Source organism: Oncorhynchus kisutch, linkage group LG4, assembly GCF_002021735.2.
Source record: "Oncorhynchus kisutch isolate 150728-3 linkage group LG4, Okis_V2, whole genome shotgun sequence".
NCBI classification, from domain to species: Eukaryota; Metazoa; Chordata; class Actinopteri; order Salmoniformes; family Salmonidae; genus Oncorhynchus; species Oncorhynchus kisutch.
In genome coordinates this window covers 47,786,015-47,848,934 of record NC_034177.2, presented here as the reverse complement: position 1 = coordinate 47,848,934, position 62,920 = coordinate 47,786,015, and the positions used below count along the sequence as shown (strand labels likewise).

The following is a 62,920-nucleotide window of genomic DNA, read 5'->3' as shown; positions in this document are numbered from 1 at the left end:
TGTAGAAGACAGCACTGTACTGTAGAAGACAGCACTGTACTGTAGAAGACAGCACGGTACTGTAGAAGACAACAAGGTACTGTAGAAGACAGCACTGTACTGCAGAAGACAGCACGGTACTGTAGAAGACAACGCGGTACTGTAGAAGACAACGTGGTACTGTAGAAGACAACACGGTACTGTAGAAGACAACACGGTACGGTAGAAGACAACAAGGTACGGTGGAAGACAACAAGGTCCTGTAGAAGACAACGCGGTACTGTAGAAAACAACGCGGTACTGTAGAAGACAACGCGGTACTGTAGAAGACAGTAATCCCTACTGCGACAACACGGTACGGTAGAAGACAACGCGGTACTGTAGAAGACAACACGGTACTGTAGAAGACAACACGGTACTGTAGAAGACAACACGGTACTGTAGAAGACAACGTGGTACTGTAGAAGACAACGTGGTACTGTAGAAGACAACACGGTACTGTAGAAGACAACACGGTACGGTAGAAGACAACAAGGTACGGTAGAAGACAACAAGGTCCTGTAGAAGACAACGCGGTACTGTAAGAAACAACGCAGTACTGTAGAAGACAACGCGGTACTGTAGAAGACAGTAATCCCTACTGCGACAACACGGTACGGTAGAAGACAACGCGGTACTGTAGAAGACAACGCGGTACTGTAGAAGACAACAAGGTACTGTAGAAGACAACACGGTACTGTAGATGACAACACGGTACTGTAGAAGACAGCACGGTACTGTAGAAGACAACGCGGTACTGTAGAAGACAACAAGGTACTGTAGAAGACAATGCGGTACTGTAGAAGACAACACAGTACTGTAGAAGACTACACGGTACTGTAGAAGACTACACGGTACTGTAGATGACAACACGGTACTGTAGATGACAACACGGTACTGTAGAAGACAGCACGGTACTGTAGAAGACAACAAGGTACTGTAGAAGACAACGCGGTACTGTAGAAGATAGCACGGTACTGTAGAAGACAACACGGTACTGTAGAAGAAAACACGGTACTGTAGAAGACAACGTGGTACTGTAGAAGACAACGTGGTACTGTAGAAGACAACACGGTACGGTAGAAGACAACAAGGTACGGTAGAAGACAACAAGGTCCTGTAGAAGACAACGCGGTACTGTAGAAAACAACGCGGTACTGTAGAAGACAACGCGGTACTGTAGAAGACAGTAATCCCTACTGCGACAACACGGTACGGTAGAAGACAACGCGGTACTGTAGAAGACAACGCGGTACTGTAGAAGACAACAAGGTACTGTAGATGACAACACGGTACTGTAGAAGACAGCACGGTACTGTAGAAGACAACGCGGTACTGTAGAAGACAACGCGGTACTGTAGAAGACAACAAGGTACCTTTAGAAGTCAACGCGGTACTGTAGAAGTCAACACGTACTGTAGAAGACAACGCGGTACTGTAGAAGTCAACACGGTACTGTAGAAGTCAACACGGTACTGTAGAAGACAACACGGTACTGTAGAAGACAACATGGTACTGAAGAAGACAACAAGGTACTGTAGAAGACAACATTGTAGACCATCTGATACATCCATATTCCAAGGTTTCCCAAACTTTTACTACACACAACCCCAAATTGACACTGGAAAATGCAGGAGACCCCACTTGGAAAAATGACGTTCTCTAGTTCACATTGGGCATTCGGCAGGCTGTCGCAACACACCATGACATGAACGTGCATTGTAGTGTTAGTACTAAAACGTTGTCTTCTATACCCATGTGAAGAGAAAAAAGTTCTTAATTTGTTTGATAAAATGACAGAATATCTCAGGCGACCACATCTCACGGGTACCAGTCTTTTTAGCTAATATTCCACTCCTGTTATTTGTCTGCGTTTTCACAGGAAAGAAATGTACCAAGAGAACATGAATCACTCAACTGTAGCCCAACAATAATTGACGGCATCCTCGCATTACAAAGCCATAAGCCAAACGTTTAGGTGCGATCGAGTAGCGTAGCCATTGGGCTAGTGAAGGAATTGACACCAGAGAGACTCCTATAACTTTTCTTGGGTAAAATGTAGACCAACGTCTGACTTGAGCAAACTGTTGTATTTGCTAGGGAGCTGTCCTTTAAAATCTCATTTGATCACTTGTTTTGTAGCCTAAACAAGTTTAATAAAGGATACAGTTATTTTAAGGCCTAACTCATATGATGGAAACATTACAGTACGATTACATGACATTGCCATGATAATGCTACTAGACTGTAGCGTCCTGGTTGTCGTAGTGTAGCAAAGTAATCACTCGGATTTTAGAATTGAACCATTCTCTGGAATTCAGAATTCTGGTTGGTATTGTGAAGCACAGCATCCTCTTTTACGTCATAAGAGATCATCAAGTGTTCTAAAATCCATGATCAACAAAACAAAAACATTTATTTTCACCTTTATTTAACCAGGTAGGCTAGTTGAGAACAAGTTCTCATTTACAACTGCGACCTGGCCAAGATAAAGCAAAGCAGTTTGACACATACAACAACACAGAGTTACACATGGAATAAACAAACATACAGTCAATAATACAGTAGAAACAGTCTATATACAGTGTGTACAAATTAAGTAGGGTAAGGGAGGTAAGGCAATAAATAGGCCATGGTGGCGAAGTAATTACAATATACCAATTAAACACTGGAATGGTAGATATGCAGAAGATGAATATGCAAGTAGAGATACTGGGTTTTACAAGATAAATAAATAAATACAGTATGGGGATGAGGTAGTTGGGTGTGCTATTTACAGATGGGCTATGTACAGGTGCAGTGATCTGTGAGCTGCTCTGACAGCTGGTGCTTAAAGCTAGTGAGGGAGATATGAGTCTCCAGCTTCAGTGATTTTTGCAGTTCGTTCCAGTCATTGGCAGCAGAGAACTGATATGGTGACCAGTGAGCTGAGATAAGGCGGTGCTTTACCCAGCAGAGACTTGTAGATGACCTGGAGCCAGTGTTTTGGCGGCGAGTATGAAGCGAGGGCCAACCAACAAAAGCGTCCAGGTCGCAGTGGTGGGTAGTATATGGGGCTTTGGTGACAAAACAGATGGCACTGTGATAGACTGCATCCAATTTGTTGAGTAGAGTGTTCGAGGCTATTTTGTAAATGACATCGCCAAAGTCGAGGATCAGTAGGATGGTCCGTTTTTCGAGGGTATGTTTGCCAGCATGAGTGAAGGATGCTTTGTTGCGAAATAGAAAGCAGATTTTTTTTTTGTTGCTTAATGTGAGTCTGGAAGGACAGTTTACAGTCAAACCAGACACCTAGGTATTTGTAGTTGTCCACATATTCTAAGTCAGAACCGTCCAGAGTAGTGATGCTGGACGTGCAGGTGTGGGCAGCGATCGGTTGAAGAGCATGCATTTAGTTTTACTTGCATTTAAGAGCAGTTGGAGGCAACAGAAGGAGAGTTGTATGACATTGAATCTCGTCTGGAGGTTAGTTAACACAGTGTCCAAAGAAGGGCCAGAGGTATATAGAATGGTGTCGTCTGCATAGAGGTGGATCAGAGAATCACTAGCAGCAACAGCAACATCATTGATGTATACAGAGAAGAGAGTCGGCCCGAGAATTGAACCCTTTGGCATCCCCATAGAGACTGCCAGAGGTCAGGACAACAGGCCCTCCGATTTGACACACTGAACTCTGTCAGAGAAGTAGTTGGTGAACCAGGCGAGGCAATCATTTGAGAAACCAAGGCTGTTGAGTCTGCCGATAAGAATGTGGTGATTGACAAAGTCCAAAGCCTTTGCCAAGTTGATGAATACAGCTGCACAGTAATGTCTCTTATCAATGGCGGTTCTGATATCATTTAGGACCTTGAGCGTGGCTGAGGTGCACCCATGACCAGCTCTGAAACCAGATTGCATAGTGGAGAAGGTACGGTGGAATTCGAAATGGTCGTTAATCTGTTTGTTAACTTGGCTTTCGAAGACCTTAGAAAAGGCAGAGTAGGATAGATATAGGTCTGTTGCAGTTTGGATCTAGAGTGTCTCCCCTTTTGAAGAGGGGGATGACCGCGGCAGCTTTCCAATCTTTGGGAATCTCAGACGATACGAAAGAGAGCTGAAACAGGCTAATAATAGGGGTTGAAACTATTTTGGCAGATCATTTTAGAAAAAGAGGGTCCAGAGTGGCTAGTCCGGCTGATTTGTAGGGGTTGAGATTTTGCAGCTTTTTCAGAACATCAGCTATCTGGATTTGGGTGAAGGAGAAATGGGGGAGGCTTGGGCGAGTTGCTGTGGGGGGTGCAAGGCTGTTGATCGGGGTAAGGGTAGCCAGCTGGAAAGCATGACCAGCCGTAGAAAAATGCTTATTGAAATTCTCAATTATAGTGGATTTATCAGTGGTGACAGTGTTTCCTAGCCTCAGTGCAGTGGGCAGCTGGGAGGAGGTGCTCTTATTCTCCATGGACTTTACAGTGTCCCAGAACTCTTTTGAGTTTGTGCTACAGGATGAACATTTCTGCTTGAAAAAGCTAGCCTTAGCTTTCCTAACTTCCCTGAAAAGTTGCATATCACGGGGGGCTATTCGATGCTAATGCAGAACGCCACAGGATGTTTTTGTGCTGGTCGAGGGCAGTCAGGTCTGGAGAGAACCCAGGGCTATATTTGTTCCTTGTTCTACATTTTTTTAAATGGGCATGCTTATTTAAGATGGTGAGGATGGTGAGGAAGGCACTTTTAAAGAATAACCAGGCATCCTCTACTAACGGGATGAGGTCAATATCCTTCCAGGATACCTGGGCCTGCTCGCTGAAGTGTTTTAGGGAGCGTTTGACAGTGATTACGGGTGGTCGTTTGACCGCAGACCCATTACGGATGCAGGCAATGATCACTGAGATCTTGTTTGAAAACAGCAGAGGTGTATTTGGAGGGCAGGTTGGTTAGGATGAAAAAAAAGTGTATGCAGTCCTATTAGCCAACGTGCAATCATTGGATAACAAAATGGATGAGCTCCGATCGAGACTATTCTACCAACGACATGGATAACATACAGCTGGCTGGGTTTTCGGTCCATCGGCAAGATAGAACAGCAGCACTGGGTAAGACAAGGTGTGGTGGTCTGTGTCTATTTGTAAATTACATCTGGTGCCCAGAATCTAACTTCGAAAGCCTTGAGGTTTTGCTCACCTGAGGTAAAGTATCTCATGATAAGCTGTAGACCACACTATTTACCAAGATAGTTTTCATCTATATTTTTCGTAGCTGTCTATTTACCACCACAAACCGATGCTGGCACTAAGACAGCACTCAATGAGCTGTATAAGGCCATATCAAACAAGAAAATGCTCATCCAGAGGCAGCGCTCCTAGTGGCCGGGGACTTTAATGCAGGGAAACTTAAATACGTTTTACCTCATTTCTACCAGCATGTTAAATGTGCAAATAGAGGAAATAAACTCCACACACAGAGATGCGTACAAAGATCTCCCTCTCCCATTTGGCAAATCTGACCATAACTCTATCCTCCTGATTCCAGCTTACAAGCAAAAACTAAAGCAAGAAGTACCAGTGACTCGCTCAAAACGGAAGTGGTCAGATGACGCAGATGCTAAACTACAGGACAGTTTTTCTAGCACAGACTGGAATACGTTCTGGGGTTCTTCACATGGCACTGAGGAGTACACCACATCAGTCACTGACTTCATCAATAAATGTATTGATGACGTCGTCCCCACAGTGACCGTATGTACATACCCCAACCATGGTTTACAAGCAACATCCGCACTGAGCTAAAGGGTAGAGCTGCCGATTTCAAGGAGCGGGACTCTCTTAAGAAATCCCGCTATGCCCTCCAACGAACCATCAAACAGGCTAAGCGTCAATTCAGGACTAAGATTGAATCGTATCACAACCGCCTCCGACACTCGTCGGATGTGGCAGGGCTTGCAAACTATTACGGACCCAGTTGCATAGGGAGGAGTTCAGTCCCAGGGCTGTGAGCTTTGTGGTGAGCTTAGAAAGCACTATGTTATTAAAGTCAGAGCTGGAGTCAAAGAGCAGCCTCCTCACGTATGCATTCCTTTTGAATTGCTCCTCCACTTTGTCCTTATATTTGTGTATCGCCATCTTGGTCGATCTGCACAGGTCGTATTTGTACTGTATAACCATACAATTGTCCCCGTCACCTTGCATGTTTATAAGCAGCATCTCTCAGTTTCCCGACTAGGCTGCCATCAATCCACGGTTTTTGATTCAGGTAAGTTTTGAAAGACACCATCGGAATCACATGTTTTTATGAATTCGGTGACTGCGTATTCATTGAGGTTATCCCCAGAGGTTCCCCAGAACTTATTCCAGTCCATGTGATCAAAACAGTCTTGGAGCATGGATTCTGATTGGTCAGACCTGACCACCGGAACTTCCCTCTTGAGTCTTTGGTTTTTTGAGGCGGGGAGAAGCAGAATGGAGTCATGGTCAAAATACATGTAGGAGTCAGGTTTAACTCGGGAAAGACCTAGTCAGTTATACTACTGAATTCCTTCAACTGAAATGTGGCTTCCACATTTAACCCAACTTCTCCATATCAGAGAAGTGCAGGGAGCTGCTTTAATTGACGTCCATGTCTTTAGTACCCAGTGCAGAATGACAGATTTTTACCTTGGGGATTTGATCCAGCAACCTTTATGGTTACTGGCCCAATGCTCTAACCACTAGGCTACATGCCACCCCAACTAAGCCTAAAACATATGGTCTTCATGAGAGTTACTCTTTGAGACTTATTTGTTCACTAGCCCAACTCATTAGTGCTGCACATCGGGATTCTGCAGCTTGTGGTCAGGTTCCTACAAGCTTGGAAAGCATGAGCTAAGGTCATGCTGAGGTCATATTGAGTTCACGCTTGGTTCAAAGACAACAACAAAAAGTGTCCCTGCCATAAAGGTATTATATTAACTAGAGATCCCTGGCCTAGTATAATCTGCTGGAAACAACCAACCAGTGAGAAAGATAAGATGACCCTAGGCCTACAAAGCTCAACGTCATATTTGGAGTTAATACAGTAAATCAAATGTAGCATATTTTTCTTCCGCTTCAAATAATCCCTTGATAATTACTTTTTCTCATTTCAAGCAATCCAATATTTCTGTTTCCACCTTTACCTAGTGCACGTCATTGGCATAGGCTGATGGAGGCTGATAAAGCCTGGACCACTATTTGGACAAAACACTTAATAAGACATTTTAGCGTGTATTGTCACAGAGTAGGGTAATAGTTTGTCTATCTGGGATTTTACTTTTTTCCAATGTGTGCACTTGTCGTATTCACCTTCACTGGTAATCAAGCATGTCTGATGGCGATTCAGGGTTTATACATTTTACCACAGTAATTAATCAGAGTAGTTCACCATGCAGGATTACAGTACCATCTAGTGGAAATAAGTAGCGCATTCACGGTACTGAATGACATACTGTATACCACATGCATATCCCTGTTGCATTGATACATTACTGCAAATGTGGTCAAATGGTGTAAATACATTTCACCCCCCAAAAATCAGAAACAAGATACAACTGGCAATTAATTCTAACTGGGTACTTTTAACACGCACGCTATACTTATAACATATAACACAATTTACAACGATATTATTTCAATGTTATTTCGTATGACCAAACATATGCTTGCAAAACCATGGACTATGTTCAACACATGAAGTAGGACTGACGTGCTTATGGATAATAATTAGTCCCTGATTGGTGAAGTGATGATATATTTCATATGTACGTGCACACAAATCAAAATCAACTGTATGATGCTGCCGAAGTTGTGATTCGGCTTCGACAAGCTGCTGGTGCCGGAAGAAAAGATGGCGGATCATGAGGAGCAGTTATCTGATGAGGCTAAGGTAAGATGTCGTTTTTATCCACATTGGAGGATATATGATATCTTTAGGGTTTGTATGTGCATGCTTTGATTTAAGCTACTGTGTATAAGAGCTGGATAAACAAACCGCGATTATTGCTCGGCTAACGTTAGTCTAGCTGTTATTTTTAGCTCGGCAGCCGCTTTGCCCAACTTCCGCTCCTTTGCGAATCTCAAATGCAGACTCCTTGTACGGTCCTAGCTCTAAAATAGGAACCGTGCAGCATATAACACATTAATCAAAGTTAACCTCGCACCCTCCTAATCGAAAACACTGTAACAAACGTTGTGCTTTCATTTGTATCTATCGCTTTGTGATCATGTCTTGAACTTCTCACGAATGAGCAGCTAACGTTAGCTAAGCTAGCAACCTACACCTCCTGTCAACGCTCTTTGCACAATCATTGCTGATAATGTGCTATTTACTGCCGTTTGTGTGTGACCGATATGATTAGTGTTGAATCTCTGATTTAAATATAGATCCAACTGTCTAGCATGATGATCGCCAGAAGATAGCGACACTACCATTACGCTTGTTTACACTGAGCTGCACTGGGGTCGGAACGCAATCATGGTAATGGCAGAGATCCCATTAACGCATAAATTCTGATAGCTAGGCTTGCTTCGCCCCCATGTTGGTGTAAGCAGGCTAGGTAGTGCTACGTATCAACAGTCAATCCACTAGGGGCTGGAAACTACACTAGTGAGCTTCGCAGAGTATTTGAATAAAGTTCAGTTTATTCCAACTTTGGTCTCACCCATGCTCGCATTGCCCAATGCCCACTTTGCTCCCTTCGTTGAAAATGAATGGGCTTCCTTTGTTTCATCGCCCTCAACATACTATGTTCCTCCCCTGCGTTACATTAAGACACCTTGGAGCCGGCACGAGATATAGGTTGGGAAACATACCTCAATACAGGGGTGGGGTATTCCACTGTACTCCAAATGTTACCTTTAACCACACTGCTCCTCTGAGAAGCTTGAAATACGGCTAGCTAGCTGTTTACTCCCCACTTGAGAGATGCTGAATGTACAGAACCCTAACCGCTTTTTTTTGTATTTTATTAGGATCCCCATTAGCTGTTGCAAACGCAGCAGCTACTCTTCCTGAGGTCCACACAAAACATGACATAATACAGAACATTAATAGACAAGAACAGCTCAAGGACAGAGCTACATAAAAAAATGTAAAGGCACATGTAGCCTACATATCAATGCATACGAACTATCTAGGTCAAATAGGTCAGTAGCTTAACACAGCCAGATACATAGTTGCGTACATGTCGACTTTTGAAATGCCAGTTTGTGCCGATGTACTCAAGTGAGGGCTGAACTTGACCAAAGTGTACCATGGAAAAGCCTAAGAGAGAGTGGTGCATTGGTTCCTCCAGAGCCCAGAGATGGCAAGAATATGGCGTAGCCTAATGGCATAGAAGGCTTTCAGGTGTAGCCTACTGAATATACTAGGCCAATGCATGCCTTGTTCATTGAATTGGCTAGAGCAGATTGGCTGTCAACGGTTTGATAGGGGAAGTAAAGTGCAGCCTCACAGAGCCAGTATAGCGATCAATTTACAAACCTCCGAAATACCACAGCCCAGCCCCACTGCTATCTGTCTGGTGTTACCCTCCCACACGTACTTGACTACTCCTGTATCACTGTCTGCTCCACCCTGACTTTTAATGGCCGTTTTAAGCCTCAGCCATTTAACATGGCTTAAGTTGAAACTATGAACAACTGGTGTTTGGGTGTTAGTCGTGTGGTCTGTGTAATCGGAGACTTTACTGGAGGAATGTTGTCAAGTTCTCTAATTCGCACCATAGTTACTGGCTGGACAAATAGCCACACAGAAAACACTTAATTTTTTATTGGCCTTCCCCATTTTGAAGTCTCATCATAATCTATCTAGGTTAGGTCGAGTCCTATGTAACGGAGTTGATAACGTTGCTGTAAAAACGTTTGATGGAGCCATCAAATTGATTGAGTGATACAAAAAGCTACCGATTGGAACATTGTCAAGGAGGGTGGTCACGTGTTGCGAATCACTGGTTTGAGCCCAGTATGGGGCAGTCGGACAGCAAAGGAAGCTAAGCTGTTAACCCCTTTACCGTTCGAGCTGCAACTATAAACTGAAAATTGAAGCATTTTGCGTACGTCAGTAATTTTCTATGATTTTTGCTACACAGCGTTCTTGTTTATTGTTCTAAAACAATTATATGGTCAACAGTGATAGCCTATGCATTATGTTGGTTCCTGCTATGAAAGTATCGGTCTGTTCCTGTTTCACTGTCAGCTGATGTGTGACCGAGACACTCTCACTCCCATTGTGCACAAGGAGGGAGAGATGCATTCTGAGAATCACAAGCATATGACCCTTGCTCAATTGTAATTGTGGAAGAACATGCAGTTAACTGCTGTTCTAGTTACAGAGAGAAGAGTCACAGCTTTCTGTATGTATTTCTCACTTCTTAAACCCCTTAAGGTTGATATCCACACCAATTAAATTAGCATAATACAAAAATCCGCATAAAAATATCAGTTTAAGCTGGAGAGATGTTTTTTTTTTGCGTTGGATTCATCTGTCCACCAGAGCATGTGAGCGGAGTTGAGCAGTTGGAAAATCCTGCTCATCGAGTGGCGCTTCCTACTGCTCCGCTAAAAATCGCTCTGTGCTCACAGGAAAAAAACTGCTGCTCCAAATCCGCCCCATTCATTATAATCACAGTTTAACCAACACCCACCTATTTTGTTTGACTGCCTGGACCGACCATTTAGGTTTTATAGTATTGAAATCAAAACGTGTGAATTTGAATAAAAGTATTTGAATTAACATGAAAAGGTGAATGTAAGAAGCGCATATTTCAAATAGGCTACATGTCATATTAAACAGCATATAAACACTCTAAATAGGTCATGAGCCAGACAGGGAGCCGAAGAAGGAATAAACATGAATTATTTAGGCTATATTCCTTCAAGGCTATAGCCTACAAAGAAATACATTGAAGGATTTGCGTGTGTGACACAATAGGCTGGTAGGGACATAAAGTGCTCAGCATTTAAACAACATTTAGTTTAATTAAATCAGTCTATAAATTGCGCATATAGGCTGTGACTTATTTTAAAATAAATACAAATTCAACAAAAAATGGCTTAGTGCCTTTTTGTATTCATAAAAAAAAAATGTTTTGCCACTCTGTGGCTTCAGGTTCATGCAGTGGTGCCTGGAGAGCAGGTCAGTAGCGGAGAATACGCTCCCCACACATGCAGAGCCACTGGGGAGGCTAAACACCCTTTTCGCCATTCTTGCCAGGCTGGGCAGAGTTGATTTTTCTATAATAAAAAAAATGATATATATATATATATATATATATAAGCCTAAATGTTTTTAGGCAAAATAACCCAATCAAAACGTAAAACTCCTTGAATGTGGGAATGTTCCAGGCCTATTGGGCCCAAATTAATGATGGCCTATTTGTATACATTGGGGCGGCAGGGTAGCCTAGTGGTTAGAGTGTTGGACTAGTAACCGGAAGGTTGCAAGTTCAAATCCCCAAGATGACAAGGTACAAATCTGTCGTTCTGCCCCTGAACAGGCAGTTAACTCACTGTTCCTAGGCCACCATTGTAAATAAGAATTTATTCTTAACTGACTTGCCTAGTTGAATAAAGGTTAAATAAAATACATAATAAAAACCAAAATGAACGATGTTTAAGAGATCAGATTTTTTGTTTGCAAATACTTTGCTAAAATGACACTCTTTAGTTATCTGCCCACCCGATCCCTTTTCGCATGTGCTTGTAGTGTGTACACCATCATGCTTTCGGGATATGTCTTTGCAGATTCCACTGATTATTTAGTTGTGGACACGACATCACTGCACTCCCTCTAAGTCACCTTGATTTAGCACCTGTGTGTTTTATCAGTTTCTTTATGAAAATGTTTAGCAAACTCCATGACAGTAGCTAAAGCAAGTGTCGATAGCGGCACACAAGTAGACTACAAGTGCATGCTGGGCCGGGCATGCCCTGAGCTCATGAAGTGAGCGCTACTGGAGCGAAATTGAAGCGGGCGAGAAGGTTCCAGCCTTTGGGAATCTCACACTGCGTTCCAGTCAAATTGGGCACGCTCAGCTCCTTGCTCCGCTTACATGCTCTGCAGTCCACTTATGTTGCACTTTCGCATCTCAATCAATCAAATGTGTGTATCTATTAAGCCCTTCTTACATCAGCCGATGTCACAAAGTGCTAGACAGAAACCCAGCCTAAAACCCCAAACAGAAAGCAATGCAGGTGTAGAAGTACAGCAGGTGCGGTAGAGAGTGAGTCAAAAACAGCAGGTCCTGGACAAGGTAGCATGTTCGGTGAACAGGTCAGGGTTCCACAGGCAGAACAGTTGAAACTGGAGCAGCAGCACGACTAGGTGGACTGGGGACAACAAGGAGTCATCAGGCCAGGCAAGGTCCTAGGGCTCAGGTCACCGGATAAGACGGGAGAAATTCTCCAGATATAACAGACTGACCCTAGCCCCCCGACACAAACTATTACAGCATAAATACTGGAGGCTGAGACAGGAGAGGTCGGGAGACACTGTGGCCCCGTCTGGCGACACCCCCAGACAGGGCCAACCAGGCAGGATATAACCCCACCCACTTTGCCAAAGCACAGCCCCCACACCACTAGAGGAATATCTTCAAACCACCAACTTATTACCCTGAGACGAGGCCGAGTATAGCTCACTGACATCTCCCACACGGCACGAACCCGAGGGGCGTGCCAACCCGGATAGGAAGATTACGTCTGTGACTCAACCCAGTTTAGTGACGCACCCCTCGTAGGGGTAAATACTTATTTTACACCATAATTTGCAAATAAATTCATTAAAAATCCTACAATGTGATTTTCTGGATTTCTTTCCCCCTCATTTTGTCTGTCATAGTTGAATTGTACCTATGATGAAAATTACAGGCCTCATCTCTTTAAGTGGGAGAACTTGCACAATTGGTGGCTGACTAAATATTTTTTTGCCCCAGTGTGTGTGTATCCAAAATGTACATTTATTTGGCACGTTTGATCCAGAAAAGTTTGTAGTCACGTTGCGCAAGTTCTCAAAAGTTACGTGTAAACTTTGCCATAAAATTGAAGACGGGAGGATCTGTGTTCAATACAGGAGGAAAACAAACTGTAGCTAGCTTTCTGGTCACGCACTTCTATCTACAGTACACTTCAAGTTACCCTCGTTCAAGATGGCCGTACTTCCTTACACAAAGGAAAAACCTCAACCAATTTCTAAAGACTGTTGACATCCAGTGGAAGCGATAAGAACTACAAGAAGGTCCCTTAGAAATCTGGATTCCCAATGAAAACCCATTGAAAATAATGACCTCAAAAAAAAAAATACATCTGATGGTTTGTCCTCAGGGTTTCGCGTGCTAAATAAGTTCTTATACTCAGACATGATTCAAACAGTTTTAGAAACGTAAGAGTATTTTCTATCCAAATATATTAATAAGATGCATATCTTATCTTCTGGGGATGAGTAGCAGGCAGTTGAATTTGGGCATGCATTTCATCCGGATGTGAAAATACTGCCCCCTGTCACCAAGAAGTTAATAACAAACTTGCATGCCATCTGTAAATAGCAATGGAAAAAGTCAGGAACCTTCCTGCTAGCTATGATTGGCTGAGATAATGGATGGGCTGGACATGCTGAGAGATGAGTTCAGATTGGTTTGCCATGTATCATGCTTCTGTCTATAACATGAGCTGCTCAGTATGTGTAGCTAATCCTTTCTCATGCAGCTTTTTTTGAATAATATCACAAACTGCACAAAAAAAAATGCGGTTTGCATTGCTAGTTATAGCCTAATGTTAGCTAGCTAACATTGAACCTAGTTTGGTTAGCTTTAGCTACCTGCAGGTTCATGCATTGTAGTAACGTTATGAGTTGTGATTTTGGTTCATTGTTCATTGGAAACAAAAGACTCCACTATGCAAGTAACCATTTCACTGTACCGTTTACACCTTCTGTCTCCTGTGCATGTGACAAATGCATTTAGATAATATTTGATATAGCGTGTGTGTTTACCAGAGAAGGTAATGTGAACAGCATGACCTGCACCAAAGTCAAATTAGGATATAACGTTAGGCCAATGAGACGGTGTTGAAGTTCTAAAATTCTCCAGTAGAATGCCCTGCTTTTATTTCGTAACATTCACAATTGTCAGCTATTTTCTGTAATTAGCTCGCCATTAATTATTTTCCTGTAATGATGAGTACTAATTAGCTAAATTTAAGACGTTGTCAGCTATGATATAGTCATTGTTAGAACTAACAAGCTAGAAATGAACCAAAACGTTGCTTGGTTTGCTAAATTTATATATACTAAATTCATTTTTAAACAGATGGGTTTATTTGTGTTAAATACACCAGTTATACTATTTTGGACCACCAGACTGTTGATGTCATGCAGCCTGTCGTTTTTGTGTTATACTTTTTCATAACTAGAAGTTTAATGTCGGACGACAATAGACTGTTCATGATGTCACTGCGACAACAGTCTACAGACATGTCGATAGACATAGTATATACCTTTAGTCTTGAAATGTTTGGTTGTTTAGTACACTACTCACTCTGTTTAGCACATGGCCTCACATGTGAATCCTTAAAAAGATGGGTGGGGCTTAAGAAGGTATGAACTATGCTGAATGGGTATAGACAAAGAAGAGCTCTCCAGTAGGTGAACCAAAATATTCAAGGGCCATTTTCTCAAAGTTGGGTTACAAGTTTATCAACTTTCAAAGCAGAATTACTTTCCCATTGTTCCTCAACTGTAGTGTATGATATACCATTTTCTAGCTCAGTCTCTATTTTTACCCAATGTAAAAAAAAACAACATTGGTCACAAATGAACCCTCCGTGAAAAGGTGAGACTCGAACAAACACATACAGTACCAGTCAAAAGTTTGGAGAACTACTCATTCAAGGTTTTTCTTTATTTTAACTTTTTTCTACATTGTAGAAAATAGTGAATGTCAGAACTATGAAATAACACATACGGAATCAAGTAGTAGAGGTCGAGCGGCATGGCCGATTTAATTAGGGACGTTTTCATAAAAATTGTTAATTGGCATTTTTGGACGCCGATTACATTGCACTCCACAAGGAGACTGCGTGGCAGGCTGACCACCTGTTACGCGAGTGCAGCAAGGATCCAAGGTAAGTTGCTAGCTAGCATTAAACTTCTCATAAAAAACAATGAATCTTAACATAATCACTAGTTAACTACACATGGTCGACAATATTACTAATTTAACTAGCTTGTCCTGCGTTGCAAATAATCAGTGCTGTGCCTGTTTATCATCAAATCACAGCCTACTTCACCAAACGCGTTTGAGATAAAAGCACTGTCGTTGCACCAATATACCTAACCATAAACATCAATGCCAAGCTTAAAATCAATACACAAGTATATTTTTTAAAACTTGCATATTTAGTTAAAAGATTCATGCTAGCAGGCAATATTAACTAGGGAAATTGTCACTTGAGTCGGGGTGTATGCAGCAGTTTGGGCCGCCTGGCTCATTGCGAACTGCGTGAAGACCATTTCTTCCTAACAAAGACTGTAATTAATTTGCCTGAATTTGACATGATTATGACATAACATTGAAGGTTGTACAATGTAACTGCAATATTTACACTTGGATGCCACCCATTCGATAAAATACGGAACGGTTCCATATTTTACTGAAAGAATAAATGTTTTGTTTTCGAAATGATAGTTTCCGGATTTGACCATATTAATGACCTAAGGCTCGTATTTCTGTGTTTATTATAATTAAGACTGATTTGATAGCAGTCTGACTGCGCAGTGGTGGGCAGCAGCAGGCCCGTAACTATTCATTCAAACAGCACTTTTGTGCGTTTTATCGGCAGCTCTTCGCAATGCTTGAAGGACAGCGCTGTTTATGACTTCAAGCCTATCAACTCTCTAGGCTGGCAATACTATATGAAATACAAATGGTATAGAGAGAGAGAGTCCTATAATAACTACAACCTAAAACTTCTTAACTGGGAATATTGAAGACTCATGTTAAAAGGAACCACCAGCTTTCATATGTTCTGAGCAAGGACCTTAAACGTTAGCTTTTTTTACATGGCACATATTGCACTTTTACTTTCTTCTCCAACACTTTGTTTTTGCATTATTTAAACCAAATTGAACATGTTTCATTATTTATTTGAGACTAAATTGATTTTATTGATTTATTATATTAAGTTAAAATAAGTGTTCATTCAGTATTGTTGTAATTGTCATTATTTATTTAATCTGTATCGACTTTTTTTGATCCTACAATAATCGTTATCGGCGTTGAAAAATCCTAATCGGTCGACCTCTAGCATGTAGTAACCAATAAGGTGTTAAACAAATCAAAATATACAGTTGAAGTTTACATACACCATAGCCAAATAAATTAACTCAGTTTTTCAAAATTCCAGACATTTAATCCTAGTAAAAATTCCCTGTCTTAGGTCAGTTAGGATCACCACATTTTAAGAATGTGAAATGTCAGAATAATAGTAGAGTGATTTATTTCAGCTTTTATTTCTTTCATCACATTCCCAGTGCATCAGAAGTTTACATACACTCAATTGGTATTTGGTAGCATTGTCTAACTTGAGTCAAACTTTTGGGTAGACTTCCACAAGCTTCCCACCATAAGTTGGGTGAATTTTTGCCCATTCCTCCTGACAGAGCCGGTGTAACTGTCAGGTTTGTAGGCCTCCTTGCTCGCATGCAGTTTTTCAGTTCTGCCCCCACATTTTCTATAGGATTGAGGTCAGGGCTTTGTGATGGCCACTCCAATACCTTGACTTTGTTGTCCTTAAGCCATTTTGCCACAACTTTGGAAGCATGCTTGGGGTCATTGTCCATTTGGAAGACCAATTTGCAACCAAGCTTTAACTTCCTGACTGATGTCTTGTTGCTTCAATATATCCACATAATTTTCCCTACCTCATGATGCCATCAATTTTGTGAAGTGCACCCGTCCCTCCTGCAGCAAAGCACCCCCACAACATGATACTGCCACCCCCGTGCTTCACGGTTGGGATGGTGGTGTTCGACTTGCAAGCCTTCCAATTTTTCCTCCTAACATAATCTTGGTCATTATGGCCAAACAGTTCTATTTTTGATTCATCAGACCAATTTCACCAAAAAGTACAATCTTTGTCCCATGTGCATTTGCAAACCGTAGTCTCTTTTTTTTTTATGGCAGTTTTGGAGCAGTGGCTGCTTCCTTGCTGAGCGACCTTTCAGGTTATGTCGATATAGGACTCGTTTTATTGTGGATATAGATACTTTTGCACCTGTTTCCTCCAGCGTCTTCACAAGGTCCTTTGCTATTGTTCTGGGATTGATTTGCACTTTTCACACCAAAGTACATTCATCTCTAGGATACAGAACACGTGTCCTTCAGAACGCAGTATGACGGCTGCGTGGTCCCATGGTGTTAATACTTGCGTACTATTGTTTGTACACATGAACGTGGTACCTAAAGTCATTTGGAAATTGCTCCTGATGATGAACCAGATTTGTGGAGGTCTACAATTTTTTTTCTGATGTCTTGGCTGATTTCTTTAGATTTTTTTCCATGATGTCATGCAAAGAGGCACTGAGGTTGAAGGTAGGCCTTGAAATACATCCACAGGTACACCTCCAATTGACTCAAATTATGTCAATTAGCCTATCAGAAGCATCTAAAGCCATCATTTTCTGGAGTTTTCCATGCTGTTTCCCCCCCCCCTTTTTTCCCTTTTGAATTTGACCCCTTTTTCTCCCCAATTTCGTGGTATCCAACTGTTTTTTTAGTAGCTACTATCTTGTCTCATCGCTACAACTCCCGTACGGGCTCGGGAGAGACAAAGGTTGAAAGTCATGCGTCCTCCGATACACAACCCAACCAAGCCGCACTGCTTCTTAACACATCCAACCCGGAAGCCAGCCACACCAATGTGTCACAACACCGTGCACCTGGCATCCAATTTACAAATGAAGCATATGTGTTTAGTGAGTCTGCCAGATCTGAGGCAGTATGGATGGCCAGGGATGTTTTCTTGAGAAGTGCATAAATTGGAAAATTTTCCTGTCCTGCTAAGCATTCAAAATGTAACGAGTACTTTTGGGTGTCAGGGAAAATGTATGGAGTAGAAAGTACAGTCGTGGCCAAAAGTTTTGAGAATGACAAATATTAAGTTCCACAAAGTTTACTGCTTCATTGTCTTTAGATATTTTTGTCAGATGTTACTATGGAATACTGAAGTATAATTACAAGCATTTCATAGGTGTCAAACGCTTTTAATGACAATTACATGAAGTTGATGCAAAGAGTCAATATTTGCAGTCTTTTCCAAGACCTCCGCAATCCGCCCTGGCATGCTGTCAATTAACTTCTGTGCCACATCATGGCTGATGGCAGCACATTCTTGCATAATCAATGCTTGGAGTTTGTCAGAGTTTGTGGGTTTTTGTTTGTCCACCCGCCTCTTGAGGATTGACCACAAATTCTGAATGGGATTAAGGTCTGGGGAGTTTCCTGGCCATGGACCCAAAATATCAATGTTTTGTTCCCCGAGCCACTTAGTTACCACTTTTGCCTTATGGCAAGGTGCTCCATCATGCTGGAAAAGGCATTGGTCGTCACCAAACTGTTCATGGATGGTTGGGAGAAGTTGCTCTCGGAGGTTGTGTTGGTACCATTCTTTATTCATGGCTGTGTTCTTAGTGAGCCGAATCCCTTGGCTGAGATGAAACACCACACATGAATGGTCTCACTGTTGGCATGACACAGGACTGATTGTAGCGCTCACCTTTTTCCGGATGCCTATCTAAGGTCTTCGAAAGCCAAGTCAACAAACAGATCAATGACCATCTCGAATCCCACCGTACCTTCTCCGCTGTGCAATCTGGTTTCCGAGCCGGTCACGGGTGCACCTCAGCCATGCTAGAGGTACTAAACGATATCATAACCGCAATCGATAAAAGACGGTACTGTGCAGCCGTCTTCATCGACCTGGCCAAGGCTTTCGACTCTGTCAATCACCATATTCTTATCGGCAGACTCAGTAGCCTCGGCTTTTCTAATGACTGCCTTGCCTGGTTGTCCAACTACTTTGCAGACAGATTTCAGTGTGTCAAATCGGAGGGCATGTTGTCCGGTCCTCTGGCAGTCTCTATGGGGGTGCCACAGGGTTCAATTCTTGGGCTGACTCCTTTCTCTGTATATATCAATGATGTTGCTCTTGCTCCACCTCTACCATTCTGTATACTTCTGGCCCTTCCTTGGACACTGTGCTATCTAACCTCCAAACAAGCTTCAATGCCATACAACACTTCCGTGGCCTCCAACTGCTCTTAAACGCTAGTAAAACCAAATGCATGCTTTTCAACCATTCCCTGCCTGCACCCGCACGCCCGACTAACATCACCAACCTAGAATATGTGGACATCTATAAGTACCTAAGTGTCTGGCTAGACTGTAAACTCTCCTTCCAGACTCATATCAAACATCTCCAATCCAAAATCAAATCTAGAATCGGCTTTCTATCTTGCAGCAAAGCCTCCTTCACTCACGCCGCCAAACTTACCCTTGTAAAACTGACTATCCTACCGATCCTCGACTTCGGGGACGTCATCTACAAAATGGCTTCCAATACTCTACTCAGCAAACTGGATGCAGTTTATCACTGCCATCCGCTTTGTTACTAAAGCACCTTATACCACCCACCACTGCGACCTGTATGCTCTAGTCGGCTGGCCCTCGCTACATATTCGTCGCCAGACCCACTGGCTCCAGGTCATCTAAAAGTCCATGCTAGGTAAAGCTCCGCCTTATCTCAGTTCACTGGTCACGATGGCAACACCTACCCGTAGCACGCGCTCCAGCAGGTGTATCTCACTGATCATCCCTAAAGCCAACACCTCATTTGTCTGCCTTTCGTTCCAGTTCTCTGCTGCCTGTGACTGGAACAAATTGCAAAAATGGCTGAAGTTGGAGACTTCTCCCTCACCAACTTCAAACGTCTGCTATCTGAGCAGCTAACCGATCGCTGCAGCTGTACATAGTCCATCGGGAAATAGCCCACCCAATTTACCTACCTCATCCCCATACTGTTTTTATTTATTTACGTTTCTGCTCTTTTGCACACCAGTATCTCTACCTGCACATGACCATCTGATCATTTATCACTGCAGTGTTAATCTGCTAAATTGTCATTATTCGCCTACCTCCATGTGTTTTGCACACAATGTATATACTCTTTTAAAAAAAAAATTTATATATATTTTTTTTGATTCTACTGTGTTATTGACTTGTTTATTGTTTACTCCATGTGTAACTCTGTGTTGCTGTCTATTCACACTACTATGCTTGATCTTGGCCAGGTCGCAGTTGTAAATGAGAACTTGTTCTCAACTAGCCCAGCTGGTTAAATAAAGGTGAAATAAAAAAATGCCCCAAACAATTGGAAATGGGATTCATCTGAGAAAATTACTTTACCCCAGTCCTCAGCATTCCAATCCCTGTACCTTTTGCAGAATATCAGTCTGTCCCTGATGTTTTTCCTGGAGAGAAGTGGCTTCTTTGCTGCCCTTCTTGACACCAGGCCATCCTCCAAAAGTCTTCGCCTCACTGTGCATGCAGATTCACTCACACCTACCTGCCTGCTGCCATTCCTGAGCAAGCTCTGTACTGGTGGTTTCCCGATCCCGCAGCTGAATCAACTTTAGGAGACGGTCCTGGCGCTTGCTGGACTTTCTTGGACACCCTGAAGCCTTCTCCACAACAATGGAACCGCTCTCCTTGAAGTTCTTGATGATCCGATAAATGGTTGATTTGGGTGCAATCTTACTGCAGCAATATCCTTGCCTGTGAAGCCATTTTTTGTGCAAAGCAATGATGACGGCACGTGTTTCCTTGCAGGTAACCATGATTGACAGAGGAAGAACAATGATTCCCAGCACCACCCTCCTTTTGAAGCTTCCAGTCTGTTGTTCAAACTCAATCAGCATGACAGAGTGATCTCCAGCCTTGTTCTCGTCAACACTCACACCTGTGTTAACGAGAGAATCACTGACATGATGTCAGCTGGTCCTTTTCTGGCATGGCTGAAATGCAGTGAAAAAGTTTTTGTGATTCAGTTCATTTGCATGGCAAAGAGTGACTTGGCAATTAATTGCAATTCATCTGATCACTCTTCATATCATTCTGGAGTATATGCAAATTGCCATCATACAAACGGAGGCAGCAGACTTTGAAAATTACTATTTGTCATTCTCAACTTTTGGCCACGACTGTACATTATTTTCTTTAGGAATGTAGTGTAGCAAAAGTACTATTTTTACTTAAGTACTTTACACCACTGTTAGTTGCAGTAGTGCCCGTGGACCATATCTGCAGTTGGGTTTAGCTGAACGCCCGGGGTAGCTTGCTTTGTAGTGATTTTATGAGGGGTTAGTGTAACGGATTTATGCTGTAAACTCACGCCACAGCTAGCTTGAAATGTTGCAGCTGGATCCACCCAATCGGTGCCTTTTTGCGTGGCTCAATCGGTTTACACATTGTCAACCATCATGGTCATGTGTATGCTGCGAAGCAGAGGATCACTTTCGAGCCCTGTGTGGGGGGACTGGGACAGTGGAGGAAGCTAAACTGTTTAGCAGCACACTGACCTCTGTGACACCTATTTCTCCTGTGTGGTTTTGTGAAGAATGCATGGCCAAAGTAGGAACGCTTCTCATTTTCTGTGCATGTCTGCCCTGCGGTCATAGATTTGGATGTAGAGAAAATGGCCCCGTTGGTGCTATTCTGTCTACAAACAGCTCCACATATGGGTCTTTCTATAAATAACGGGGCCAATGGGTGACATTGGGATGAACATTTCAAAATGGTTTGAAACAAAAAATAAAAAAGATTTTCATGCATTTCCACAAGTGTACTTAGAGGAATAAAAATGTATATGCTAAATGACCCATAACTCCAGCTATACTACACCATAGGTGTAGGACTATACATCCTTTTTAAGCAGGGTTCATACAGACATTGGCAAGTCACATTCAAAGACTTTCAGGGATGTTTTAAAGCTCTTAATGGTAATTTAAGGACCTCAATGTTATACAATTATATTTTTTTATGATTGTACATATAGGACCTAATATGGAACCCCCCCCCCCACCCTCTCGATTCTTCTGTAGCCTGTGTCCCCATTGCTGTTTTTATAATGAAAGTGACTACAAACCACGTTTGTTTTTAAAGGAAGGATTTGTATGGAAAGCCAAGTGGAAGCCAATATTAGATTTGGTTATCCTCCTAATAGCTGCATGTGATTTTTCAACAGAGTAGCGCAATACCCTTCAATTGAAGCAGCGGGAAACAATCAAAAATGGTCACATCTCTCAGAATAACCAATATAAAATGTAATCACAAATAATTATAAGGGTGCAGGAGAACTTATAAATTGGCTACAATAATTACAATATCTTTTCAAGTCCCAAATTGAGGAAAAAATGTAATAAAGTAACAATAAAATAACAAAGCTATATACATGGGGTACTGGTACTGAGTCAATGTTCGGGGTCACGGGTTAGTGGAGGTAATTTGTACATGTGGGTAGGATGACTATGCATAGATGATAAACCGTGTGTAGCAGCGGTGTAAAAACAAAGGGGGGGTGGTCAGTGTAAATAGTCCGGGTGGCCATTTGATTAATTGTTCAGCAGTCTTATGGCTTGGGGATGAAAGCTGTTAAGGAGCCTTTTGGACCTCAATTTGGCGCTCCGGAACTGCTTGCTGTGCGGTACTGGAGAGCACAGTCTGTGACTGGAGTCTGACAATTTTTGGGGATCTTCCTCTGACACACTTAGTATATAGGTCCTGGATGGTAGGAAGCGTGGCCCCAGTGATGTACTGGGCCGTATGCACAACCATCTGTAGCGCCTGCCGAGCAGTTGCCATACCAGGTGGTGATGCAACCGGTCAGGATGCTCTCGATGGTGCAGGATGCTCTCGATGGTGCAGGATGCTCTTTGTCACGCAATCTTGGATAAATCCATCAAGACATCAACCATGATAAAGGGTTAAACAGGTTTTAAATGAACATGTGACTTTGTTAAGTATAGCGATGAACCCCCCCCCCCCCCCCCCCCCCCTTATTTCTTAATGTAATGGCATTACATTCTTTTTGCCAATTTTAATTACTTAACTGTAACAAGCTGCCCAGTGTAGGAAGTCCTCACTGGTACCCCTAGTTTTTTACAGAAGACCCATAGATGGTCTGGGCCTGCTACAGTAGGACTCTGGGTTGGAAGAATAAAATACAACCCGTGTTTAATAATCTGTTTGCTGTGTTTCCTCTGCATGTCTTTTCTTGGCAGAAAGGTGCTTTAGCCCCCTGGTCCAAAGCAACATTCAAGGCTGCAAACACCAATAACATTCAGTTGAAACAAGAATAAGCTAGCATAAGTTTGAATTTGTTTAGATGGACAGTAGTATTATTAGGTCAAACACTAACTGCATTTGTCAAATAAACAAAATCAAGGGCTAGAAGAGCAGTGGTCTCAAATTGTGCCAAAAGCTGAGGAATTGGGTAACATGCTGACCACTCTTGTTGCAAAATCAAACATGTTATTCAATTATTGAATTAATTGTCGGAGTAGAGGACCTTGTGCATTTCAGGTAAATATAACAAAGCCGCGTTTTATATCCATGGACAAATGATCTAGCAACAGCGAGCTAGCTAGCTAAATTGCCATAAATGTTTAATGCTTTTCGACCTGTCCCCAAGAGTTTGTTTTGATATTTTAACTTGTGTGTCGTGATCGCGTTTGGTGCGGGGGGACAAAGTCAACTTGCGCACGATGGCACATGCGTGCGGCCTGTTTGGATACGGTGTAAGAATGACAGATGAGTGGCTGATAAACAGCTCAAAAGGTACTAGACATTTTGGTGTTGTCCTTTTTGCCCAATTTATTTTAGTGGTTCTGGTCCAGTTACTTACAGGTACATTGTGGAGATAAACTTGGTTGGCAGTGGGTGGGGAATCTATTCTTCCCATCGCCTCAATGGATGAGACAGGACAGAAGACCCTATGCAGACTCTACATGTGTACTGTTTTTCTAGTTATTCCAGTTCTGTTCTCAAGGTGCCTATTCATAAAGGCCTGGTCCCATTACAAATATGGGGATGGATGGAGAGGTGCCAGGAAAGAGGATTCGGCCTCCTAGAGAATAGAGTTGGTGCTGTCTTCTACCTCTATAGGATTCCTGCAGGTCAGATTATACTCCCATTCCTCCCTCTCATGGTTTAGGGTTCTGGAGTGTCCCGATAAGAGGTGTGATTCTGGGATAAGGGTTAGTTCCACTGGAGATGCGTGTGTCTTGGGATAATAGATGCTACTGGGAGTGTGAATGTGGGGAAACAAACAACACATTATCACTGGAGGACAGGGAACACAAGAGAGAACAGAAAGCCCAGCTGGTGACTGTCTGCCCAGGACCTTGCAAAGACTAGGCTCCCGCAGGGGGTCTTTGTGTTCGTTGTGTATGTGTGCGCATGACTTTGTTCGTACAGTGTATGTGTTTTGTGTTATTGTCTAGGCCTAAGTATGTTTTAGGTCAATTCCACGGTAACAGTGATGCTGAGATTTTTCACTTTAAAATGTTAAACTTTGGATTGCAAAGTTACCAAACTTCTGCACTGCTTTTTAAGTAAATTTGTTTTTGTAATCTATTCTGTGGAAATTGGTAAAAGTTGCCCTTGTGCATAGTTGTATGGTTTGTTTTAACTTTGCAATCATTCCTTTTGTTTGCTGTACATTTTTAAAGTGAAAAACACTCTGTTATGGTAGAATTGCTCTTTATAAGATTATATTGAGTAGAGTGGCTGTCTAAATTGTGCCCAAAATGTAAACAAAAAGATTACGCCCTTTGTTGGGAGTTGAGGAAAGTGTCAAAAACAATTTTCCTCTTGAGTCTGTCCCACGATCCGCTGTCAGCATCCCTGTTCTCAGTGTTCCTGTGAAATGACCTAAGTGTGTGTGTGTGTGTGCCCGCCCACCCGGGTATGATTCAGACCTAGCGCCATAAAAGTTGTTTCTTCTGCGGACACGACAGCTCAAGCTCTCTCACGCCAAACAACCAGTTAGTCAGAGGCACAGATAAAGTTGCAGAACAATAATTGTCCGTGTGTGTCGTCTGTCAGACCAAAGCTCTCCACGTGGTGAAGAATCTCTTCATTGTCTCGCGTCATAAAATATTCACAGTTGTGGCCAATAGAGTTAATGAAGTGCCATTCGGTCTTTTATTTACGCTCTGCACAGAGGTGTCACTGTTTAAAGAATAAAGATAGCCAAGAGATTATGTGTTTTGTGGTGGCAAGTGAGATGCAATGACATACTAGGTGTTCCCATATTCTTCCAGTCATTGATCCAACAACTATCCATTTAAAAGCGCGTCTTGTCAGAAATATATGAGTGCATTCGGGAAGTAATCAAACCCCTTGAATTTTTTCACATTTTGTTACGCTACAGCCTTATTCTAAAATGTATTGCATTTTCTCCCCTCAATCTGCACAAAATACCTCCATAATGACAAAGCAAAAACATGTAAACATCACATTTACATAAGTATTCAGACCCTTTACTCAGTACTTTGAAGCACCTTTGGCAGCGATTACAGCCTCGAGTCTTCTTGGGTATGACGCTACAAGCTTGGCACACCTGTATTTGGTGAGTTTCTACCATTCTTCTCTGCACATCCTCTCAAGCTCTGTCAGGTTGGATGGGGAGCGTTGCTGCACAGCTATTTTCAGGTATCTCCAGAGATGTTCAATCGGGTTCAAGTCCGGGCACTGGCTGGGCCATTCAAGGACATTCGGAGACTTGTCCCGAAGCCACTCTTGCGTTGTCTTGGCTGTGTGCTTAGGGTCGTTGTCCTGTTGGAAGATGAACCTTGACCCCAGTCTGAGGTCCTGAGCGTTCTGGAGCAGTGGTGGAAAAAGTCCTCTTGTAATACTTGAGTAAACGTAAAGATGCCTTCATATAACATTTACTCAAGTGGAAGTCACCCAGTAAAATACTACTTGAGTAAAAGTCTATCAAAGAATTTGTTTTTTAAATCTACTAAAGTATCAAAAGTAAAAGTATAAACCATTTCAAATTCCTTATTTTAAGCAAATCAGGCGGATAGCCAGGTGGCACACTCCAACACTCGGACATAATTTACAAATGAAGCATTTCTGTTAAGTGAGTCCAGTCCGCCAGATCAGAAGCAGTAGGGATGACCAGGGATGTTCTCTCTTATAATTTGTGAATTGGACCATTTTCCTGTCAAAATGTAACAAGTACTTTTGGGTGTCAGGGAAAATGTATGGAATAAAAAGTACATTATTTTCTTTTAGGAATGTAGTGAAGTAAAATTTGGCAAAAATATGAATAGTACAGATACGCTTAAGTAGTACTTTAAAGTATTTTTACTTAAGCACTTTACACCACTGCTCTGGAGCAGGTTTTCATCAAGGATCTCTCTGTATTTGCTCCATTCATATTTCCCTTGATCCTGACTAGTCTCCCAGTACCTACAGCTAAAAAAACATTCCTACAGCATAATGCTGCCCCTACCATGCTTCACTGTAGGGATGGTGTCAGGTTTCTTCCAGACATGGTGCTTGGCATTCAGGCCAGAGAATCTTGTTTCTCATGGTCTGAGAGTCTTCAGGTGCCTTTTGGGAAAACTCCAAGCCGGCTGTCATGTGCCTTTTTACTGTGGAGTGGCTTCCGTCTGGCCACTCTGTCATAAAGGCCTGATTGGTGGATTGCTGCAGAGATGGTTGTCCTTCTGGAAGGTTCTCCTATCTCAAGGCTGTAATCGCTGCCAAAGGTGCTTTACCAAAGTACTGAGTAAAGGGTCTGAATAGTTATGTAAATGTATTTCAGTTTTTTTTTTAAATATACTTTAGCAAAAAATTCTAAACCTATTTTCACTGTCATTATGGGGCATTGTGTGTAGATTGAGGAAAACAATTAATTGAATCCATTTTAGTAGAAGGCTGTAACGTAACGAATGTGGAAGAAGTCATGAGGTCTGAATACTTTCCGAATGCACTATATATTTTTGAATTGCATTTTTTTTTTTTTGCACCAGCAAGAATTTAGATGAGTGTAGGGGAAACATTGATATTATTATGGGGTTGGAAAAGGGCAAGTGAATTGCACTGAATTCATATTGAGCCTTTTGTTTACCTAGGAAGTCGGCTGGTGAAATGGATGCGTCACGGACCATGGTTTAGTAACTAACTACTGACATGGTTCAAATTGGTTTCATGAGAATCACCCCAATAGTCGCAATGAAGTGCATCATGCTTTTTATTCACGCCCAACAGACGTGTTGTTGTCACGATATAGAAGTAAACCCAGTGAGGTGGTAGGGTAACGATATGATGGGGTTGTTTTTAAGGATAACGCTTATTTTTAAGACGACACATTCTCTTTTACGAAAGCGACCCGACCCAAGAGGGACCAAATTATGTAGAATCGCACAGCATCTCACAATGCTAGGCTATAAGAGCAGAGTTCAGTGTAAATGGAGCATAACCGATAGCCCCGTAGTGGCCCTGCAGTGTTTTTCAAGTAAAGTTTGTTTACATCTCTCTAAAGCATAATAAGGGAGTCCTGATCCAAATGGTTTCATAGGGATTTCAGCAATGCACATACTCTCTTTCCAGAGCAACACACACACGTAATATTCCCTGAGTGCCTCTCTGGTTCACACCGTATCATCACTCATTATGAGAATTGGTCTGCAGCTCGTGCATGAGAAGCTTTGGTGCTCAGCACACCACTGATGAGATGCGCGCGTGCGTGCGCACACACACACACACACACACCTCCCTTTCCCAGCTTGTCAGTCCAGGGGGGTGGGGATGATGGACTAGCCAAACCAGTGAAGCCACATGCCAAGCCCTACACTGGCAGAGAAAGCAGGAGGGGTGTACTTCACTACTAGGCTTCTCAGCACATTTTCATGCCCTTATATGCTCACGAGCCACTCGAGGGAGGGGCTGCCCGCCCCTGGCTGTTAGTTTCACATATCGCCTCCAAACAGGAAGTGTTGTGGTGCAACTGAGTAGCGGCGGGCAGACAGATGCTGGAGGCGCCAACGTTATGAAGAGAGGGCAGCTCTCTGGGTGTACAGTGGCTGAGAAGTGAGAATTGTGGTAGTAAACTCACTGTATTCGTACATCATGATTTAGCGTCAATAACAGAAAAGACAGAGGGAGAAAGTTGACCATAAATGGATGAAAACACATCTACCCAATGTTTTCCCTATGATATTCCCTGTGCTGGTCCTGATGTTTGTGTTGCTGACCTCACCAGTCTCCAGACCTGAGATCTCAAAGTTTAGGAAAACGTTCAGGAAAATGTTGCCTGTGTGACTCACTGATCTCAGAGGTTTGTGTTGGTACTAAGCCTACCCTTGCATTTCTGACGTGTGTGTTTATTTGTTTTTGCAGGTACGCATAGCAGCGAACTTTGTCATCCACGCCCCACCAGGAGAGTTCAATGAAGTTTTCAACGGTGAGCTTTTGTGTGTAGCCTCTTTCTTTTGGGGGGATGCGTGTGTATTGACCAAAGCCAGGAGCAGGGGATCACAACTTGCACTTTAGGTAGTAAGCTGTAGCGAGTAGCGAGTGCTGCTATTTTTATTGACCTGGCCAAAGCTTTTGATATGGTAGACCATTCCAGACCCACTGGTTGATGCTTATTTATAAAACCCTCTTAGGCCTCACTCCCCCCTATCTGAGATATCTACAGCAGCCATCATTCTCCACATACAACACCCATTCTGCCAGTCACATTCTGTTAAAGGTCCCCAAAGTGCACACATCCCTGGGTCGCTCCTCTTTTCAGTTTGCTGCAGCTAGCGACTGGAACGAGCTGCAACAATCACTCAAACGGGACAGTTTTATCTCAATCTCTTCATTCAAAGATTCAATCATGGACACACTTACTGACAGTTATGGCTGCTTTGTATGATGTATTGTAGAGGTCGACCGATTATGATTTTTCAACGCCGATACCGATAATTGGAGAACCAAAAAAAGCCGATATCGATTCAAATCGGCCGATTTTTATTTGTATGTAATAATGACAATTACAACAATAGTGAATGAACCCTTATTTTAACTTAATATAATACATCAATAAAAATCAATTTAGCCTCAAATAAATAATGAAACTGTTCAATTTGGTTTAAATAATGCAAAAACAAAGTGTTGAAGTGCAATATGTGCCATGTAAAAAAGCTAACGTTTGAGGTCCTTGTTCAGAACATGAGAACATATGAAAAGTTGGTGGTTCCTTTTAACATGAGACTTCAATATTCCAAGGTAAGATGTTTTAGGTTGTAGTTAATTTAGTATTTATAGGACTCTCTCTCTCTCTACCATTTGTATTTCATATACCTTTGACTATTGGATGTTCTTATAGGCACTTTAGTATTAGTAGTATTGCCAGTGTAACAGTATAGCTTCCGTCCCTCTTCTTGCCCCTACCTGGGCTCGAACCAGGAACATATCGAAAACAGCCACACTCGAAGCAGCGTTACCCATGCAGAGCAAGGGGAACAACTACTCCAAGTCTCAGGGCAAGTGATGTTTGAAACGCTATTAGCGCACACCCAGCTAACTAGCTAGCCATTTCACATCGGTTACACCAGCCATGAGGCTGATAGGATTGATCAGGATTGAAGTCATAAACAGCGCTATGCTTGCGAAGAGCTGCTGGCAAAACGCACAAAAGTGCTGTTTGAATGAATGCTTACGAGCCTGCTGCTGCCTACCATCGCTCAGTCAAACTGCTCTATCAAATCATAGACTTAATTATAACATAATAACACACAGAAATACGAGCCTTTGGTCATTAATATGGTCGAATCCGGAAACTATCATTTAGAAAACAAAACGTTTATTTCAGTGAAATACGGAACCGTTCGTTATTTTATCTAACGGGTGGCATCCCTAAGTCTAAATATTCCTGTTACATTGCACAACCTTTAATGTTATGTCATAATTACGTAAAATTCTGGCAAATTAGTTCGCAATGAGCCGGGCTGCCCAAACATTTTTACATATACCCTGACTCTGCATGCAAGAGAAGTCACACAATTTCACCTGGTTAATATTGCCTGCGAACCTGGATTTCTTTTAGCTAAATATGCAGGTTTAAAAAAATATACACTTCTGTGTATTGATTTTAAGAAAGGCATGGGTGTTTATGGTTAGGTAGTCGTCCCAACGATTGTGCTTTTTTCGCAAATGCGCTTTTGTTAAATCATCGATTATATGCAATGCAGGACACGCTAGATAAACTAGTAATATCATCAACCATGTGTAGTTATGACTAGTGATTATGATTGTTTTTTTTTATAAGATAAGTTTAATGCTAGCTAGAAACTTACCTTGGCTTACTGCATTCGCGTAACAGGCAGGCTCCTCGTGGAGTGCAACAAGAGGCAGGTGGTTATAGCGTTGGATTAGTTAACTGTAAGGTTGCAAGATTGGATCCCCCGAGCTGACAAGGTGAAAATCTGTTGCTCTGCCCCTGAACAAGGCAGTTAAACCCACCGTTCCTAGGCCGTCATTGAAAATAAAAATGTGTTCTTAACAACACTGTCATCTCAGATTTTCAAAATATGCTTTTCAACCATAGCTACACAAGCATTTGTGTAAGAGTATTGATAGCTAGCATAGCATTACGCCTAGAATTCAGCAGGCAACATTTTCACAAAAATAAGAAAAGCATTCAAATAAAATAATTTACCTTTGAAGATCTTCAGATGTTTTCAATGAGGAGACTCTCAGTTAGATAGCAAATGTTCATTTTTTCCAAAAATATTATTTGTGTAGGAGAAATCGCTCCGTTTTGTTCATCACGTTTGGCTAAGAAAAAAACCCGAAAATTCTGTCATTACAACGCCGAACATTTTTCCAAATTAACTCCATAATATCTACAGAAACATGGCAAACGTTGTTTAGAATCAATCCTCAAGGTGTTTTTCACATATCTATTCGATGATAAATCATTCTTGGCAGTTGGGTTTCTCCTCTGAAGCAAATGGAAAAATGCACGCAGCTGGAGATTACGCAATAATTCCAATGATATGCCTACAAAATACGTCACAATTTTGCAGACACCTTGGGGAAACGACAGAAAGTGGCTCATTCCTGGCGCATTCACAGCCATATAAGGAGACATTGGAACACAGCGCTTTCAAAATCTGGGGCATTTCCTGTTTGAAATTTCATCTTGGTTTCACCTGTAGCATCAGTTCTGTGGCACTCACAGATAATATCTTTGAAGTTTTGGAAACGTCAGTGTTTTCTTTCCAAAGCTGTCAATTATATGCATAGTCGAGCATCTTTTCGTGACAAAATATCTTGTTTAAAACGGGGACGTTTTTTTATCCAAAAATTAAAAGAGCGCCCCCTATATCGAAGAAGTTAACAAGTCCAATACAGCAAATGAAAGATAAACATCTTGTTAATCTACCCATCATGTCAGATTAAAAAATAAAAATGGTAGAGTGGCCAGACAGAAGCCACTCCTCAGTAAAAGGTAAATGACAGCCCGCTTGGAATTTGCCAAAAGTCACCTAGACTCTCAGACCATGAGAAACAAGATTCTCAAGTGTCGACAGCCTGCGCAAAAAAAAAGCGAAGCCGAGCTCGTGACTGTTTCAAATCATCATTAGTCTCGTCATGCATCCTTAGAATGTATGAAAAATCAAAACCTATAGTCCACCATTTGTATCACAACTGAAGTTACATTGCTCAAAATTAAAGCATATTGGAGGACCGGTTTCTTTAACTGCTCAACACAGTTAGTGAATGTGGTGGTGAGTGTGCACACTCCCTGAAATTGTTTGGAGAAAATATATTTTCTAATCTAATCTCTTCTGCTAATTTTAATGAATGTAGCCCACAGACATATAGCATAGCCAAATCAGGGCCTAATATAAGGACAACTTGGAGTATGCTTCTCTGTTGTAAAAAATAAAAAATAAAAAAGACTACATTTTCTTCATACCTGTCTTAAAATAAGGGATTTATTGTGATTGCATATGCTATATTACACAGATTTATTTGTGTGGAAGCAAGGAGATGCTAAATCTGTTTTTTTGTTAAATGGTAACTATCGTGAGACCGGCAGTTATTTGCTTGACAGTCACCGACTGACACAATTTCATAACCGCCACAGCCCTAGTCATCACCAAGCCAGACTGGGTCATACAGTCAGTAGGGCAGCTCTCAGCTCTTCCTCACTGAGGCCTCAGCCCAGTGCATATGAACACACACATGCTGGTGGAGGGACAAAGACCCAGGGACTAATTAGCACACTAGTTAGGTTTCCATCCAGTTGACAACAGATTTTATGCAAATATTCTAAAATCTGCATAAAAACAATATTCCCACCAGAGATTGTTCCATCAAATTGAATTGCTGCAGATTTAAAGGCTGTGAGTGATGACGGTGCACATAAAAATACGTTTTGCGGTTAAATCCACAGTTTCAAATCAAACTGAAATGGGTTTGCATCACATTTTCAGCTCTAGTGATGATTTTCTCACAATTGATTTTGCATTATATAGTGAGTCTACCCATGCTGGTGTTGGCACATGCTCTCTAGCCAACAGCACTCACTATCTGCGTATATCCTACATGATGAGAATATTATGGACAAAAGAGTGAGATTATAATTTTTCCCGACGTCAGCCAAGCATCGATTATCATGTCACCAGAATAAGACCCTAGATATTTATTGTAAAGGAGCATCAAGCTCATCACCTTGTACTTTTAACACCCTGTGACGTTCATAACTTATTTCTTCTGTAGTTGAATAAACTGCATGCTTTCTCAACAAGTCATAGTGGGAGAACCACACTACATGTCATTGTGTGACTCAACGTTTAATTCGATATGATAGTTACGTTAATGTTTATGCATAAAAGCAGTTCCGTTGACATTTCTCGCGTAGTTCATTTTACTGACACAAGATCTCACCTTGTCTAGCGGATTTTGTTTTGTCGACATTTGGAAAGTTGACTGAAATATGTTCTGTTTCCATCAGGCCTATCATGACTATATATTTTTTTTATCCGACATGTACTTTACTCACATAAAAAGGTTGGAATGAAACCTGGTTATTGACGCACACAGTAACACTAAAGCAAGAACTACACAGAGAATCTCACTGCTGACAGACTGCTGATAGGTACTCCCATTGGGAGGCCTTTCCTGTTCTTGCTAGAACAAAAGCGGTACCTGCTACGTGCCGACCCCGGTAGCGACGAACCTATCGTTTCTACTTGTAGAATGGCAATGCCCGTCAGAGGCCAACAACTTGACTTTGAGCCAGTCAGAAAGCACGAACCCCCACATGGGGGAACCAACAGGAGTGACAACAGAAAGGAAGGAAAGGGGGCATTTTCTCTGTACAGCCACAGATTAGCCAGTCACACTTCATATGCAATGGTAGCTAGCTAAGTGCACAGACGCAATGCACACAACGCTAAATACTTCCTCCAAGCTAGCTAAACACTAGCTAGTATTGACGTTATAATTAGTGGATTAGCTAGTTTCCATGAAACAGCTGCCTATGTTAGTGCCTGTAACTAGCTATGTTGGGCTAGCTAGGGAATATGCTAATGTTATTGGGCTAGCTAAACATTTGGATGTGGATTGGCACTGGCACTATGGGATTATGGAGAGTACATTTGATTGTTTCTTTGTTATCTATCTTTAGTCATCTGGCTAGTATCAACAAGGCCCTTCTACAAAATAGCAACATTTAGCGCAGCTAGCTACTGATGGGGGTCATGATAGGGGCTGCACCAAATGATTGATGTATTATAATAATTGATTATGCTTATATTGTTAATAGAAGGGGAAGGGCTATAAGACCCACTACATTTATAGGGTCCTGGACTAGATTAGCTATATATATATATGTTTAATATTATGTTTATTGTTCCACAGTTATTTTCTTTTCTCGTCTCTGCCTCTTATATTGAAACGGTCTGAGAGATGTGAGTTATTGCAGTCAAAACAGGGTGTCTGTAAGAAAGCGCCTCAAGACTAAAAGAGATTCATAGACACAGAACCCTGCAGGGGAGTGAAAGAGATAAGAGACTAGTCAGACATACAATTACTGCTGAGCCCTTAGAAAACACTCATACTATTGTCTCTCCTGCAAGTTTGTATAACTGTATATGCATGGGCTTGGTCTCATGAGTAGAAGGTGTTGACGTAGGCATTTACATCACTGCAAGCATATTAAATCAACTTGGACCCTTTCCTATTTTGCAGAACTTACTCGGAAACATCAAATCAAATGTATTTATATAGCCCTTTGTATATCAGCTGATATCTCAAAGTGCTGTACAGAAACCCAGCCTAAAACCCCAAACAGCAAGCAATGCAGGTGTAGAAGCACGGTGGCTAGGAAAAACTCCCTAGAAAGGCCAAAACCTAGAGAGGAACCAGGCTATGAGGGGTGGCCAGTCCTCTTCTGGCTGTGCCGGGTGGAGATTATAACAGAACATGGCCAAGATGTTCAAATGTTCATAAATGACTGACATGGTCAAATAATAATAATCACAGTAGTTGTCGAGGGTGCAGCAAGTCAGCACCTCAGGAGTAAATGTCAGTTGGCTTTTCATAGCCGATCATTGAGTGTCTCTACCGCTCCTGCTGTCTCTAGGGAGTTGAAAACAGCAGGTCTGGGACAGGTAGCACGTCCAGGGTTCCATAGCCGCAGGCAGAACAGTTGAAACTGGAGCAGCAGCGTGGCCAGGTGGACTGGGGACAGCAAGGAGTCATCATGCCAGGTAGTCCGGAGGCATGGTCCTAGGGCTCAGGTCCTCCGAGAGAATTCGAGAGAGCATACTTAAACCATGCATGCTATGTTTTCATTGTCAACTTCTGTCTGCAATTGCATTAATAAAAGTTTATGCTTGATTTACTTAAAGATATTGTCTGATTGCTGATTTCACCAATAAGCAAATGATTGACAAGGAACCTACACCAACACTACCTAGCTAACATTGGAATCTAGACCATAAGCAACACGAACATTAGGACTTCAAGGTCTTTGCTGTGTGAACACAAACGAGACCGACTGCCCACAGTGTTCAGAGGTGCTAACTACTGTGTGCGGCAAACGTTACACAATCCCTACCGGTGTGTCTGAACTTTAACACACTGCCTCTTAGTTACAAATGTGACACACTGTCACAGGACAGGGGAGTCTCCTTTAAGCAGCTGACAGTGAGATGAGGGGAGGAATTGAGAGGATAAGTGTGTGTTGGGGAGAGGGTTTAAAGATAATCTATTTATTGGATGGATTCTGAGGGCTGTGCGTGTGTATAATCCTGCCCCCATCATGATTAGCTTTGTCACTGAGGAGCGCTGGGGGGCTGTCTGCGCCTCCTTATCGCAGCCAAACACACACACTCCCCGCTACCAATGTGCCATTGCTTCTCCTTTCATCTCTTTTGATTTCACAGCCCTTTTCTTTGTGTCAGCTTGTCATGACTTCTTTAACATCATTCTAAGTCTTTCTCTCTGTTTCTAATGGTCTCTCGCGCTGTCTGTCTCTCGCGCTGTCTGTCTCTCGCGCTGTCTGTCTCTCGCGCTGTCTGTCTCTCGCGCTGTCTGTCTCTCGCGCTGTCTGTCTCTCGCGCTGTCTGTCTCTCGCGCTGTCTGTCTCTCGCGCTGGCTGTCTCTCGCGCTGGCTGTCTCTCGCGCTGTCTGTCTCTCGCGCTGGCTGTCTCTCGCGCTGGCTGTCCTCTCGCGCTGGCTGTCTCTCGCGCTGGCTGTCTCTCGCGCTGGCTGTCTCTCGCGCTGGCTGTCTCTCGCGCTGGCTGTCTCTCGCGCTGGCTGTCTCTCGCGCTGGCTGTCTCTCGCGCTGGCTGTCTCTCGCGCTGGCTGGCTCTCGCGCTGGCTGGCTCTCGCGCTGGCTGGCTCTCGCGCTGGCTGGCTCTCGCGCTGGCTGGCTCTCGCGCTGGCTGGCTCTCGCGCTGGCTGGCTCTCGCGCTGGCTGGCTCTCGCGCTGGCTGGCTCTCGCGCTGGCTGGCTCTCGCGCTGGCTGGCTCTCGCGCTGGCTGGCTCTCGCGCTGGCTGGCTCTCTCTCTCTCGCGCTGGCTGGCTCTCTCTCTCGCGCTGGCTGGCTCTCTCTCTCGCGCTGGCTGGCTCTCTCTCTCTCGCTGGCTGGCTGGCTCTCTCTCTCCTCGCTGGCTGGCTCTCTCCTCTCTCGCTGGCTGGCTCTCTCTCCTCTCGCTGGCTGGCTCTCTCTCTCTCGCTGGCTGGCTCTCTCTCTCTCGCTGGCTGGCTCTCTCTCTCTCGCTGGCTGGCTCTCTCTCTCTCGCTGGCTCTCTCGCTGGCTCTCTCTCTCTCGCTGGCTCTCTCGCTGGCTCTCTCTCTCTCTCGCTGGCTCTCTCGCTGGCTCTCTCTCTCTCTCGCTGGCTCTCTCGCTGGCTCTCTCTCTCTCTCGCTGGCTCTCTCGCTGGCTCTCTCTCTCTCGCTGGCTCTCTCGCTGGCTCTCTCTCTCTCGCTGGCTCTCTCGCTGGCTCTCTCTCTCTCGCTGGCTCTCTCGCTGGCTCTCTCTCTCTCGCTGGCTCTCTCGCTGGCTCTCTCTCTCTCGCTGGCTCTCTCTCTCTCTCGCTGGCTCTCTCTCTCTCTCGCTGGCTCTCTCTCTCTCGCTGGCTCTCTCTCTCTCGCTGGCTCTCTCTCTCTCGCTGGCTCTCTCTCTCTCTCGCTGGCTCTCTCTCTCTCTCGCTGGCTCTCTCTCTCTCTCCGCTGGCTCTCTCTCTCTCTCGCTGGCTCTCTCTCTCTCTCGCTGGCTCTCTCTCTCTCTCGCTGGCTCTCTCTCTCTCTCCGCTGGCTCTCTCTCTCTCTCGCTGGCTCTCTCTCTCTCTCGCTGGCTCCTCTCTCTCTCTCGCTGGCTCTCTCTCTCTCTCGCTGCATCTCTCTCTCGCTGGCTCTCTCTCTCTCTCTCTCGCGGCTCTCTCCTCTCTCTCGCGGCTCTCTCGTCTCTCTCGCTGGCTCTCTCTCGCTGCTCTCTCTCGCTGGCTCTCTCGCTGGCTCCTCTCGCTGGCTTCCCTCTCTCTCGCTGGCTCTCTCTCGTCGCTGGCTCTCTCTCTCATCGCTGGGCTCTCTCGCTGGCTCTCTCGCTCGGCTTCCCTCTCCTCGCTGGCTCTCTCGCTGCTCTGCTCCTGGCTCTTCCAGCTGGATCTCTCGCATGGCGTCTCTCTCTCCTCCCGCTGGCCTCTCTCGCTGGCATCTCCTCTCTCTCTCAGCTGCTTCTCTCGCTGGCTCTCTCGCTGGCATCTCTCTCTCTATGCGCTGGCTCTCTCATCTCTCCTCGCTGGCTCTCCTCCTGGCTCTCTCTCTCTCTCGCTGGCTCTCCTCAGCTGGCTCTCTGATCGCTCTCATCATGCTGGCTCTCTCCTCTGGCTCTCGCTGGCTCATCTCGCTGGCTCCTGCTATCTCGCGTGGCTCTCTCGCTGGCTCTCTCTCTCCTCCGTGGCTCCTCATCGCTGGGCTCTCTCTCTCTCGGTCCGCTGGCTCTCTCCTCGCTGGGCTCTCTCTCTCTCGCTGCTGCTGGCTCTCTCGCTGGCTCTCTCTCTCTCGCTGGCTCTCTCGCTGGCTCTCTCTCTCTCTCGCTGGCTCTCTCGCTGGCTCTCTCTCTCTCTCGCTGGCTCTCTCGCTGGCTCTCTCTCTCTCGCTGGCTCTCTCGCTGGCTCTCTCTCTCTCTCGCTGGCTCTCTCGCTGGCTCTCTCTCTCTCTCGCTGGCTCTCTCTCTCTCTCGCTGGCTCTCTCTCTCTCTCGCTGGCTCTCTCTCTCTCTCGCTGGCTCTCTCTCTCTCTCGCTGGCTCTCTCTCTCTCTCGCTGGCTCTCTCTCTCTCTCGCTGGCTCTCTCTCTCTCTCTCGCTGGCTCTCTCTCTCTCTCGCTGGCTCTCTCTCTCTCTCTCGCTGGCTCTCTCTCTCTCTCGCTGGCTCTCTCTCTCTCTCGCTGGCTCTCTCTCTCTCCTCGCTGGCTCTCTCTCTCTCTCGCTGGCTCTCTCTCTCTCTCGCTGGCTCTCTCTCTCTCTCGCTGGCTCTCTCGCTGGCTCTCTCGCTGGCTCTCTCGCTGGCTCTCTCGCTGGCTCTCTCGCTGGCTCTCTCGCTGGCTCTCTCGCTGGCTCTCTCGCTGGCTCTCTCGCTGGCTCTCTCGCTGGCTCTCTCGCTGGCTCTCTCGCTGGCTCTCTCTCTCTCTCGCTGGCTCTCTCGCTGAGCCTCTGACATGTGGTTCTGTTCTTCCCCACAGATGTACGATTGCTGCTCAACAATGACAATCTTCTCAGGGAAGGCGCAGCGCAGTAAGTCGACACTCTTTACTGTCAAAGTGACTCACAGACTTGTGGTCAGTTGACGTCATAAACGATCTACTACATGGAGTGAATGTACTATTGACAACTGTGAAATGGTCATTTGTTTCTCCAGGAAATATTTGACTGCTGGCACTGATTTAAGCTTGTTTCTGTTTTGATTCTGTAGTGCTTTTGCACAGTACAACGTGGACCAGTTTACTCCGGTGAAAGTAGAGCAATATGAAGACCAGGTAGGCTACACCCATTGTCTTTAGTCAGATTGCAATTTTTCGTCTGTCAGTTGAGAGATGAGCGTCCCGTAGGAGTCAAGCCATCTGTCAGAATACAATGGTCTTCACCATGTCCTCTGGAAATGCAGAGAAACAAGACACTGTAGTCAGCCCCTCTAGAACCATACCCTATGATGCTAGTGACTATTGACATTTGGACTAGATGAATGAATGAATGAGACCAGCCTTACGGATGTCTAAGTGGATGAACTGAAGAATATTAGCCTTGTCGCATTGAAATTGATTGTGTTGTTTCTGTGTTTGCTATACAAACAATGAATTCCTCTCTTGGTACTATTCCAGTTCAGCATGATTGTGCTGTTGCCTAGGTAACGCTATGATTCACTGATAAATGTTTTAGTTGGTACACTAGACTGAATGTCATGAATATAAGGACAACTCGTATACCAGTGGTGGGCCGTCAGGGCCAGCAAGGCCTTCTCTGCTGGCCTAAACATCATCAGAATATATATATATTTTTTAAATATATTTTCCCACAAATATGTATTAAATTATTCCCCAGAGTAAGAGTTACACTCTTCATTTCATAGCGTTCCTCTTGGTTGCACTGCTTCCAGCCCGAGGTTGAGATTTGGAGGGCTGGTCTTTATGTTAGATCTTTTATCCAATCATATTCAGTGTTGCCAGTGGTCTAAAATCTGCCCTCAGGCCTTCAGAATCAACAGTGCGGGCGCTTGTAGCTTAAAGTGAATGGAAATTAAAATTTTGTGTCAACCAATCAGCTTTAGAGTTGGCTATTGTACGCCTGCTGGCTGGCTCCAGTGTTACACAGGAGCCAGCTAGCAGGCGTAGTGCGTGCACGTCTTTTGATTGGATTACCAATATTGAGAGGCAGGTCCTATATGGGCAGGTCTCAGAACTAGGAAACTGAAATTGATCAACAAATTAATTTGCGTACTACTAAGCTGTTTTTTCAACCCACAATGGCGGAAGGAGAAGATATCGATTTGGTCGAGGATATAATTATAATGCCATTCTCAAGACAAACTTTTCAAGAAAAGTTAGACATTGTCAGGAGAGGTAGATGCCGACGCTACAAAGCCTGTCACAGGCGGGAAAGGGGTTTGTTCGCCACTTTCAACTATGAATGACTCACAGGCTCCGAGAAGCACTGCAAACTGTACTGCTGGGAATGCCTATTATTTGCAAGTGATCAATTTGGTGTTTGGAGCCACACTGGCTTTGCAAACCTGAGTTGTCTAACCAAGGCAGCAACGAGACACCAAAGTACGGCTGGGCACTTACAAACAATGGTGCTTTTGAAAACTTTTGGGGACACCCGAGTGGATCTACAGCTCAACGAACAAGCGCGCAGGGCAACGAAGCTGCACAATGAAAAGGTATCGTACTCTTCCCCTGCAATTCTCTTAATAAAAATGTCAATTTCAAGGTGACGCAACGCCTGGTTATACTGCGTTTCTGTCTAAATGTACAGTGTTTAGAACCATGGCATCATAATGATGGTAATAAGAGGTGGATTAATTCGGGTGGGACTGTGTAGGACTTCACTGAAGGCCCAGGCCCCAGAACCACTGCACGCTACTGTCATATACACTGAACAAAAATATAAACGCAACCATTTCAAAGATTTTACTGAGGTACAGTTCATCTAAGGAAATCAGTAAATTTGAAATCAATTCATTAGGCCCTAATCTATGGATTTCACATGACTGGGAATACTGCTGCGTCTGTTGGTCACAAATATAACTTTAATTTATTTTTAAAAAGCTATGTTCGTGGATCAGAAAACCAGTCAGTATCTGGTGTGACCACCATTTTACCTCATGCGTTGCGCTGACTTCTACTTCAGAGTTGTTCAGGCTGTTGATTGTGGCCTGTGGAATGTTGTCCCAGTCCTGCTCAAAGGCTGTGCAAAGTTGCTGATATTGTCAGGAACTGGAACACGCCGTTGTACATGTCGATCCAGAGCACCAGGCTCAATGGGTGATATGTCTGACCATGGAAAAACTGGGACATTTTCAGCTTCCAGAAATTGTTTACAGATCCATGCAAATGGGGCTGTCGTGCATTATCATGCTGAAACATGAGGTGGATGGCGGTGGATGAATGGCACTACAATGGGCCTCAGGATCTTGTCACGGTGTCTCTGTGATTTCAAATTGCCGTCAATGAAATGCAATTGTGTTCATTGTCCTTAGGTTATGCTTGCCCATACCATAACGCACTCTGTTCACAATGTTGACATCAGCAAACCGCTCGCCCACACGACACCGGTACAGTTGAAACCGAGATTCATATGCGAAGAGCACACTTTCTAACATGCCAGTGGGCATCGAAGGTGAGCATTTGCCCACTGAAGTCGGTTATGATGACCTGCATTCAGGTCAAGACCCCTGGTTCGGACGACGAGCATACAGACTGTTTCTGACCGTTTGTGCAGAAATTATTTGTTTCTGCAAACCAACAGTTTCATCAGCTGTCCGGGTAGCTGGTCTCAGATGATCCCGCAGCCGGGAAGAAGCCGGATGTGAAGATTCTGTGCTGGCGTGGTTACACGTGGCCTGCGGTTGTAAGGCCGGTTGGACTTACTGCCAAATTCTCAAAAACAATGTTGGAGGTGGCTTATGGTAGAGAAATTAACAGTAAATTCTCTGGCAACAGCTCTGGTGGACTTTCCTGCAGTCAACATGTCTCAACTTGAGGGAGCGGGCAATTGATGTCTGTGGTAGGGATGAATATTTTCCAGAAAATCTACCAAGTTTCAATACTGGGAATAATTCTTATTTATCACGAGAGTCCTGGGAAATACCGCAAAAATAGATTTTTCGCACCGATACAGATTATTGGAGGACCAAAAAAAAAAAATATATATATATATATATATATATATATATTTTTATTTTTTTTTTTTTTGGTCCTCCAATAATCTGTATCGGTGCGAAAAATCTATTTTTTTATATTATTTTTTTATTATTTTATATATATATATATATAATAATAATAATAATAATAATTACAACTACTGAATTAACACTTTTATTTTCACTTAATATAATACGTAAATCAAATCAATTTGGTCTCAAATAAATTAAACCTGTTCAATTTGGTTTACATAATGCAAAAACTGTTGCAATAGAAAGTAAAAGTGCAATATGTGCCATGTAAAAAAGCTAACGTTTAAGTTCCTTGCTCAGAACATGAGAACATGTGAAAGTTGGTGGTTCCTTTCAACATGAGACTTCAATATTCCAAGGTAAGAAGTTTTAGGTTGTAGTTAATATAGTATTTGTAGGACTATTTCTCTCTATACCATATGTATTCCATATACCTTTGACTATTGGATGTTCTTATAGGCACTTTAGTATTGCCAGTGTAACGGTATAGCTTCCGTCCCTCTCCTCGCTCGAACCAGGAACACATCGACAACAGCCACACTCGAAGCAGCATGGGGGTTCCTTTTAACATGAGTCTTCAATATTCCCAGTTAAGACATTTTAGGTTGGAGTTATTATAGGAATTATAGGACTATTTCGCTCTATACCATATGTATTTCATATACCTTTGACTATTGGATGTTCTTACAGGCACTATAGAATTGCCAGCCTAATCTCTGGAGTTGATAGGCTTGAAGTCATAAACAGCACTGTGCTTGAAGCATTGCGAAGAGCTGCTGGCAAATGCAGGAAAGTGCTGTTTGAATGAATGCTTACGAGCCTGCTGCTGCCTACCACTGCTCAGTCAGACTGCTCTATCAAATATCAAATCATAGACTTAATTATAAGCTAATAACACACAGAAATACGAGCCTTAGTTCATTAATATGGTCAAATCCGGAAAGAATCATTTCGAAAACAAAAGATTTATTCTTTCAGTGAAATATGGAACCGTTACATATTTTATCGAACGGGTGGCATCCCTAAGTCTAAATATTGCTGTTACATTGCACAGCCTTCAATGTTATGTCATAATTATGTACAATTCTGGCAAATTAATTATGGTCTTTTGTTTTTTACGAAATGGTCTTCACACAGTTCGCAATGAGCCAGGCAGCCCAAACTGCCAGGTGACCACACACATTGGTATAACGGTTGCATATGACTGGGGGTATCAGTATAAGCAAGAATTTGATACATGCCTTCAATTGCATTCGCTTTCTTTATTCCAATATTTTCATCATTCAGTTGATCATAACTAAGGTGAGTTTTCCCTCTCTTCTGTGCTTTTTCTTGGCCCAATAGCTGTTTCCTCGTCTCCTCAATCCACTGCCGACCTACTCCGACCTATAAACAGCGAGTAGCAAAAGGGGGGTCAATGTAAATGTTCCAGGTGGCCATTTGATTAATTGTTTGGCAGTCTTTCTAAATTAAAAAAAGAATTTGGGTTGGGGCTCATTTTAATTTCTGTGATGTCGGACCAGACCTGGGCTCAGGCTTTAGTTCTGATGTGAAATTTAATCTGCGTTCAGACTGGCAGTGTCAATTATGCGTGTGCTTTGTATGAAGTAAATATGCTAGGCTAAAGGCTTCCATGTGACAACCTGTTTGGCCAAAAATAAAATTAGACATTATCCAATCTACTGCTGCACATGTTGTGTATTTTGTAGAATTGCGGTAGAAAATGTCGTAATTTCCCAGGTCTTGTCATTTCATTTTTTTCAGGAAATGTGAAATGATCCCTGTTGTGTAACAGAACTGCACATTGTAGTGGCCTATTAGTGTCCCCAGCACAAGGGCGGCAGCGTAGCCTAGTGCTTAGAGCGTTGGACTAGTAACCGAACGATTGCAAGATCGAATCCCCGAGCCGACAAGGTACAACTCTGGAGTTCTGCCCCTGAACAAGGCAGTTAACCCACTGTTTCTAGGCCGTCATTGAAAATAAGGATTTGTTCTTAACTGCCTAGTTAAATAAAGGTCAATTAATTTTAAAAAGGTGCACCTGTTTAATCAGCTTCTTGATATGTCGCACCTGTCGGGTGGATGGATTATCTTGGCAAAGGAGAAATGCTCACTAATAGGGATGAAAACAAATTTGTGCACAAAATGAGAGAATTTATTTTCTGCGCATGGAAAATTTCGGGGATCTTTCATTTCAACTCATGAAACATGGGACTTTACATGTTGCGATTTATATTTTTGTTCAGTGTAATTCCTATTCCTAACCACACAACTATTTTCTCTTGTCATTTGACCCCTCCCCCTACTTCCCTCCCTCCTCCTCTCCAGGTCTTAATCACAGAGCATGGAGACCTGGGCAACGGTAGGGTGCTGGACCCTAAAAACAAGATCTCCTTTAAGTTTGACCATCTGAGGAAGGAGGCCAGCGACCCACAGCCACACGATTTGGACGGAACAATGGAGGGCTGGAGGAGTGCTGTGGACGGTGCTGTCCGGGCCTATGTCAAGGAGCACTACCCCAACGGAGTCTGCACTGTACGTTTGGGCTGCATAACACCTTTTTCTTGGCTGGTTCTGCACTGCTGAATTTGTCATTAGATCATGTAGCTAATATTATGTGATAACGGAGATCACTGAAAATATGTGTCGCTTCTCCCCTTAGATTTACAGCAAAACCATTGATGGACATCAAACCATCATTGTGTGTATCGAGTGTCATCAGTTTCAACCAAAAAACTTTTGGTATGTATGGATTTTTGGAATCAACATAAAATAAATTTGTAGTTTAGGTTTCTAATCGTTTACAATGCCTTCGGAAATTTTTCAGACCTTTTTGACTTTTTCCACATTTTGTTACATTACAGCCTTATTCTAAAATGGATTGCATTTTTAAAATGTTTATAATCAGCAATCCAAACACAATAGCCCATAATGGCAAAGTGAAAACAAGTTTAGAATTGTTGCACATTTATTACAAATAAAAACGGACTCGAAATTGAGCTCAGGTGCATCCTGATATTTCTATAACTTGATTGGTGTCCACCTGTGGTAAATTCAATTGATTGGACATGATTTGGAAAGGTACACACCTGTCTATTTCAGGTCCCACGGTTAACAGTGCATGTCAGAGCAAAAACCAAGCCATGAGGTTGAAGGAATTGTCCGTAGAGCTCTGAGACAGGATTGTGTTGAGGCACAGATCTGGGGAAATGTACCAAAAAATGTCTGCAGCATTGAAGGTCCCCAAGAACACAGTGACCTCCATTCTTAAATGGAAGAAGTTTGGAACCACCAAGACTCTTCCTAGAGCTGGCCGCCTGGCCAAACTGTGAAGGGCCTTGGTCAGAGAGTTGACCAGGAACCTGATGGTCACTCTGACAGAGCTCCAGAGTTCCTCTGTGGAGATGGTTGTCCTTCTGAAAGGTTCTCCCATCTCTGCAGTACTCCAACCAATCAGGCATTTATGGTAGATGGAAGCTACTCCTCAGTAAAAGGCACATGATTGCCTGCTTGGAGTTAGCCAAAAGGACTCTCAGGCCATGAGAAACAAGATTCTCTGGTCTGATGAAACCAAGATTGAACTCTTTGGCCAGAAAGCCAAGTGTCACATCTGGAGGCAACCTGGCACCATCCCTATGGTGAGGCATGGCGGTGGCAGTATCATGCTGTGGGGATGTTTTTTAATGGCAGGGACTGGGAGACTAGTCAGGATCGAGGGTAAGATGAACAGAGCAAAGTACAGAGAGATCCTTAAGTAAAACCTGCTGCAGAGTGCTCAGGACCTCCGACTACGAAGGTTCACCTTCCAACAGGACGATGACTCTAAGCACACAGCCAAGACTATGCAGGAGTGGCTTCGGGACAAGTCTCTAAATGTTCTTGAGTGGCCTAACCAGTGCCTGGACTTGAACCCGATCAAACATCTCTGGAGAGACCTGAAAATAACTGACGCTCCGCATCCAATCTGACATAGCTTGAGAGGATCTGCAGAGAATAATGGGAGAAACTCACCAAATACAGGTGTGCCAAGCATGTAGCGTTATACCCTAGAAGACTCAAGTCTGTAATCGCTTAATACATTTTAGAGTAAGGCTGTAACGTGACAAAATGTGGATAAAGTCAAGGGTTCTGAATTCTTTCCCAAATGTACTGTAAATGGTTTCTAAATCTCTCCAGGCAGAATCAAAGTATGTTTATCCTGTGAACCATCAATTGTCTGGTTTACACTCTAAACACTGTTTCAACACTAAGCTTGCTTTGTTTGGTACTTAGCTAACCGCTGCCTGTTGGTTTAGAGATCAGTGGCCCCCCATTACCTTGTTGAGCCAGCGCTGATCCGGTTAATTTAATTGGATAAGGGCTGTGGCAATCCTCTTTGTGGGTGGGCTTTTACTGGGCTTAAGGCTCCTTGAGTGTAAAGATCTGATTTCCTCTGAGGAAAGACTTGGCTGTGTCGTGGAGGTAGAGGGAGACGACACTAAATTCACAGACGCACTTTGTATGAGCTTGTGGATGTAAAAAATGTTGCGTCTTTTTTCTCTCTCTTTGTAAAGGAATGGACGTTGGAGGTCAGAGTGGAAATTCACCATCGGATCCTCCACTACTCAAGTGGCCGGAATAATGAAAATCCAGGTGTGTGTGTCTGCGTATTTTATACAGAGCCTTCAAAGTATTCACACCCCTTTACTTTTTCCACATGTTGTTGTGTTACAGCCTGAATTTTAAAATGGATTCAATTGAGATTTTGTGTCACTGGCCTACACCGGTGGCGGTCGGTGCCATTTTAAGATGAGGGAAGACCATTTCTTATGAGCATGACCTTTTTTCTATTACAGCTTATTAGATGACTGTCATTCTTATTTAAATCCACCCATCTCAATGTAACATCGATAGGTTTAGGCTTAGTACATGATACACACATTTTCCCTATAACCATCATGAGGGTTGCTACAACCTAGCCTAGGAATGAACGTTTACAATGCAGGTGCACAGATTGAGAGAAAAATAATCAAGATGACAGACAGTGACACGTTCAATACTGCTTTGCATAGTATTGTCTGCATCTAGCTGATCTAGGGTGTAATCATTAGTCCAACAGTTTCTATCATTCTAGTCATTTTATCCCTGTTTTCATTCCGTTTGCTTCCGTTCAACCTTTTCTGGATAGGACCCTTCATTTCAATTTCCGCCTAAAATGACACTCAAATCTAGCTGCCTGTAGCTCAGGACCTGAAGCAAGGATATGCATATTCTTGATACTATTCGAAAGGAAACACTTTGAAGTTTGTGGAAATGTGAAATTAATGTAGGAGAATATAACACAATAGATATGGTAAAAGATCATACAAAACAACAAAAAAACATGTTTTCTAAATTGTATTTTTGTTGCATCTTTGAAATGCAAAAGAAAGGCCATACATTGAGAGAGGAAGCTGAGGATAATTTAGATGTTGTCCACAAGAGGGCAACAGTGTGTGTGCAAAGTTTTAGACTGATACATTTCAAGAATGAGAGAGCTACATAATATTTAGTATGAGTCTCCCAGGTGTCCCTCACTACTTTGCCCAAATGTACCCAAGTGGCCGAATTAGTCAATTGATACATTTTGAAGTACATAACTATAGAGAACATACGAAAATGCTATGGTAATTAAATAAAAAAATTGAAATTTACACACTCCCAGGAATACATGATGGCTCATTAGCTTCCCTACATAAGGTACTAACGAGATGCGACGAGAAAGCTGATCCAACGCCTCCCGACACAGAAGTGAACTATTTAAGATAAGAGCCAAGTTAGCAGCCAACACTGATCTAATGACATAAGTGCACACTCCACAAACCACACACAAAGTGAAAAAACAAACTATTTACAATTAGAGCATTTTGTACACCCACAGTCCTCTACACCAGATTGTGCTGCTGATGCCAAGTCCCATAGCAGTCTCTTTCTGCTGTGAAGCAGAGTGTAACAACACAAGTAGTGCAGGTGATGGGAGATTTCTTGTGGCACAGAGTACAACACCTCCCTGTTGTGCTGGATTGGTCCTGAGGCACATTCAGGTCTGCAGTTATGTATTTTGGCCTGGTGTGGGTGTGGAGCCAGAGCCAGAGACAGCAGCAGGTGTCAGACTGGAGGAACCGGTTCCTAAATTTGAATGAGTGGGGGATGGAGGACTTGAATGGGGTCTCTTTGGAGTTGACTCCGGGGTCATCTGAGTCTCTGACACTATTCATGAAAGTAGCCACTCTTTGCACACTCTTGGCATTCTCAACCCGCTTCATGAGGAATGCTTTTCCAACAGTCTTGAGGGAGTTCCCACATATGATGAGCACTTGTTGGCTGCTTTTCCTTCACTCTGCAGTCCAATTCATCCCAAACCAGCTAATTGGGTTGAGGTCGGGTGATTGTGGAGGACATGTCATCTGATGCAGCACTCATCACTCTACTTGGTCAAATAGCCCTTGCACAGCGTCAAGGTTTTGTTTTGAATCAATGTTCTGTTGTTAAATGATAGTCCCACTAAGCCCAAACCAGGTGCGATGGCATAGCACTGCAGAATTCTGTGGTAGCCATGCTGGTTAAGTGTGCCTTGAATTCTAAATAAATCACCAACAGTGTCACCAGCAAAACACCATCACACCACCTCCTCCATGCTTTACGGTGGGAACCACACATGCAGAGATCATCCGTTCACCTACTCTGCGGATCACCTAGACATGGCGGTTGGAGCGAATAGTCAAAACTTTGGACTCGTCAGACCAAAGGACAGATTTCCACCTGTCTAATGTCCATTGCTCATGTGTCTTGGCCCAAGCAAGTCTCTTCTTATTTTTGGTGTCCTTTAGTAGTGGTTTCTTTGCAGCAATTTGACTATAAAGGCCTGACTCAGTCTCCTCTGAACAGTTGATATTGAGATGTGTCTGTTACTTGAACTCTGAAGCATTTAGTTGGGCTGCAGTTTCTGAGGCTGGTAACTCTAATGAACTTGTCCTCTGCAGCAGAGGTAACTCTGGGTCTTCCTTTCCTGGGGCGGGCCTCAGGAGAGCCAGTTTCATCATAGCGCTTGATGGTTTTTGCGACTGCACTTGAAGAAACCTCCGAAGTTCTTAATGTTCTGCATTGACTGACTTTCATGTCTCAAAGTAATGATGGGCTCTCGTTTCTTTGCTTATTTCAGCTGTTCTTGCTATAATATGGACTTGGTGTTTTACAAAATAGGGCCTTCTGTATACCACCCCTACCTTGTCACAACACAACTGACTGGCTCAAACGCATTTTCGTTAAAAATAAAGAAAATCCCCTTGAATGAGTAGGTGTGTCCAAACTTTTGACTGGTAGTATATGTGTGTGTTGTTCGAGCAGTACCACACACAATCGCAGTCGACCAACAGCCTAACTACCAAACAATCTACCATTCGACTAATTGGTGGCAGCCCTAGTGGAAGCCCATAGGGGACTGGACATCGATCCTAAACAGTTTAGCCCACAAGGATGCAACCCCAGTCTGTATGGCACCTTTAATATATTGTCCATTTAATAGCTAAGTCATCGATGTTTAAATGTCCTTGAACATTGGCAATATGATAAAACTGAAGTTTGAGTATTTGTTTTTAAGACTGTGCAAATATTGTACAGTCCAGGTGCACAAAGCTCTTAGAGACTTACTCAGAAAGACTGTAATCACTGTCAAGGGTGATTCTTACATGGGGTTTGAATATTTATGTAAGTGTGATATTTATGCATTTAATTTTCTATAAATTAGTCCAAAAATATCAAAACATGTTTTCACTTTTTCATTATGGGGAATTGTGTGTGGATGGGTGAGGGGGGGGGATCTATTTGATCCCTTTTGGTTGTAACTCCAGGTATGACTACTTTCTGAAGGCACGGTATGTGTGTATACATTTGGGCAAGGTTACATTTAGGATCATCACACAGTGCTAGAGGCTCAGCGGTCTAAGGCACTGCATCTCCGTGCTAGAGGTGTCACTACAGACCTTGGTTCGATTCCAGCCTGTGTCATTACTGGCTGTGATTGGGAGTCTCATAGGTCGGCGCACAATTGGCCCAGCGTCGTTAGGGTTTGGCCAGGGTAGGCCGTCATTGTAAATAAGAATTTGTTCTTAACTGACTTGCCTAGTTAAATACAGGTTAAATATTTATTTTTTAACTCTGTCTGGTTGTAGGTTCATTACTATGAAGACGGCAACGTTCAGCTGGTCAGCCACAAAGAGGTCCAGGAATCCATGTCCGTATCTGTGAGTGCTTTATTAAATAGAATACATGTGGAACAACCCCCATTGGAAACATTCACAGAAATGAACTCCTCTGCTGTAAAGTACTTGGGTCAGGTATGTCATTTTTATTCTCATTACTTGGACATCTCTTGTTTCACCTCCCGATTTCCACTCTGTTCCCCTCCGCCAGAACGAAGCTGCAACTGCAATAGAGTTCATCAAGATCATGGAGGCTGTGGAGAACGACTACCAGGTGTGTGTTGGATTAGGAATGGGAATTGTTTGATATGGGCACAACTGCCAAAATAAAGGAAAAGCTGACATAAAGTGTCTTAATAGGGCGTTGGACCACCACAAGCTACAAGTGCCTGGAACTCTTGGAGGGATGCAACATCATTCTTCCATGAGAAATGTGGTGTTTTGTTAATGGTGGTAGAAAACGCTGTCTCAAGCGCCACTCCAGAATCTCCCCTAAGTTTTCAATCGGGTTGAGATCTGGTGTCTGAGACGGCCATGGCATATGGTTTACATTTGTTTTCATGCTCATCAAACCATTCAGTGACCACTCGTCCCCTGTAGATGAGGGCATTGTCATCCTATGGGGACATAGCTATGGTAGCCAAAATAATGGCTTGCACAGCACTTTTATGTGACCCTAAGCATTATGGGATGTTAATTGCTTTTAATATACTTTGTATCCCTCATTTACTCGTGTTTCCATTCATCTGGCCGTTACCTGTACATATACAAATTGCTGTAACTTCAAGTACATGCAATAATGAAGCGTCATATTTTGCCATTAGTGTCACATGACATGTCTGTCAGGTGTTGTTCATATTCTTGTGTAACGTCAAAACATTATCTGGAAACCATTGCCACATGACACTGTTCCTGTCAATTGTGGTTCTTATTAGAGATGGCACGGTTAAGGGATTAATTGAATATCAGAATAGATTACTTTAAGTGAGTGTTAATTTTGAGAATTTTCTTTTAGGCCTATTTTAACAATGGAAAAGAAATGTCTGCAAATGATCCTTATGACATTACAAGAATATACAATGACATTTTGGCATTTTTCATTTAGTAAAACAACCAACTTTTGAGTCTAGTTTTTATAACGGTGCACGTTTAACCCTCCAGTCTGCCCTGACGTTGGTGTGCTATTGTCCCCACTTCAAATAGCAGTTACAGGAATGCGCACCTAAATGTTTCCACAAGACCGGACACGTCAATACAAAACACTCAACAATAACTTATTTTTTGTATCAGTTCTATCGTGGTGAAAATCAGGCTTCTCTTTCACTGTGTAAGTTTACGTGCACACTAATAATTCGATATCAAACTGATTATGGCATTAGGCAGAGTATCGCATTAGTCATGTAAACACCTCACTCTGCTTATCTTAATCGGGCATAAGGTCATTATCATGGTAAGCATAGGCCGATTTAAAACACCTGCTTTTCGGAGCAATATTTTGAAATAATTAGGACATGTAAACAGTTTAATCGGAGTTCCAGCTGTGTGTGTTATCTGCGCATGTGAAACTGCCTGGAAATTCTTTCATGATGGTTTTTCCCAAATAGTAAACAAACATGCCCCATTCCGCAGGTTCAGGGTTAAAGGGCGGGATAATCCATGGTTTTCTTCTGAGCTGTCTTGTATTATTCACGACCGTAGTCTAGCCTTGGCTAAAGCAAGGAAATCATGTTCTGATGCTGATTGGCTTATTTTTAGGCAGTTAAGAAACAAATGTTATTTTCTAAGTCTGAATATGTTATGTCTGTTACCACTGATAACCTGAATGACCCTAGAAAGTTTTGGAAGACTATTAAGTCTATGTCTGGTAACAGTCATGTTAATGAATTAACTTCATGTGTATTGAAGGACTCTGTTGCTGTATATGACAACTGAAATGCTGAATTGTTTCATTGAGCACTTTGTATCATCGGGTAGGCTGTTTGATTCAGTGTCCTTTGTCTCTGGACAACCCTGTGTGGATGAACCAGTGAGAGCTGGTCAAACTTTTTGCTTTTTGCCATTCTCAGTGCAGGTGAAATCCTTAGATCAGAGAAAGCCTGCAGGTCCTGATCTTTTGGATCCCTGCTTTTTAAATCTGGCAGCTGATTTCATAGCTGAATCACTTAATTCTCTGTTCAATCTAACCCTGGAATGTAATGAAATTCCAAAGATCTGGAAATCGGTAATTGTCCTACCACTTTTTTTAAAGGGGGAGATCCAACTCTTTTAAATAATTATAGGCCCATCTCAAAGCTGTCACCCCTGGTGAAAATACTTGAAACCCTTGTAAGTGAACCGCTAAAAGAGTTTTTATTTACTAACTCTATTTTATCAATGTACCAATCGGGCTTCAGGAAGAAGCATAGCACAATTACAGCAGCCATGAAGGGTTTAAATGATATCACTGAAGCCATTGACAAAAAAACAGCACTGTCTCACTTTTTATTGATCTCTCTAAGGCTTTTGATACAGTTGTTCATGCTATACTAAGGCAGAGATTTTCGAGTGTAGGTCTTTCGTTGCATGGTTTGCTAACTATCTGTCTGATAGAACTCAGTGCACTCAATTTGATGGGCTTATGTCTGTTAAATTGTCTGTCTTGAATGGTGTGCCCCAATGCTCTGTACTTGGTCCTCTCTTATTCACTATTTATATAAATTATTTAGACAAAAATGTCCAAAATGCACAACTTCATTTTTATGCTGATGAAATTCGTGTAATTTACTGTTATGCCTCGCCTCTTTTTCTAATGTAAGAAATAGACCTCTGAACCTTTCACTTGTTACTACCTGTCAGGGCAAGGAGATTGAGGTTGTAACCTCATATAAATATCTTGGAATTTTAATTGATGACAGCCTCTCTTTTAAATTGCATATTCAACAACTTGCAAAAAAATTGAAGCTGAAATTGGGATTTTATTTTAAGAATAAGGCCCGTTTCTCTTTTGAAGCCAGGAGGCTAGTAGTATCAGCTACATTTATGCCTTTACTAGAATATGGGGATATTTTATATATGAATGCTTCTGCTCAGTGTTTGAGATCAATTGAAACTCTTTACCATGGCACTTTGAGATTTATTTTAAACTGCAAAACCCTTACGCACCACTGCACTTTGTATACCAGGGTTGGCTGTCCTTCTCTAGTCACTCGTAGGCTCAGTCACGGGTTTACTACCTTTTTATTTGTGCATTTTATTGTTCAGAAATGTGGTGGGTACTCTTTGTTCGCTGGACTTTATCCTGCAAACGGTTCCAAATATCCGAACTGAATTTGGTAAAAGGGCTTTTATGTACTCTGCGCCATCGTCTTGGAACGCCTTACAGAATACTTTTAAACTGGAAGAACTTGTCCCGATTGGTGTTTTTAAATCACTGATGAAGGATTTTGAGGCTGATTCCCTGACCTGTCAATGTTTTTAATTTGCTGTTTTATACTCTTGTGAATTCAATGGTTTTTACTAGATTACTTGTGGTTTTTCATGTCTAATTTTTTTGCAATAACTTGGTGCTGCCTATCTTGGCCAGGGTAGCTCTTAAAAAACTGATTTGAATCTCAATGAGCCCTTCCTGGTTAAATAAAATAAATAAAAATGTGCCAGCACCGGTAGTGCAAGCCTCCCTCTTATGTGCGAGTGAAGTGAGTGCTGGAAAAACTGAAAGTATGCATCTTAGAAATAATTGTCCGAACTCAGAATCAAATGGGTTATCAAAAATAACATGGTTACTGTGGTAGAATGTTTATTTTAATGACCATTTGCATAATTTTGGTTGGTCAAGAGCAATTCTCTATCCGGATATCATTTATTTTTTTAAATATTATTCTAATAGGCATTTCAGTACAATAATTTCTATCTCTATTGTGACACCCCAAAGCCCTCCCTAATTCCGCCCTCCTTTTTCCCCGTCAGACCGCCATCAACGAGAATTACCAGACCATGTCGGACACTACCTTCAAAGCCTTACGCCGCCAGCTTCCTGTGACGCGCACCAAGATCGACTGGAACAAGATCCTGAGCTACAAGATCGGCAAGGAGATGCAGAATGCTTAAAACAAACAAAACAGAAAAGCCCAGCATTGCATGGCTAGATTATTGTATCGTCTTTGTACAAATTAGATAAATGGGAGCGGAAAATTTTTTGGTCTCACGGACAAAATGTCAAACATTATTACACTTAAGATGTCTACTTTTATTAATGCTTTTATACAGACACAGTTAAAAAGAGAATCTGTATAATACATAGATGATAAAGTAAATAATCATATTATTGGCCAAATAGGATGTGTTTCCTAGAAGACGGGTGGATGGTGGAGCTTCCTTCATATGCAAATCTGACAACCTGATATACATTTTGTGACAATGTTGTGTCAATATTTATGATTATGGTAGTTAGACCACACCTTTGACCCTAGAAAAACTATACCAATTGCAATGATGACATTATTATTGAGGAATCTGTCTCTGTGTATACATTTAGATTAGGACTTTATTGGCTAATGCAGGAAAATAATCCTGTACTGTAAAAGAGACCTTCCGTTGTGTTCAATGGCTTGTACTTTTATGACATCAGAATGACATCTTTTACACGCGGTTTGTCACCTCTGTCATTTTCGACCACTCAAATGTTCTTCTTGGTCCCCTTATTGGTTCTCCCCACACCGTTTACCCCAGACCTTAACTTTAAAATCTCCAGTTTGTGTGACCGTCCAAGCTAAACTGCAGCTTAACTCATCGATTTCTGAACTGAACTTTCATGACACCGTGAAAGTATGGTTCCTATAATACCCTAACAAGCTCAATTATTAAAAACCCTTTAATCGCTACCAAATGTGGATTAAAATGTTCAATTCAATTAAACAAGTATGTCTTATTTTGAATTAGGACAGACCTGACTGTATTATAACATGGCACATTGTAATATATACCTGTATTAAACATCCTTGTCCTTTGGTTTGGTGATTTATTTCCTTGAGATTGAATTACAATTAATCACAACTTTGTTGCATTAAATTACACATTTTTCTATTTAGTGTCTCACCCAATTTTGACCTTTGATAGGGTTCCTGTTTATAGGGTTTAATGTTAAACACTACTTCTACATTTGCAGAAACCTGATCCAGGTCGGATTAGTCTCAAATTGCTACAAAGGTTTCTAACACCATTTCCACATATCGATATGAATTTCCAATCTGATCACCCCAGTTGACCTAAAGGCATGAAACATTTAGAATTTTTTGAGAAACACTTAAAACGCTGCGCAACAGGAATACATCAGGACATAATGTGATGCCTAAGACTCATTTTACTTGCAGTCATTAGCGGCCGTTAGATTCTATGTTCCTTCTTCCTTTTTTTTTGTCATAATACAACAGGATATAATGAGGACTAAATAAAATGTCTTGCATGTAATGGACATTTAAAAAAAAAAAGGACTGGTCTTGCAATATATTTAGTTTATATTTTTTCAACAAAACAATTGAGCAATTGAATCCAATAAACCGAGCAGGCTGGGCTGACAAGTTTATAACCTTGCTAGGACTTTCTAATATCAGTATGCATTTATAAGATTGTGCTGTTATTGTTTCTATTAATATTCCTATTACAATTTTTTTCTTCTGACTTTTACATGTTATTTGGCAAATTCTCAAGCATCCTCAGATATTTATGTTATCATGGGACTGCCCATATTTCCCTCTGGCCAATGCCAATTGTCGGCCAAGGGTTTGCCTTAGGACGCAAAGGTGCGTCATGAATCAGGGAGATGGTCTTCGTGACAGCAGACCTAGATATGGGGATAGGTTTTAGTGGGTGGAATATTAGGACAATTGGAGGTTTACAGAGTTGCAGCTACAGTATACTTAAAAGTGCAAATTATGGTACAACTACACTCAGCAAAAAATAAAAAAAGACCTCCCACTGTCAACTGCGATTATATTCAGTAAATTTTACTTGTACATTTTTGAATGAATATAAGAATCAACAACTGAGACATAAACTGAACAAGTTCCACATGTGATTAACAGAAATGGAATAATGTGTCCCTGAACAAAGGGGGCGCCAAAATCAAAAGTAACAGTCAGTATCTGGTGTGGCCCCCAGCTGCGTTAAGTACTGCAGTGCATCTCCTCATGGACTGCACCAGATTTGCCAGTGAGATGTTACCCCACTCTTCCACCAAGGCACCTGCAAGTTCCCAGACATTTCAGGGGGGAATGGCCCTTGCCCTCACCCTCCGATCCAACAGGTCCCAGACGTGCTCAATGGGCTTGAGATCCGGGATATTCACTGGCCATGGCAGAACACTGACATTCCTGTCTTGCAGGAAATCACGCACAGAACGAGCAGTATGGCTGGTGGCATTGTCATGCTGGAGGGTCATATCAGGATGAGCCTGCAGGAAGGGTACCACATAAGGGAGGAGGATGTCTTCCCTGTAACGCACAGCATTGAGATTGCCTGCAATGACAACAAGCTCAGTCCGATGATGATGTGACACACAGCCCCAGACCATGACGGACCTTCCACCTCCAAATCGATCCCACTCCAGAGTACAGGCCTTGTGCATTCCTGGTGTAACTTGGGCAGTTGTTGTTGCCATCCTGTACCTGTCCCGCTTGTGTGATGTACTGATCCTGTGCAGGTGTTACACATGGTCTGCCACTGCGAGGACGATAAGCTGTCCGTCATGTCTCCCTGTAGCGCTGTCTTAGGCTTCTCACAGTACGGACATTGCAATTTATTGCCCTGGCCACATCTGCAGTCCTCATGCCTCCTTGCAGTATGCCTAAGGCACATTCATGAAGATGAGCAGAGACCCTCTGTATATTTCTTTTGGTGTTTTTCAGAGTCAGTAGAAAGGCCTCTTTAGTGTCCTAGGTTTTCATAACTGTGACCTTAATTGCCTACCATCTGTAAGCTGTTAGTGTTTTAACGACCGTTCCACAGGTGTATGTTCATTAATTGTTTATGGTTCATTGAACAAGCATGAGAAACAGTGTTTAAACCCTTTACAATGAAGATCTGTGAAGCTATTTGGATTTTTACTAATTATCTTTGAAAGACAGTTTCCTTTTTTTGCTGAGTTTATATAGACACTTAATCATCATGATGCCTTTTAATGGTAGGTTTACAAACATTGGTTGTGATAAGTAGAATTTAAACTTGAGAATCATTATGGTAAGTAGGGAAATAAGTATAGCAAATTATAATTGTAATGGCTTAGCATATCATTAAAAAAAGAAAAAATGTATATGGGTAAAAGAGAGAATATAATATCTATTGTTTACAGGAAACTCATTCTACAATAGATGAGGTTGGGTGGAAAAAGGACTGGGTGGGAGAAATATATTTGTATCATGGGCAAAGAAACTCAAAGGGTTGATTATACTAATTAATACAAATGTTGATCCAATTGTGCAAACAGATCTGCAAGGAAATTATTTTAAATATGTTATTGGACCAAAAACAGTTCTGGCTAATTAATCTATATGGGCCAAATAATAATGATCCACACTTTTTTGAAAATATATATAAAAATCTATTGAGATCACAAGCAATGAAATAATCTATTATTATGGTGGGAGATTATAATACGGTTTTAAGTATCTCAATGGACCGTAAAGGAAATCACTACAAACTATCACCCTCAAACACTTCAGGAGATCACAAAGATCATGGATACATTAGAACTAGTGGATATATTGAGGTTGAAAAACCCTGACCTAGTGAGATATACATGGAGGAGGCTTCATCAAGCTAGCCATCTTGATTACTTCCTAGTCTCATTCTTGCTGGCATCAAATGCGATCGGACCACCATCTATCTATGTGATCGGACCTATTTGGCCTCCATATAACTCTTACAGAATTTCCAAGTGGACGAGGATATTGGACCTTTTATCAAAGCCCATTGGATGACAATTTGTTCTGAACTATGACAAAATAATGAATTTACTTTTTTTATACAACATAGGTACAGCAGATCCCAACCTTTTTTTAAATCTTCAACATAGAAATTCTACCAAAAAGAATTCACAGAAACTCGTAACTAATAGTTATCCATGATTCACCAAATTATATTTTGAAAGAGGAAACAAAATATTAAGCACATGTTTTCTTTTCAGTCTCCTCCATTTCCACTGAATGATGTTAACTGTAAGGATGTCTTTCCTAATAATAATCCAAAATGAACAAATTGACAGAAAGCCCTGTGTGAAGGCCAATTTACAGGAGAGGAACTTTGAGGAAATAAAATATTTTCAGTCTGAAAAAACACGGTATACCAGGGGAGGTATATCCAACCTTTTTTGATGCACTCAAATATCCATTATTAGCATGTTTTAATTACTCTCATACAAATGGTAGACTTCCAGGTACTGAATAAGATCTGATTTCACTACTACTAAAACAGGTGGTTGTATAAAGATTCAGTCCATTTAAAAAACTGGAGGCCTCTAACACTTCAATGTTGCAATGTGAAAATCCTGGCGAAATGCATGGGAATAAAAAAGGTTTTACCAGATATTGTTCATCCTGATCAGACTGATTTTTTTACATGGACGATATATTGGAGATAATAAACGACAATTACTTGAAACAATTTAACATCATGAAACATCGAAGATACCAGGTCTTCATAGCAGATTTTGAAAAGGCGGTTGATAAAGTACGACTAGAATGTGTATTTTGCCTAATTAAATGTTGTATTTAATTAGGCAAGTCAGTTAAGAACAAATTCTTATTTACAATGACGGCCTAGGAACAGTGGGTTAACTGCCTTGTTCAGGGGCAGAACGACTGATTTTTACCTTGTCAGCTCGGGGATTCGATTTAGGAACCTTTCGGTTACTGGCCCAACACTCTAACCACTAGGCTACCTGCCACCTGGATTACTTTAATTTTGGTGAATCTCTTATACAATGGGTTAAAGTCAACCCCAGATGTTAAGTACTAAATAATGGTTACTTCTCAGAATGTATTGAGCTTTTAAGAGGAGTAAAACAAGGCTGTCTGTTGTCTCCATATCTATTTATTATGGCCATTGAAATGTTAGCTTTAAAATTAGACGCAACAAGAACATCAAGGGGTTACAAATCCTGTGGATAAAAACAAAAAGTGTCAATGTTTGCCGATGACTCAATTTTTTTCTTAAGTCTACAATCTGGATCCCTGCAGTCTCATTGAAGAGCTTGATCACTTTTCTAGCCTTTTTGGATTAAAATGACCAGTGTACCATATTACGTATTGTTAAAAAAACAGTGTTTACACTACCTTGTAGTTTACCAGTAACATGGGCAGATAGTGAAGTAGACATACTTGTTATTCAAATCTCAAAAAATATAAATTAACTTACCACAATTAATTTCAATAGAGAGTTTAAAAAAAAATAATAATAATTTTAAGATAATATTCTGCACCATGGAGAGGTACATACTTGTCTATTTATGGTAAAATCACATTGATTAACTCTTTGGTCCTATCACAGTTTACTTACTAATGGCACTGCCTACTCCAAATGACTCATTTTTTAAATCATATGAGCAACAAAATATTTCATTTTATTTGGAATGCTAAGCCAGACAAAATTAAACATGCCTATTTATATAATGAATATGAGTTTGGGGGGCTAAAATTATTAAATATTAAAACTTTAAACCTCTCACTAAAAGCTTCACTCATACATAAATTACACATGTGAAATGGTTCTCCAGTAGATTATTAAGGCTCATCATTTGTTCAAAAATTGCCGTTTTGCCTTGAAAAAATATGACAAATTCTAATTTCCAACTAATAAAAAATGACATTTTGTTTAAAGTATCGCCCTTTCTTGAACAAGCCATACAAAGCTGGATAGAATTGGTTATACTCCAGAAAAGATAACAAATATTACAACAAATGTTATGGTTATATTTAAATATATACTGATAAATAAAAAACATTCTTTATGGATTTAAAAAAAATGATTTCATATTTGATAATCATATTATGAATAGAAATGGAAGAGTTACAGTTGAAGTCGGAGGTTTACATACACCTTAGCAAAATACATTTAAACTCAGTTTTTCACAATTCCTGACATTTAAGCCTAGTAAAAATTCCCTGTTTTAGGTCAGTTAGGATCACCACTTTATTTTAAGAATGTGAAATGTCAGAATAGTAGAGAGAACGATTTATTTCAGCTTTTATTTATTTCATCACATTCCTAGTGGGTCAGAAGTTTACATACACTCAATTAGTATTTGGTAGCATTAACTTTAAATTGTTTAACATGGGTCAAACGTTTTGGGTAGACTTCCACAAGCTTCCCACAATAAGTTGGGTGAATTTTGGCACCATTCCTCCTGACAGAGCTGGTGTAACTGAGTCAGGTTTGTAGGCCTCCTTGCTTGCACATGCTTTTTCAGTTCTGCCAACAAATTTTCTATGGGATTGAGGTCAGGACTTTGTGATGGCCACTCCAATACCTGGACTTTGTTGTCTTTTTTTCCACAACTTTGGAAGTATGCTTGGGGTCATTGTCCATTTGGAAGAACCATTTGTGACCAAGCTTTAACTTCCAGACTGATGTCTTGAGATGTTGCTTCAATATATCCACATAATTGTCCTACCTCATGATGCCATCTATTTTGTGAAGTGCACCAGTCCCTCCTGCAGCAAAGCACCCCCAAAACATGATGCTGCCACCCCTGTGCTTCACAGTTGGGATGGTGTTCTTCGGCTGGCAAGCCTACCCCTTTTTCCTCCAAACATAACGATGGTCATTATGGCCAAACGGTCCTATTTTTGTTTAACCAGACCAGAAGACATTTCTCCAAAAAGTACCATCTTTGTCCCCATGTGCAGTTGCAAACCGTAGCCTGGCTTTTTTAATATCGGTTTTGGAGCAGTGGCTTCTTCCTTGCTGAGCGGCCTTTCAGGTTATGTCGATATAGGACTCGTTTTACTGTGGATATAGATACTTTGTACCCGTTTCTTCCAGCATCTTCACAAGGTCCTTTGTTGTTGTTCTGGGATTGATTTGCAGTTTTCGCACCAAAGTACATTCATCTCTAGGAGACAGAAAGCGTCTCCTTCCTGAGCAGTATGACGGCTGCGTGGTCCCATGGTGTTTATACTTGCGTACTATTGTTGGTACAGATGAACGTGGTACCTTCAGGCATTTGGAAATTGCTCCCAAGGATGAATCAGACTTGTGGAGGTCTACAATTTTTTTCTGATTTCTTTTGATTTTCCCATGATGTCAAGCAAAGAGGCACTGAGGTTGAAGGTAGGCCTTGAAATACATCCACAGGTACACGTCCGATTGACTCAAATTATGTCAATTAGCCTATCAGAAGCTTCTAAAGCCATGACATAATTTTCTGGAATTTTCCAAGCTGTTTAAAGGCACAGTCAACTTGGTGTATGTAAACATCTGACCCACTGGAATTGTGATACTGTGAGTTGTAAGTGAAATAATCTTTCTGTAAACAATTGTTGGAAAAATTACTTGTGTCATGCACAAAGTAGATGTCCTAACCTACTTGTCAAAACTGTAGTTTGTTAACAAGAAATTTGTGGAGTGGTTGAAAAACGAGTTTCAATGACTCCAACCTGTGTATGTAAACTTCCAACTTCAGCTGTATGTCACATATGCAGTTATTGAAAATGGGAATAACTACTTAATCCAAATTTACAACCAACTGATTGCAGCACTACCAAAAAAAATGGAAGAGGAAAGTGGAAAATGGAGAATGTAGGGAACTTGTTCTCCTGACATATATTAAAGATACAAATTGGCTGAAAGGAACTGGCATAAATAGAAAAATATACCAGTTTCATCTGAGGACAAATATGTTGACAGCTGAGCAATGCATGTTGTAAAATAAATGGGAGGAGCTTTTCAATGTACCAATTCCAACACAATTCCAATACCAACACATGGTTTATGGACTGGTACAAAAAACTACACTTGATTCAACACTTTGAGTTTTTCAATTTAAATGATTATATAACATTCTTGCCACCAACAGAATGCTATATATATGGGGCATACAACAACCTCAGCTCTGCAGATTTTGTTGCGATGAGAAAGAATCAATAGATCATTTATTCTGGTATTGCCCCTTTGTAGCTTGTTTCTGGTCACAGGGTCAGGAATGCTTAAAAAGAATCACAACATGCCATTAAAATTAACCTTACAAATAGCAGTGTCAGTCAATAAATAAAATAATAATACTCATAGGAAAGATTTTCATCTTTAGCTCACCATCTGTGGATACTATATGATTAGAAACTCTACTCGCTGGAAGAAGAAGGATGAGTACAACCCCAAGAGCACCATCACAACCGTGAAGCATGGAGGTGGAAACATCATTCTTTGGGGATGCTTTTCTGCAAAGGGGACAGGACGACTGCACCGTATTGAGAGGAGGATGGATGGGGCCATGTATCACGAGATCTTGGCCAACAACCTCCTTCCCTCAGTAAGAGCATTGAAGATGGGTCGTGGCTGGGTCCTCCAGCATGACAATGACCCAAAACACACAGCCAGGGCAACTAAGGAGTGGCTCCGTAAGAAGCATCTCAAGGTCCTGGAGTGGCCTAGCCAGTCTCCAAACCTGAACCCAATAGAAAATCTTTGGAGGGAGCTGAAAGTCCGTATTGCCCAGCGACAGCCCCGAAACCTGAAGGATCTGGAGAAGGTCTGTATGGAGGAGTGGGCCAAAATCCCTGCTGCAGTGTGTGCAAACCTGGTCAAGAACTACAGGAAACATATGATCTCTGTAATTGCAAACAAAGGTTTCTGTACCAAATATTAAGTTCTGCTCTTTTGATATCAAATATTATCAATAGTATCAAATATTTATGTCATGCAATAAAACGCTAATTAATTACTTAAAAATCATACAATATGATTTTCTGGATTTTTGTTTTAGATTCCGTCTCTCACAGTTGAAGTGTACCTATGATAAAAATTACAGACCTCTACATGCTTTGTAAGTAGGAAAACCTGCAAAATCGGCAGTGTATCAAATATTTGTTCTCCCCACTGTATATGCAGCAAAAAAAAGCTGTAAAAAAAATAAGATGTTTGTCCTATGAAGGGGGGTGGGGGGGAGGGGTTAAATATATATATATCTACATAAATAAAA

At 42.1% G+C, this 62,920-nt stretch overlaps 1 protein-coding gene across 2 annotated transcripts; it reads left to right on the top strand.

The window, feature by feature from the left end:
- Positions 1 to 7,748: 7,748 nt before the first annotated feature.
- LOC109889625 (F-actin-capping protein subunit alpha-2-like) lies at positions 7,749 to 54,738 on the top strand. Of its 2 annotated transcripts, XM_020481194.2 has the most exons (10): positions 7,749 to 7,893; positions 28,472 to 28,535; positions 38,325 to 38,376; positions 38,555 to 38,618; positions 43,862 to 44,068; positions 44,196 to 44,275; positions 46,087 to 46,165; positions 49,723 to 49,794; positions 49,964 to 50,026; positions 53,698 to 54,738. In XM_020481194.2, the coding sequence occupies exons 1-10, from the start codon at positions 7,855 to 7,857 to the stop codon at positions 53,836 to 53,838; spliced, it is 861 nt and encodes a 286-aa protein (XP_020336783.1). In that variant the 5' UTR covers positions 7,749 to 7,854; the 3' UTR covers positions 53,839 to 54,738. The 2 variants fall into 2 exon arrangements, with proteins under 2 accessions (XP_020336783.1, XP_031678991.1); XM_031823131.1 differs by having other exon boundaries at positions 7,772 to 7,893; positions 49,723 to 50,026.
- The last annotated feature ends 8,182 nt before the right edge of the window (positions 54,739 to 62,920 follow it).

Coding starts and splice junctions, on each gene's coding strand:
- LOC109889625 (XM_031823131.1), top strand. CDS start 7,855: ATGGCGGATCATGAGGAGCAGTTATCTGATGAGGCTAAG. Junction 7,894..28,471: donor AGTTATCTGATGAGGCTAAG/GTAAGATGTCGT, acceptor TTGTTTTTGCAG/GTACGCATAGCAGCGAACTT. Junction 44,276..46,086: donor TTTCAACCAAAAAACTTTTG/GTATGTATGGAT, acceptor CTCTTTGTAAAG/GAATGGACGTTGGAGGTCAG.